The sequence below is a fragment of the Apodemus sylvaticus genome, chromosome 7 (assembly GCF_947179515.1).
Source record: "Apodemus sylvaticus chromosome 7, mApoSyl1.1, whole genome shotgun sequence".
Lineage (NCBI taxonomy): Eukaryota > Metazoa > Chordata > Mammalia > Rodentia > Muridae > Apodemus > Apodemus sylvaticus.
Window position 1 is genome coordinate 80,268,586 of NC_067478.1, and position 64,033 is coordinate 80,332,618.

General features: G+C 47.2%; 1 protein-coding gene across 2 annotated transcripts; it reads left to right on the plus strand.

Annotated features, from left to right (window-relative positions):
• Nucleotides 1–25,624: 25,624 nt before the first annotated feature.
• Nucleotides 25,625–35,730, plus strand: Htr3a (5-hydroxytryptamine receptor 3A). 2 transcript variants are annotated; one of them, XM_052189490.1, is made up of 9 exons: nt 25,625–25,691; nt 27,813–27,979; nt 29,158–29,202; nt 30,171–30,280; nt 31,864–32,033; nt 33,838–33,998; nt 34,331–34,541; nt 34,628–34,849; nt 35,414–35,730. In XM_052189490.1, the coding sequence occupies exons 1-9, from the start codon at nt 25,625–25,627 to the stop codon at nt 35,728–35,730; spliced, it is 1,470 nt and encodes a 489-aa protein (XP_052045450.1). The 2 variants fall into 2 exon arrangements, with proteins under 2 accessions (XP_052045450.1, XP_052045452.1); XM_052189492.1 differs by having other exon boundaries at nt 35,432–35,730.
• The last annotated feature ends 28,303 nt before the right edge of the window (nt 35,731–64,033 follow it).

Below are 64,033 nucleotides of genomic sequence, written 5' to 3' on the forward strand. Positions count from 1 at the left end.
TCCCATTTCCTGGGCATCCACATCTCTACCCATCACTGAGGGTGGTCCTCAGGAGGCCGGTGAGCAGAACGACACAGCAAGGCTTAGAGACATTACACATCCTGGTGCTTCCAGCACAGGCCATGAAAGTCCAAAGCTGTTTTCTAGAAACCTATTCCAGGACTAAAATTGCCTTTAAAAAAAAAATCTGCCCTCCCATCCCCACCCTGAAGAAAAAGAATTTAAATTCCAACAGTCTTTACCTGCACCCCCCCTCTTTCATTACCTCCCAGTTAGTGCTCAACGCCAATTGTCCATGAAATTCCACTGCCGCCGTTAATGAAATGGGGAATGCAAAAAAGTTTGTGAATAAGAAGTGTCCATGAAAACTCCACCTGTTTCCTTCTTCACTTCCTACTTTGTTACCATGGGCCTCCTCTGCTCTGTGGTGTTGCTAGCCTCTGTGTTGATGCCGGCCTTCTCCACTTCCTCCCCCTGATATCAGAGGGGAGGTCAGGAAGGCATGGCTGTGGCATTTCCTCCTTCCTAAATGTCTGCTGGAGGAGTCAGAGTCAGGAGGTCTGGTCCATCATTGCTTACCCTGGGGAACTTGAACTTCATTTCTCAGACCACAATTTGACTTACTTGAAATTGATGCTATAAATATTTACTATCTCCATGTCACAGACTTCTGAGAGCAAAACGAAACAACTTAATGACATTTCAAAAAGTCAATAACAGATGACAATATAAACAGGGGAACTGCCTGCCTGCCTGCTATCAATAGAGAGAGAGGTTCTGGCCTAGAGCTTGTGGCGTGGGGCTGATTTCCAGCATCTCTCTCAGCATTCAAGGATGGACTCAGCTTCTCCCAAGGAGTGAGTGGCCTTATCATAGAATCTAAGGTTCAAGGGCTGATGCCATCAACTGCCCCTTTGTAGTGGAGGGACCTGAAAGAGACTTCCGTTCCTCATCCTGCTTAGCTCACTTTTACTGCACTCAACTGTCATCTAGGCACTTTACAGCAACCTTTAAGAAGCAGTCCTTCCCCGGTGGAAGGGGAGCTCTAAGTATACTCCATCTGTCTAGAGTCCCACAGCCCTGATATCAGCTGGCAGCCCAGGGCCAGATCTGCAGCCCCAAGTAGTAGGCTCTACAATGTTCCTGAGAGAGTGTGCTCTGCCCTGGAAGAAACATGGTTGCCTGCAGCCTGGTTTACAGAACAGCTTTAGCTCAACCCTTCCACACTCTCATCCTTCTCATGAGTTTTGTTTCAGAGAGGAAGGAAAGCGAGGAACAGAACAAAAATGGGATTCTCCCAGCTGCTGCCATCTGCTCTGCCCCGTAATCAAAGAAATCGCAGCTCTGGGGTGATGTCTTGAATCCAGAGAAAAGCACAGGTCCTGGGCTAGCCAAGCAGCCTCTGCTTCATCTTGCTCTGTCTGCTGTGGTGACCTCCCTGAGCATGGTAGTATTTTTGTTCATTTTGCTGTCTTGATTATCTTAAAGATGGGGGTCTCATGCAGTCAGCTCACCTCAAACTTTCTATGTATTTGAGAACGACCTTGGTCTTCTGATCCTTCTGCCTCTACCTTTGAAACAACGGGGTTACAAGCATGTTCCACCACACCTGGTTTTACAGGATATATAGACTAAACAGAGGGCCTGTGCATTTTAGGGGAGCACCTTACCAACCAAGCTACATCCCCAGCCTTTTTGGTGTTGTGAATAGCGAATAACTGAGGTGACAGAGGCCGTCCCTTGTCTCCAAGGATACCTTTTACAGACATTCTAGAGCAGGCGCAGAAAAAGAAGCTGAGCTTTTTAGCATTTAAATCTCCCTCCACCAACAAGTCTCCTGTGGCCTCACTGCCTGGGTTAGAGAGGGTGAGATTCAGGAAACACACAGTAGCCATGAAGGGAAGCATGACTCCAATACAGTCTTTGCATGGTGGGCAGTCACCCAGAACACACTCCAGGCCTTGGTATGTTTGCTCTGGGAAGGACTGGTCTCCTTCAATCCCTTGCAGTCCCACTCTGTGTCCAGGGACCCCCACCCCATTCTCCTTGTCAGCTTGCCCAAACCCTAGTCTTATGTCTTCTCTATGTCCCATTCGGTTCCCTGGCTCTGGTCCTTGGATGCTGCCAGTGCTCAGCTCTGAGTTATTTACCTGCAGAGACAGTGGAAACTTCATAATTAACTGAGCCCCAGCATGGAGGCTTTTATGAGCAGCTATGTCCCCCACTGCTCTCTGCTGTCCGTAATTGAAATGACCCACACCAGTGATTAGATTAGGGGGCTGAAGGAGCCCAGCAGGGCATCCTCATCCTCTCCCCTGTCCTGTTGGGGAAGTGATGTAGTTAAATTTGTGCTTCATTTGGCAGAGGCCATAAAGTGGGGATCACAGCTCTGCTTTCTGCAGGGGCTGGAAGGCACTGCTGGGCTGTAGGTAGTCAGCTCCAGTGCAGGCTCAGGTGGAGGGAGCCAACTTCTCACCTTTACTTTGGTTTCTTACCTTTCCTGTCTTAGCATTCAGCTCCAAAGACCTAGGACCCACCTGAGCCATGTGGGGTTACTGGCGTCCCCAGTATCACCGGGGGCTAGGCTATGTGTGAACAGCTAGCCTTTGGTTCACTCTATTCCTGGTCACCCACTCATCTTCTTTGCAGAATTCCAGACTGAGAGCCAGGAAAAGCAGCTGCTGTGGGCAGGTTTTCTTTCCCTGTTTCCTTGGGCAGTCTTGGCTTCTCAGCTCCAGGTCCAGTAGAAGCTGCCTTCTCCTCCTCCTCCTCTTCATCCTCGTCCTCCTTCTTCTTCTCCTTCCTCTTCCTCTGCCTTCTCCTCCTCCTCCTCTTCATCCTTGTCCTCCTTCTTCTTCTCCTTCCTCCTCTTCCTCCTCTTTCTTCCTTTTTGTTATTGCCGGTGTTGTCATCCTTCCCCTCTCTTCCTCCTCCTCTTCCTCTTCCTCCTCCTCTTCCTCTTCCTCCTCCTCTTCCTCCTCCTCTTCCTCTTCGCAGGTGTGTCTTATGGCATCTCTATCCCCTCACTTTTTGAGCCTTTTGAGAAGCAAGATGGACTCTGGTAGATGGTACACTAGCACAAGTTCCCTCTTGTTCCATCCTCCTCATGTCATCCAAATTCCCCACTGAATTCTTCCTTCCCAAAGCTATCTTCCTGCATGTTGCACGCCCAAATACATGAGGTTCTCTCCATCTGGATCAATTCCTTCATGCTCTTTTAAAGTTAAACTCTCATGGTGCACAAAAGCAGCAGAACAAGTTCATACCAAACGTTCAGTCTGGGGAGGTTACATCCCTGGAGGGGCTGAGCAGTATGCCAGGTATGTTCAAAGCCAGAGCCAGTGCCAACATGGTTCCTTTCTAGAACATTCATTTTACTCAATGGTGTATTTTTTTAAAGTAGAGTCTATGAACTAAGAGGGGACATCTTGTGTTCTAGGCTTGTTTGGTTTTGTGTGTGTGTGTGTGTGTGTGTGTGTGTGAGAGAGAGAGAGAGAGAGAGAGAGAGAGAGAGAGAGAGAGAGAGGGAGAGAGAGAGAGAGGTGGGGGAGGGAGAGAGGGAGAGAGAGAGGGAGAGAGAGAGAGAGAGAGAGAGAGAGAGAGATTAAACTCTAGTTGTCAGACCTCACAACAGGCTCCATTAGCCACTGTGCTACCTAGTCAGCCCCTTACCTCTTCTTTAAAAATTTAGCATATTACGTTGTACATGGTAATGTACATGTGTAACCCCAGCACTCAGGAGGCAGAGGCAGAGGCAGAGGCAGAGGCAGAGGCAGAGGCAGAGGCAGAGGCAGAGGCAGAGGCAGAGGCAGAGGCAGAGGCAGAGGCAGAGACAGAGACAGAGGCAGAGGCAGAGGCAGGTTTGTTAGGTCCACCTTGGCTGCATGGTGATGTCTTGTCTTAAAATAAGTGTTACCTGGGTTAGAGAGACAGTTCAAAGGTTAAGAGGATTTAGTGCTCTTGCAGAGGACAACCATGCAAATAAACATGGTACTCATAACCACTCATAACTCCGGTGCCAGGGCATATGACTCCCTCTTCTGACCTCTGCTGCTTTCTATATATGTGCCATGTACATGCATCTACCCAGAGCACACACATACATATAAGGTAGATAAACAAATATTTGTTAAATAAATGCTACAGTAGATTAGTAAAAAAAAAAAATCCGAGCTATAGTGTAATTAGCAGATCAAGAACTTACTGTCAGGAAAGACCTTTAATTGTGCACCGTTCTCATGAGTGGTAGCTACACGTTGTCATTGTAGAGAGTGGGTAGTGTGTATCCTAGAAAATGCTCAGTTTCATCACAGGTACTGAAGACAAAGAGCCTTAAGGTACAAGAGCCTTAAATGTGATTACTGTAAGAAGAAATAGAGGAGTCAAGGGACAGATCTAGCATTGGCTTTGAATGATGTTCATGGTTATGTCAAGAAGGCTATCCCTAGTGGTCAGACACTAGACTTTACTGGGGTAGAGCAGGTGTCCACCATCTGGAGCATAGCAACTCATAAGAATGTTGCAGAGACAGGTTGTGGGACTTGGATCAGTTGGCTCCTATTTGGACAATATGTTTGCAGGCTAGCCATTTACCATATCTAGGGAGTGGCTCATTCTTGGCCAATAGTCTTCCCAGCACCAGAAGAACCCTAGATGCCAAAGCACCAGCATGCATAATGTAAAAGTGATGGTGCTTCAGCCTGCTCTGAAGGTTCTAGAAGTACAAAATCTCTTTCCTTGGCTTTTCTGGGCACTTCAGTGTAGCATGCTACAAAACTTAGTGGTTGGCTTCAACAGAGGAGACAGTTGTACACTGAGCCAAGCATGAGATGAAGGGTTGTTTGAGGGGGGTAGTACCCCACAAATCGAACTCATTCACACACCAATTCACCCTTTGGCTCAGTAGTGACCTGAGCATCTCCTCTGTGTGTTAGGGACCTGTCTCCGTGCCAGCAGAGCTGCCCAGTAAGATGCTCACAGAGCAGAGGCACTTCTAGGAGCTCTCCATCTGACAGGAGTGGTGGTGTAGAAGGGCGCAGGTTTGGGAGCTCAGACTCACATTTGGGCTTCAAGGCAGTGTACTTCTTAAAGCTGTCAGACTTCATCTGATGAAAACCTGCTGGTTTGGCACAGGTTGCCTGGATATATAAATAAATATATCCAGGTGCCCATAGAGGCTATCAAGGATGTCAGGTCCCCTGGAACTGGGATTACTGACAGTTGTAAGTGCTAGGAATTGAACCCCAGTCTTCTGAAAGGGCAACCTGAAGACATCCCAGTAACCTCTGCCTTTTCAAGGTTCCACCAAGTTCCAGTAGCACAATGCTAGGGCCCAAGTCATGAACACATGAAGCCATAGGGAATACTCCAGATTCAGGCTACCACAATTCAGACTCCAATCTGAGCACTGGATCCAGAATCCATACCCTCGGGATGGCTCACTACACGAGTTATTCCATGGCTCTGGCACTTGTACCCTTGACCTTTATTTCTTTTTAAGTGTGTGTGGGTATGTGTGTATATGTCTGTGTGTGAGTGCATGTACACTTGTGTGTGCATGTGTGTATGCATGCACATGTGTGTGTGTATGTGTGTGTACTTATATGTAGAGGTCAGCAGACAACATCATGCATTTCCTTCACTAGTCACCTATTTGTTTTGTTTTGTTTGTTTGTTTTCTTCACCTAGTTTTAGGTGGTAAAATCTCTCATGGAACCTGGAATTTGTAATTCTCCTGGCCAGCAGCAAGTGCCAGGAATCTTCAAGCTTCTACCTGTACAGAAGCCTGCCCAGGGCTGGAGATACACCTGTGTACCACCATTTCCAGTGTTTTACATGGATAGTGTGTGTGTGTGTGTGTGTCTGTGCATAATTCAAACTCAGGTCCTCATGCTTGCACACACTCTTTTAATTTACCAAGGTATCTCTTAAGTGACATCTCATAAAGTAAGACTTTACCTGTAACTGGAGGGAGAGATTAGTGTTACAGTATGTGTTTTGATTTCCAACCAGACACTCAGGATTCCAGGCAAGCTAATGAAATCATTTAGGAACCTCAGGTTTCTGGTCGTTTGTTTCCTGCATCATTTGTTAATTTAGAAAGTGCTTTGCTGAGGTGTTGAGACTTACTGAATGTCTAACCTGTGCCTTGAACTCTTGAGACTCTTCCTCAGCACCACAGCATCAGCTATTTTTGAGAGCTCAGAGAGGGGGGTAGGAGAGAGAGAGAGAGAGAGAGAGAGAGAGAGACAGAAAAAGACAGAGACAGACAGACAGACAGACCTACTGACTGACAGACAGAGACCCTGACTAGATTCAGCATTTCTTGGGAACCTGTTAGAAGTGCAGATGTACCATTTGCATTCAAGCAGATCCCCATGGGATGTGTTTGCACACTCATCCACGTGCTACTCTCAGGGAAGCAGGGGTTCTAAGGAACAACAGGGCTGCAGGTGACTGTGGGGTTCTGGGAGGCCTGAATAATTGGGAGGTAGGCATCCAGAGATAGAACAGCATCACTTGGAGTCCACTATGCCACCATGGCAGCTGGGGCCGGGGGCACCTGCCAATCACTGCACTGCACTTGGTAATCTCCCCTCTTCACAATCAGATCGGTCAAGCACCCAGTGCAGCTGGGCCTCTGAATTATAGGCTGTGGGCAGATGGCTGTCCAAGGAAAGAGCCAACGAGTGTGCATCAGGCCTCTTCCCCTGGCTCCGGCTCCTGACAGCAAACACCCACTTTCCCCAAGGAATAAGGCTGTGGCACACCACATCAAATGCTTCAGACCCAAACGCTTCAAACTGCATCAGAGCCCATTCCCTGCCTTGCTCAGGGACAAACCCTGCACCTCCCTGTCCTCCAATGTGTGATTCTCGCCTCTGACAGACATAATCCTCTTGTTCACCACACCCCTCCCATCTCAGAGCAAGGAGCAACAGACTGTTGCATGGTGGTAAAGTCTGCGACTGCAGGGACATAGGGAGCCATCCACCCTCACCTCTGGCACCCTATACAGTGTCGGCTCAGTAAAGGTCATTCTGGGAGTGGGAAGGGCCGGGGAATCCCAAATGTCATCCAGGCCACATTGCTGCCACCACTCCTGTCCCTTGCCAGGGAAAATACCAGGAAGAGGCATCATAATTTTGAATGGCTGCTTGGTCTTCCTTACCAGGTCCCTGATGCCAAGTAGCCCATTCTCCCTGTTACTGCTTTTTCCGCTCTGGTCCCTGAGAGAATGAATGCTCTCTCCATTTCCCATCCTCCCCTGCAGGCAATACTTCAAATACCCATTAGGTTTTATGTGGGCATCTCTTCCAGGGCTCCAGGAGATGGCTTCACTCTAGGTCCTAGGCCTCTCTGCAGCCTGCCAATCTTTCTGGATACTCCCCCGCTCTCTGGCTTCTCTGCTACCCTGAATTAATTCTCCTTGCCATCCTGGGTTTCTCCAGGGCACTGGGCAGAGATAAGGCTGACCATGGTGGGCTTCAGGTTTGGGAGTCTCTTGATATTTTGGATAGTAGTGGGCATTCATGTATGCTTGTGTGTGCATCCAGTGTGTGTGTGTGTGTGTGTGTGTGTGTGTTGCAGCAACATGAAATTGAAGGGTCATCAGAGCTCTCATTCTGGAGATGCGGCTGGGAGAAGATACTATCCAAGATTATGGTAAAGATGACAGCCATGATGTTAGATACAGGCACTGGCTATACACAGTCCATTTGGGACAGAACAAGGCTATGAAGACGAGCAGTCACAGGGTCTTTGTGCTGTAGTCAGGTCCTTATCTTAGTTCCTGAGGATGTAAGGCCTGTTGATGTATAAAAACATGATTGAGGCTGTGGTAGGGTACATGCCTAGTATCTACAGAGCCCTGGGTTTAATACCCAGAACCCTACAAATTGAGTGTGTATTATTTAGGAAGTAAAGGCAGGAGTATTTGAAGTTTGGAATCATCCTTGGCAGACATAGCAAGTTTAGACCAGCTTAGGCTGCAGGAGACTCTGTCTTTAGAAAACAGAGAGGATTAAGGAAAAAGGGGAATTGGGAGTTGCATACAGAGGCACATGCCTGCAGTCTCAAATTTTGGGGAGGCTACAGAAGGAAGATTGCAAGTTCAAAGCCAGTCTGGGATCCATGGTAAGACCCTGTCTCAATAAAGCCAGTCTGGGATCCATAGTGAGACCCTGTCTCAATAAATAAAAACAAACACAAGCAAACTGCCATCACAATGAAAACAAGTCAGAGAAACTCAAAACAAGCAAACAACAAAAGTCACACAACTTAAGCACGCACGCGCACACACACACACACACACACACACACACACACACACACACGATCAGCATTTGTACTGGTGGTTGTATAACAGGGCTGTCTGTGGAATGGAATGTATTAGTTCCCTCTTGCTACTTCAATAAATTGTGACAGACCTGGTGACTTAAAGCAGCACACCTTCATTATCTTATACTCTGGGCGGGGGGTGTGGGGTAGGGATCATCCTTCAAAGCTAAGGTGTTGGCAGAATGGGTTCTTTCTGGTTTCCAGCTTCTAGAGGCCACCTGTCTTTTTTTTTTTTTTTTTATCCTGGTGGTTCCTTCATGCCTCATCATCTGCTTCCGTCTTCTCCTTCCTTGTCCTCAAATCTCCTTCATATGAAGAGACTTGTGGTTACATTTAGGGTTGACCCAGTGTATTAGCTACCTTCTTGTCACCGTAATCAAATACCTGACAGGAAACAATTTAACCCGTAAACCGGACATCTATGTCACTCTCTCCCAAGGTTCGTGGGACATCCTGGAAAGAAGACAGTGTAGAACGAATGTCATGGCACCTGGAGTTATTTGCATAAGACAGACCTATACAAGATGAGGCCTGCCAACACTCCATCTCATGGTGGGGGATGGAGGCAGGATTACTGAGGTTCAACTTCTAATCGAGGGCCTAATGACAGTTAATGGTAACTAGGGGAAGAGGAGCCACTTTATTCAGTGGTGTGGCCATTGATAAATTGTCCATGCTCCTAGTGACTTGGTGTCTAGTGACATAGTGACTAGTGACATAGTGGCTCCTAGTGACATAGAAGAGCTATGCTCTGGTTAATACGCCCCCCTCCCAACCATACTCATGAAGCAACCCTAAAAACAACAGCTACAACAGAGACAGGAGAGTGGAAGGTGACTCTTTGGGAAGAAGAGACTCAACAGTTAGGGGGAGGAAAGGGTAATGTGTGTGTGAAGATGTTTGAAATATACTTTACACATCCATTAACCTGTAGGATAAAGAAAATAAATACAAGAAGCAACTTAAGTAAGGAGAGGTTTATTTTGGCTAATACCTTGAGATGAACAGTCCATTAGTATGCAGGAAAGATGGCTGAGTGAGAGCGGCTTGAAGCTCTGTTTCCAGCAGTGTGAGACTGTGAAGCTCACAGTGTGAATCTTCATGGACCAGGTAGGAGAGAGGGAGCAGGAAAAAGAGCTCATCTCTAAGCTTCTAGCTTTCTCCCATCCCCAGGATCCTACTCTTCCAGCTAGGTCTTCCAGGCCATCTCCAAAGAGCGCCACCACCTGGTGTGTATACACTTGTGCTTGTGTGGACATTTTATATCCATGCTAGGATGCCCTGATAATCCAGAATAAAATCTCATCTCAAAACCTTTCACTTAATCACAACTACAAACCCTGTTGACCACCAAACAGTCACGGGTTCCAGAGATTCGGCCCTAGGAATCATTATCCATGATACCACATGGAACCTATGAGATGAAGTGGTTAGCAAAGGACCCAGTCACAGAGCCAATCACAATCTAGCGCTCCCACTGGGGCCTCCAGAATAGGGCTTCTTCACATCCATATCCAGAGTTTGGACTTGTGGAGGCTTTAGGAGACCCTGTGTACCTAGTACCTAGTAATCAGTACTACAAAGCAGTAAACATGTTGTAGAATCAACCAATGAACTGACAGGTCACCAACAGCTACAGGGTCCTGCAAGTGGTCCTTTAGCCCTGTACCATGCAATATTCATTAATTGTTGTAGAAAATTTTAATCCCTATCCATGGTTTCTATTCTGCCTTGATTATTGAGTTCCTGGATAAGGACAAAAGACACATAACTTTTATTGTTTACAATAAATCTTAAACAGCACAAGATTTAGGCAGATATCTACCCTCTATGCTATTAGAATCTACTTTCCTATTGATAACCCCAAGCTATTACTTAACTATGTTTCATCTGGGCTACTCTTAACTCCAACTGGCCAACCCTCAGGGCCACATTATCATGACTCACCTAACCCATGGTGGCTTTTCCTCCTTTTTTCTTCCCCCTCCCCCCCTTGGTTCTCTTCTGACCTCCAGCTGGGGAATGCTAAACCCTACCTATGTTTCTTCTCCCCAGCTACTGGCTGTCAGCATCTTTATTTACCAAACAGAAATAACTTGGGAACAAGGTCACATGTAGTCACTTGGGTCTCTGTGTGGACTCTCATCTGTGGGGCAACCAGGTCTTGAGGAACCAGTGTTAGCATTAAAATACAAGCAGCCATCAGGCCAACTCACTACAATTAATCATCTGCTGTATGCTAGTCTCTGTTCTAAACAGTGTGGGTACATCAGTGGATAAAGCAAAAGGGAGATTGTCATACTTAAGGAACTAATATTTCATTGATGTCAAGAGACAATAAATAGTCAAACGAGATCAGTCTTGTGCTATACTGTGAAGTAATGAGGCATGGGCAAAAGCGAAGGTAGATAGGAGAAAGAGACCAAATGTGCTTATTATGGGATAGGATAGGTGAGGGTATTAAAAGGACTATCCACAGAAGCTGGGCATGGTGGCAAATGCCTTCAATTCCAGCAGTCAGGAAGAGGCAGTAGATCTGTGAGTTCAAGGCCAATCTAGTCTGCATAGTCAGTTCTAGGCTAGTCAGCTACATAGTGAGTCAGGAAAAGAGAGAGAAGACAGAGACAAACAGAGACACACACAGAGAGACAAAAACAGAGATAGAGACAGAGAGATGAGAGTGAGCTCTGAAGAAACAAAAGAGGCTGTCATGAGAGGACTAACTTGTCTTGAAGATGAAGTCTGAACCATCTTTTGCTGGGACATCATATTGCTTGAATACTGAGATGGGTGGAGTCTGGATTAGACATTCGTCTAAAGAAACATAGTGTGTCTGTCCAGTTGCCTTCTAAATATTTGGGTTTACAACAATGGGTTATTGGTGTCATCTTTATCTTGGAGAAAAAAAAAATTTCCGAGCTGCTAGTTTTGGTGTAGACCCATAACCAGTCAAGGTGCTAAGAAATAAATGACTCTTATTCTGACACAGGGCTATAAATGAAAGAAAATAATCAACATCTGTACACCTTCTCCAAAACTCAGGGAACATCAAGAAAGAAGCAGGAAGAATATGAAAGACAGATGAGTAGGGTATTGTGTAGTTTTTTTCTTCAAATTGAAACTTTTTCTTCTGGAAGTGGGAGGAAGGTTAATCTTCGATGTGGGCTTTTTGGTAATGTAGCTGCCTGAGAGCTGCCCATGTGCTCGGAAACAACCCCAATAAACTCATTGGTTCACCAAGTTAGACTTGGGTGAAATTATTTGTTTGGTCTGTTGGTGGTGGGTAAACAGACATTTGTTTTCATCTCTCCTAGAAAAGCCATCCAACAGAGTTGTCTTCTCAGTTCCTTCTCCAGCCCAGAGGAGGCAGTCAACAATCCCAGCTTCAACACGGTCAGCATCCTTCCTGCCTCAGCTGTCTGGCCACCCTAAGAGGGTAGGCAGAAAGAGCCCCAGAACACAGACAGATTTGCATGGATCTCCCACTTTTCCTTCTTTCTGATGTCATTGACTCACCTATTCCCTTCTGAAGCCCCTCAAAGCATGTGGATAGCCAGGTTCTGCCCCCAGACTACTCTATTTTTTTTTTTTTGATTTGGTTTTTTAGAGACAGGGTTTCTCTGTATAGCACTGGCTGTCCTGGAACTCACTCTGTAGACCAGGCTGGCCTCGAACTCAGAAATCCGCCTGCCTCTGTCTCCCAGAGTGCTGGGATTACAGGCGTGCGCCACCATCACCCAGCTCCCAGACTACTCTAAACCCTGTGTCTCCAGGGGTTTCCCTCTCCTCAAGATGCAGGTGGCCAAGCTCTGCCCTACAGAGGGGGAAAAATAGCCCCAAGTCAGACCTCAGAATCCCACCAATCTCTGATCTTGCCCCAAGATCAGGCCACAGAATCCCACCAATCTCTGAGCTTATCCCCAGATCAGGCCACAGAATCCTACCAATCAGAGCTTGCTCCAAGATCAGGCCACAGAATCCCACCAATCCCTGAGCTTGCCCCAAGATCAGGCCACAGATTCCCACTAATCCCAAGCCACCCTGAAAAGCTCTCCCTTCCTCCATTAAGACCTATATAAAGCCTACTTCCTGCTCAGTTCTCTGTTGTTTCTCCTTTGGGCAGAGGCAGCCACCCTCTTGTTTTTTCCAATAAATTTCTAGTGTGAAATTTGTTGTGTGGTGTGACTTTGTGGTATTTCTCTGCTTCTGGCTGCCAGGATACCTTTCCCTTCAGAACTGCAACACTTCCGTAGGGGAAATCTTTCCCCACTTACAATTCCAGCCAATGAATATTGCTGGAACAGCTTCTGTGTGGCAAGTCTTCTAGATTCTGAGAATCCAACAGACTTGCAGGGCTTGCATTCCAGAGATGAGAGACAAGTAAACAAGATGAAAGAGTAAACTGCATATTATCCTACACAGAAGGAATTTAGAGAGATTAGGGGCATACTCTAGGTAAGATGGTCCAAGAAGGTGACCTTTGAGGAGAATCATGGTCACTCAAGACATGAGCAAGCTGTCACTTCCAGTTCTCTCATTTTTATTCCCAGAATTCACCTTGGGCCACTATGTGGGCTACATAGCTGCTTGGTGTTATGAAATATAATGTGGCATGGGGGAATCTTTGGCAGTGAAGTCAGGTATACTCCTGAGAAATTAAGCCATGCAATAGGTATGGTGCAAAAGGGAGCTGAAGAAGGGATAGAAGCAGACAGGTGGACATGCAGACAGGCAGACAGATGGGGAGCAAAGCCCTGAGGGTGGAGAACAGGGCCAGAGAGGGAGGTAGTCGGGGCACAGGAAGAGAACAGAGAGAGGACATACAGAGACTAGAGAGAGAGCTGGGGTAGTGGGTGGGGCCTTTTAGTTGCACTGCACATCTGGCAGCAGTGGGTCAGGCTATAAGCAGATGCTAGGTCCCCGAGAGCAGGCCAGTAGAGCTGCCTGTACGCTAACACTTGGTCCAATCCCTTCGGCTGTTTCTAATTCTGCTAAAGTGTTCCTTTCCTTTCACTTCCTTGAAAGGAGTTGGTTTCCGTTTTCTACCATGTGGGTCCCTGGGATTTATCTTATGTCATCAGCTTTGGCAGCAAGCACCTTTATCCACTGAGGCATCTGATTAGCCCCTATGCATATCATATAATCCTAACAACCACCTATAAGTGTATATGCATGGCTACATCCAACTCAGGCATGAAAACATCCAGGTTAGATGCTTCAGTATTACTAGAGATTGGATGCCTGTGCCCCTCAAGCATCCATATTGATGGAACTTAACCACGGTGTGACAGCTGTAAGGGGTGATACTTTTTAGAGGTGACAAGAGCACGAGGCAGAGCCCTCTCAAATGGGAGCAGTGTCCTTAAGCAAAGGGTCCCAGAGAGCAGTTAACATGAATTGTGGTTTTTATCATTTCCCTGAAGTAGAGAAAGAGGATGGAGAGGTGGCGTACATCATTTGAGTCCAGTCACACTGTGTCACCTTACAGTACCAGACTAATAAGTGCGAAGAATATTGCTGCCACAGACCTGGGGGAATTTGATTGACAAGCAAATTTAGCAGACAAGGCAGTTATCACATTATTCAATATGACAGGTATGCCACAGAGACCTAGATAGTTTAGCTGGTTTGTCCAAGGTCGCACTGGCATCTGGGATGGAATAAGACTGGGCTGGATCCCACCTCTGCCAATGCTTACCATCTCATTTAAGTTTTTGTTTGCTTGCTTAATTTTTTGCATATAACATATATTTACAATTTAGTAGCATAACAAGGTAGAGAGTGGGAATAAATCTTCCTTCTACCCCACCTCCTAACACCACCCGTCCCCAGTTGTGGTTTTCCTTCTCTGTGTCTTATTTGAGTGAGAATGGCGGAAGACAGAATCAGATCTTCAGGAGTGTTGCCCTGGCCTGACTTAGGGTTATGAACCAAGCATAGACACCTTGAGCAAGCTCCTTGGTATCTTGGAATTGTAGTTCTTCACCTATAACAGGAGACTCGTGTCACTAGCCCAGAGAGTCAGGAGTTCAGGCAGAATATTGAGGCAAGTGTGTTGTAAGTCTCTTAGTTATATATCAATGTTGGTAGTATCACTCTCTGCCTGGTTTCTCCTCTCTGGAACAGCTCAGGACCATCTATGGTGACCATGCAAGAGAGTATGCAAACCATGGGTTGGACTTGGGACTTATATCTACAGGAAAAAGGAAATAATCCAAATTGTACCCAGTGCAATTAAAGTCAGAGACTGGAAAATACCATGTTTTGGAATCCCCAAGAGGGTCTTCAAGACTCTGTCTTTGAAATTTCCTCAGATAAAATACTAATTATGACACATTAAAGCTCTGTTTTTCCCAGAAGCAAAGAGATGGATAAGATAGCTCACCAGGAATTAGAATCCAAGTAAGAGAACAATTCGAGGCAAGCCAGTATCTGTTCAGTTCTAGGGCTGTCAGATGGATGAATGATGACCCCCTGCCCTCCCCCAAACAAGTAAGAAAGCCTGCATGGATCCTTCCTCCCTTGGGTCTCATCAGTTCTCTTGAGAGAAACTTAAGCCAAATGACCTTCTGCCCCGAGCCTGAGCTCTGGGGTCTTGTGGGCTAGCGGCCTGCTGAAGCCTGCCCTTCTAGGAGCTTGCTCACTTAGGTATGTATTCAGACTGACCCTCTGCTCCAGAGAGCACTCTACCGTAAGTGTAAGTGATGCTGTGTGGGTCATGGGAGAGAGCTGCTACCTTCAAGATGATGAAATGGATCAAAAAGGCTGGAATTCAATGGGAATCTGGCGAGTGGATGGGAGAAGTTTTTTCTTCCAAAAAGAAGGCACACCTGAGAGGCCAACTCAGCCTCTTCTTTGATATGAGAATTGGAACAAGACAGAAAAAACTGACAAAATGAAATATGCATGGAAACATATTATTTCTAATTTTGAAACTTAGATTTAAAATAAAAAGAGAAAATAGAGGAAGACCATTTTCTAACCCATCCTACGAGGCCAGTACTACCCTAATTGCAAAATCTGAAATGAGACCTCCATCTTTCCACGCTGAGGCAGAAAAGAAAGGCATGAAGGCTAGACCTGGTCTGCTCTTCAGTGTCAGCCAGTCAGTGAGTCCTCAAGTCCTCTGTGGCTTGTTGAGGTCTTATCAAAGAAAGTCCGCAAGTTTAATGCCATGAAGCTCTCCATCTGGGTCACAGCTGCCCTGTCTTCAGCTTCTCTCAGGCCATTGCTGCCACCACCACCCTGTCCTAATCCAGGACAAAGTCCCCTCTCATCTCTTCTACTCTGTGTAGATGGTGAAGGTTGGCCACACACTCACACATGGGACAGGGAGAATGTGAGTTTCACTCTGTAGCCCAAACTGACCTTAAACTCACTCCAAAGCCTAGACTGACCTCAAACCTACGGCAATCCTCCTGCCTCAGTTCTCCAAGTTCTGGGATTGGAGATAGGAGACACCCTTCGCAACTCACTTTGAGTATGGGCCAAGGAAATGTGCTCGTACAAGGTAGAGACAGGGGAGCAAGCAGACAGATACATAATGGCTGAAGTCTAAACTCGTGGGGCCTAGAGTCTCGGGTTCTTTAGCGCTATCCAGTTCTTCTCAAGGCTCTGAAATAGCTCAGAGTCACACAAGTGCTGCGTCACTCCACAGGCTCCTTGTTGGCTCTCTTTTCTGTCTTGCCTGTGAAACGTGGCACCGTCAACACCTCATCCATCACTTAGGGACAGCCTCAAAGCCTTCATGACCTCCTCAGGTTGCTATGGCATCCAGGGTGGAGGGAGTTAGAAAAGACTTCTTCATCTAGTGACAGGCGAGAATAAGTGTTCCTGTCCCTCAGAGCAGTCCCACCCCATCACACCCAACTGCATCATAAATAGAAGACCTAAGCTCCAGCATCACAGCTCCATGGGCCAGATGTTCCATGAGGCCTTATGCCTGACCCGCGCTGAGCAGGCTTTGCCAGCAGCAGAATAGCAGAATATTTTTGAGCTCACTTTGTGCTAGGGAGAAAAAAAAGCCTAAGCTTTGTGCCCAGTCATTTATTTTCTATCCTTGTTATCTTTGCTTATGGTTTAGTTGGGTTTTATTTTATTTTGTTTTGTTTCGAGACGGGGTCTCACACAGCCCTGGCTTGCTCAGAACTCAATGTAGAGCCAAGGATGACCATGAACTTCTGAGCCTCCTACTCTGCCTCTCAAGTTGCTGACACCATACCCAGTTTGCATGGTACTGGGGACAGAACCCAGGGTTTCGTGCATGCAAGGGGAACAGTCTACCAACTGAGCTACGACCACCCCCATCTCTCATTACATACTTTATTCTAGTCTTCAATGAATATATCTTTAAAACCAAGCATGATGGGACACATTTGCAATCCTACAATTTGGGAAGATGGTAGGGAGATCAGGAAGAATTCAAGGTCAAACCCAGGTGTGTAGTGGCCCATGTGTTCAAGGCCAATCTGGACTACATGAGTGAGACCCTGTCTTAAACCTCCCCCAAACAGAAATATATTTGGTAGTTCATTAGCGCCAACCCAACGACCCCGACTTCCAACTAGCACAATAAAGGCAGGACCCCACCCCTATTTCCAAGACAAGGAAAAGACTAGTATAGAGACCAAAGTCCAGTCAGCCTGGGTATGTGTCTTAGTTTGGGTTTGCATTGCTGTGAAGAGACATCATGACCAATCATCTCTTATAAGGACAATATTTAATTGGGCCTGGTTTACAGGTTCAGGGGTTCAGATCATTATCATCAAGGCAGAAAGAAGCATGGCAGCATCCAGGCAGGCATGGTACAGGAGGAGCTGAGAGTTCTCCATCTTCTTCTGAAGGCTGCTAGGAAAAGTCTGGTTTCACATGGTTAGGAGGAGGGTCTTGTTCTCATCCCTACAGTGACACACTTCCTCCAACAAGGTCACACCAACTCCAACCAGGCCACACCTCTTATAGTGTCATTCATTCCCTGTGTCGAGCATATTCAAACCACCACAATATAAATCAGGAAAAAAAAAAGCACTCAGATTATCCTTAGATTATAATCGGGCTATTGAAGTCACATGTTTGGGTCGATGTCCATGCCCTCTGCCGTACCCTCCTCTCCCCAGACATTTAACTCTGGACATTTTGCCTTGCCGTTCTCATTTGTGCCTTGGGAATAACTATTAACATCTTCTTCCTAGAAAGCAATGAGGAGCTAAGACCAAGGGTCTGGCACATCGTAGCTGCTAAACAAATGGTCCTGACTTATTTGGGGTTTCTACTGCTGAAATGGCATCCCCATGACCAGAAAATAAGTTGTGGAGGAAAGGGTTTGTTTGTCTTACACTTCCACGTCACTGTTCATCCCTGGAGGAAGTGAGGACAGGAATTCAAGCAGGGCAGGAAACTGGAAGCAGAAACTAATGCCCAGGCCATGGAGGGTGCTGCTTATTGGCTTGTTTCACATGGATTTCTTGGCCTGCTTTCTTATTTTTATTATTTTTTATTTTTTATTTGGTTTTTTGAGACAGGGTTTCTCTGTGTAACCCTGGCTGTCCTCGAACTCACTCTGTAGACCAGGCTAGTCTTGAACTCAGAAATCTGCCTGCCTCTCCCAAGTGCTAGGCAGATTAAAGGCATGCACCACCATTGCCTAGCTTTTAGCCTGCTTTCTTATAGAACTCAGAACCACCAGCCCTTACAGCTGGATCTCAGAGCAGCATTTCCTCAACTGAGGCTCCTTTCTCTCAAGTTGACACACAAAAATAGGTACAGTGTGGGCTCGTGAAGACATTTCAAGGATCAAAAGCCTTGTTGGTAAAAGCGAGAGTCACCCATAATGCAACAGGGGGGAAATAACCAGGAAAGGAGACTATCTCTTCCTGTTGAGAGTGCATTCCTCTCACTTTCCTATGTCAGCTGCTGTTGTCTCTTTGAGTAGAGCCATAGGACATTGCCAGACGTTCCCCGTCCTTCTGTGTCTGGTCTCTCCACGAATAAACAATCCTAGATTTTTTCAGCCTTTATACTCAATATGCTCAGTCTATGGAGGTGGGAGCACCGTCTGTTCTCCTGGCCTGGCGCTCAGTGGGATGAAGGTGGGTCCTATGAGACTCATTATTAGCAAACACCAAGCCTGGAATCCTGCTCACAAGGTGGTGGAGAAAGATGTACATCTTCTATTCTGCACCACAAGGACAAGCCAGACAGACACCTCTCCTAGCCTGCCTTTCCCTGGCAGGCAGGCCCGTGGTGGGACCAGATGTTGCCGCTGGTCACAGGTCTTTTTTCTTTTTTTCTTTTTTTTAAATAAGTTTATAGGTTTTAAAAGGTCAGGATCTTTGGTGGTAAAAAGTTTTACAGACCAGTAAAAATTTACTGTGGAAGATGGAAAATGCCGGAGCCAGGAGCCTGGTGGATCTCAGCTCCATCCCAAACCAGCTGTGGGGATTAAGACACGTGCAGGTGCCTCACCTACGTTCTGTTGAACCGGGGAAATGGGTATAAGAACAGAGGGTGCCCGATGGCATCTCTGAATGGGTGACAACACTCTCTGGGCATTTACATCTGTGAGTCCGGCCCTTCTCCTCCAGTGCCGGGAATATTGGACACAAGGAGCCAGCCCAGGCCTGTGGGTCCTGCACTCTTAGAGCTTTTCATTAGGCAGACTGGCTCTCTGCCATATGCCATCTGAGTGTCTGCTTCCATTCCCTGGGAGGAGCCCGGTGGTCTGAAGCAAAGTTCAGGAATCAAATTAGCCAGGCCTCTGCCAGTCCCCGGTCCCCACCGGCCAAGGCGAGTTCATCAAGGCCTCACACTAATTCTTATCTTGTTTAAAAGGGGCAAAAGTGACTCCGCAGTTTCATCTGAGGCAATTTACACCCCGCCACTGGCCGCAGTTCCAAGTTCCCTCTGTCTGTTGTGCCATCAAATCCATTATTAGGACATTTCTTCGGGGGAAACTTGATTGCTGTTCTATCAGAGAGGCTCTCGGGCAATCTATCTCCATCTGAGGCCACGGCCTGCTCTGGCTCCCTTTAATCCTATTATCTGAGGGACTAATTCTCTAATGCACACGCTGCATACAATGTATCCGCTTTCCTCCTAACCCAATTGGAAGCCCCAAAGGATTCCAGTACTGAACACAGAAATGCAGGCTTAGGGCCCGTGGGACGGGGTCTCCAGGCTTTCTCATGGTTTCTTTTATCCTCAGTGTTAAAGATTGATTCCAGAGCAGCTGTTCTCAACCTGTGGGTCGTGACCAGCTGGGAGGGTCACATAGCAGATATCCCACATATCAGATATTTACATTACGAGTCATAATTGTAGCAAAATTACAGTTACGAAGTAGCAAAGAAATAATTTGATGGTGGGGGAGGTGTCACCACTACATGAGGAACTGTATTAAAGGGTCACAGTGTTAGGAAGGTTGGGGACCACTGACCTAGAGCTTCATCTGTGCTTCCTATACCCTTATCTTAGCCTTCCGAATGCTCTAAATATTTTTAACTTAATTTATATTTTGGAAGGGTTTTCTTTGGAACATGATCTCATGGACCTCCGTCTGGTCTTGAACTCTTTTTTTTTTTTCCTGGTGTTTTTCGAGACAGGGTTTCTCAGTGTAGCCCTAGCTGTCCTAGAACTCACTCTGTAGACCAGGCTGGCCTTGAACTCAGAAATCCGCCTGCCTCTGCCTCCCAAGTGCTGGGATTACAAGTGTGTGCCACCACTGCCCGGCTGGTCTTGAATTCTTGCTTCTGCCTTTCCCTTCCTCATGCTGGGATTGCAGGCATATACTACTGTATCTGTAGGCTTTTCTTATTGCTATTGTTGTGGTTTTAATATTTTTAAATTTTGAGTTAGGGTCTCACTATGTCACCCAGGCTAATCTTATACTTTTTGCTTGCTTTCATGTTTGTTTGTTTAGAGAGGGTTGTGTGTTTCTCAGGTTGGTCTTGAACTCACCATGTAACTGATGGTGACCTTAAACCTCTGATTTTCTTGCTCCTAGTACTGCGATTACAAAACCCAGTGTGTTTTTGGTTGTGCCAGAGAGTGAATCCAGGGCTTCTTGCGTGCTAGGCAAGCTAGCTATGGACTGAATATGCATCTCTAGCCTTGCTTGAATTTTGGTCCCCTTACTTCAGCCTCACAAGCCGCTGGGATTACAGGTGTGTACTAACCATGGCCTCTGCCCTACCTCTTAATGGGTTCTGATGTCTGATGCGCATACATGGTGGGTACCCCAATATACAGCGTGGAAGAGTTATGGGAAGGGGCAGTCCACACTCCTCCTCCAGATGCCTCATATGCCTCCTCTTCCTTACCTCCTCCCATCTCTTTCTCTCCTCTTCCTCTTTGTCCTGCCTCAATCTCTGTCCTATTTTCCAGCCTTTTCTTGTTTCCCTTTCTTTCTTTCTTTCTTTCTTTCTTTCTTTCTTTCTTTCTTTCTTTCTTTCTTTCTTTCTTTCTTTCTTTCTTTCTTTCTTTCTTCTTCCTTCCTTCCTTCCTTCCTTCCTTCCTTTCCTTCCTTCCTTCCTTTCTTCCTTCCTTTCTTCCTTTCTTTCTTTCACTCTTTATTTTTAAATCCTCCTCTTCTTCTCTAGACCCCTCTCCACACCTCCCTACCAATATCTTCTGTTTCTTCTTTCCCTTTTTTCTCCCACTGTAGTGCGTGCCCTCTTGGGACAAGGTGTCTCTTGACGTTTCCTTATGATTTTCTGTCTTCAAATGAATGGCGTGGCTTCGATATGCACCAGATCCCAGCGTGGAGAATCTAAGCACAGTGATGAGGCTGTGGGAAAGCAGTCAGCTCCTTAATGATGAAATAGCCACAGCAGTGACCCAAGTGCATATGTCTTCTGAAGGCTCAACCCTGGCTTATTGCCATGTGATGGGATCCCAGTACTTAGAAGGTGGAGTCAGCCAGGTCAGAAATTCAAGGTCAGCCTCAGCTACACAAGATCTTCTGCAAAAAACAAAACAAAGCAAAACAAAACAAAACAAAACAAAACAAAAAACTATATTATTCTTAGTGCTAGGAATGAGGCTTTGTTGACGGAATGCTTGCCTGGTGTGAATGGAGCTCCATCCTGGGCTCCATCCTGGGCACTGTATGTAATAGGTATGGGGATGCACACCTGTAATCTGAGAAGTATTGGATGTTTGTCATTCTTAGCTATAGAGAGAGTTCCAGGCAAGCCTGGGCCAGATGAGACCCAATCTAAAATCTGAACTAAAAAGAAAAAACAAACTACAATTCAGAATATGTTTCCTCTTGCAACCCCTTCCATGCATGTAGTTTACTAAAAACGGAATTAAAAACAACACAAGTGTTTGATTGTTAAAGTTTACTGTTATAGATACAGGAGAATGTTGCCTTTAATATAAAAGAGACAGAAGAGTCCACTTAATGATAGATTGGAGCGGGGCTCTGCCAAGCTGAAATTTATATAGACTTTTACGCAGACAACTTTTGAGGCATGACGGCTGTATCTCCAAGTAGTAGATGCTTACCCATTTAACTTACAAAGGGAAAAGGAACCTCTCTTTCAAGAGAGCCAAATTTAGACAGAAAGTATTAAAAAATGTTTACAAAAGGGGGAAAGAGGGTTAAAAGGATGGTTCATTAGTCAAGAGCATGTATGGCTGCTGCAAAGGACCTGAGTTCAGTTCCCAGCATCCATTGTTGGGCAGTTCACAATCACCTGTAACTCCAGCTCCAGTGGATCCAGAGACCTCTGGCCTCTATGGGTACCTGCACTCACTGGTACATATCCCCACACAGACACAGACACAGACACAGACAGACACAGACAGACACAGACAGACATAGACACAAACGCACATACAGACACAGACAGACACAGACATAGACATAGACACAGGCAGACACAGACACATATAGACACAGACACAGACACATATAGACACAGACACAGACAGACAGACAGACACACAGACAGACACAGACAGACACAGACACAGACAGACACAGACAGACACAGACATAGACATAGACATAGACATAGACACAGACACAGACACATATAGACACAGATACAGACAGACACAGGCACAGACAGACACAGACACAGACAGACACAGACACAGACACAGACAGACACAGACAGACACAGACACAGAGATAGACACAGACACAGACACACACACAGACACAGACATAGACACAGACAGACACAGACACAAACACACATATAGACACAGACACAGACAGACACAGACACAAACAGACACAGACAGACACAGACACAGATACAGACACAGACAGACACAGACACAGACAGACACAGAGAGACACAGACAGACAGACAGACAGACACACACACAGACACAGACACAAATACACATACAGACACATACAGACACAGACACAGATACAGACACAGACAGACACAGACACACACACAGACACAGACATAGACACAGATATAGACACAAACACACAGACACATACAGACACAGACACAGATACAGATAGACACAGATACAGACATAGACACAGACAGACACAGACACAGACAGAGACACACATTTTAAAAGAAACAGAGAAACTAAAAACACATTTTAAAAGAAACAGAGAAAGCTATGAAATTATATATAAAGTATATTTCATTTACTATTTGTTTCTGCATGTATTCGGGAACCTAAGGAGGTCAGAAAGTTGTGAGCTGCTGTGTTGGTGCTAGGAATTGAATCCAGGTCATCTGGAAGAGCACTCAGTGCCCTCAACCACCAAGCTGTCCTTTTAACCTCCTATTTTTTTTTAACTATACACTTTATGGAAGGAACTCACAGAAGAACCTACTCCCTCTGGGACAGTAAGCCTGTGGAGGCTGGTAATTATGCTTTATAACTTTCTAAAATGGAATACTACATGTGCTTATTATGTCTAACAAAATTTATAAAAATGAATACACATGACCTGCAAAATATTTTTTTACAAGGTTGGAGAAATAGCTCAGAGGTCAAAAGCCTATATTGCTCTTGCAGAGGACCCATGTTCAGTTCCTAGCACCCATGACAGGCAGCCCACAATTGCCTGTATCTCTATCTCTAGGGGATTCAGAGTCCTTTTGTACACTCCAAGGGTGCCAGCACCCACACATGTGCATGCCCACTCACCTCTCCATGCTCACATATATATTAGTTTGTTTAAAATTATCTTTAATCTTTTTTTTTTACAGTCCAGTCATTATCTCCCTCCAGGTCTGCCCTCCCACAGTACCTCATCCTACTTTCCACCCCTCACCCCACCCCTCATCCCCCCACCCCACCCCCACCCTGTCCCCCTGTCTCCAAGAGGCTGTCTCCACCCCAACCCCGACCACACCATGCCTCCCCACTCCTTGGGGCTTCAAGTTTCTGGCCGGTTGGGTGCATCTTCTCCCACTGAGGCCAGACCAGGCAGTTCTCTGCTGCATATGTGTTGGGGGCCTTGTATCAGCCGGTGTATGCTGCCTGGTTGATGGCTCAGTGTCTGAGAGATCTCAAGGGTCCAGGTTAGTTGATATTGCTGGTCTTCCTATGGGGTCGCCTCTCCTCCTCAACTTCTTCCAGCCTTTCCCTAATTCAGCCACAGGGGTCCCTGTCTTCTGTCCATTGCTTGGATGCTGGTATCTGTCTCTGATTCTTTCAGCCGCCTGTTGGGCCTCTCTGAGGGCAGTCATACTAGGCTCCTCCTGTCTGTTGCCCTGAGTGCAGCAAAACTCCTGGGAGGCCTTCAGACTGTTGGGTCTTCCATACATTAATATTTTAACTCCATGTGTTAAAGGGGAGGAAGGGAGGGAGGGAAGAGGAAAGGAGAGAGAGAGAGAGAGAGAGAGAGAGAGAGAGAGATTCTATGTGCAGCCTGGGCTGGCCTCTGGCCTATCTCTCTCTCACCTCAACCTCCCAGGTGCTGAGGTTACAGGTGTAACCTCACACCACCTGCCTGCTTGCTTACTGAACATTTATTTATTTATTTATTTACTTACTTACTTACTCACTGTTTGTTTCCTGAGACAGAGTTCTCATAGAGCCCATAGTGCCTTGGAACCAGATGTGGAGTTCGGAGAGGCCTGAAACTTCTGGCCTTCCTGCCTCTTCCTCCCTGGAGTTACAGGTGAACATCACCATACCTGGTCTAAAGCACCTTTCCCCCCTGTGCTGCTAGAGCTCGAACTCAGGGCTTGGGGTACACTAGGCAAGCACCATACCACTCAACCATGCTCCCAGACTTACAATAAGAATGTGATCACAAAAGGCTGCATGTTTAATGATGTTTGTTAAAGCTCAGAAAATCAGGAAGAGATATGTAAAATGTATTTCTTTGTTTTTTTAATTTTATTTTATTATTTTCTGTGTATGAGTGTTTCACCTGCATGTATGTCTGCATACTACATGCATGGGGAGTTGGAGAGCCTCTGTGTGGGTGCTAGGAATCGAACTCGAGTCCTTTGCAAGAACAACACATGCTTTTAACCACTGGGCTAACTCTCCAGTGAGTTCTTGGTGGCACCAGCCTTAAGTCGATCTAGTACTTGAGCGGTGGAGTCAGGAGGAGCAGAAGTTCAAAGCTGTTCTCAGTTTCTTAGTGGGTTCAAGCACAGCTTGGGCTGCATGAGACCCTGGCTGAAAGAACAAAGCAAAACAAATCAAATCAAAACAAACAAAAAAGGAACTTTAATCGAACGAGGATGAAGAAGCAGAGCTTTAGTGTGACCCCTGCTCTCCTCTCTCTGCAGAAAATGTCCAGTCACCTGCTTCATTAGGGACATTACATCACCTTGGGAAGCCAAAGTATGCTTCTTTTTATCCCTGTTTAAGCCACCCCTGGCCCTCCCCGTACTATACCTGTGAAGGGACAGTACTGACAGTGACAGCCCAGTGTACAGCCCCATAGCTGTCAGGCTGCATCTTTGCTTCACAGATCCTGTAGGCTCTTCCCTTTCCTCAAAACATTTTTTTTGGGGGGGGGGCAAGATGTGGCCAAGCCACCTACTTGGCTGGGTGGGCTGGACTCCCTCTCCTGACATCTGCCAGGCAACTCCCCTCCCTGTCCTCCCTCCCTGAAACCTGATCCAGCTGAAAAGCGGCTTGCTGGAAAACTTGGCTGCTCCCCAACTCTGGTGGCCGGGAGTGCCAGGCTGCAGCCTCACAAGGTGCAGGCGGCAGCAGTTGGGAGAGCAGGCTGCCTGGGACATGAGGTTGGCAGCGGATGGGCAGGCTGGCAGTCTGGGGGACTCATCCTGAGTGGCTGCCCCGAGGCCCTCCCACATCTGGGAAGCCTGCCATGCTGCCCTGCATCCAGCAGGTGCTGTTGGCCTTGTTCCTTTCCCTGCCGACAGCCCAGGGAGAAGGTAAGGAGTTTGGTGGGGAGGGGAATAGCAAGCTGGGATGTGGGGGAAGGCCTCAAGTCTCAAAGGGCTGAAGGCAGGAGAGGCCGGAGCCACAGGAAGGCCATAGGAAGGTGAGCTACCTCACTGCTGATGAGTAAGAAAGGATTCTAAGGTGTGGGGTCAAATCAGGTGTTTTGAGGAGTTGAGCCCAAGTTGAGCCTGCTCCTGAGGAGGGAGTCCAGCCTATGAGAAATACACAGCTAGGTGCCGGGAGACGGTTCCCTTTCTCTTCACCTGGCCTTTCTTTCAGTTTATCAGATGGGAGCAGCTATGGACCTGTGAGCTCATTCAGTCCACTTTTTCTTCTTATAACCATGGTCCAGAGACGGAGAGTAATTCCCTCAGGGTCACACAGCTTGTCAGCAGCAGAGTGGGGACCAGGATCACTTTAGTAATTTCTTACTTTTTCTGGTTTTGTTGCCTGGGTTCTGTGGACTTTCTCCTCCCCCAGGTTCCTCCCTAAGGCTCACCTCCAGTTGTGTCAAACTTCCCTACCCTTCTACTCAATCTTCTTCTCATGCCTCACAAGCAGGGTGTTCGGTCACACAGGATCTGGTTCGTTCTATCGCAGACTACATTCAGCCCCACAGGAAGGTTCCTTCTACACAGCCGGGTTGCAGCATCATGCGGGATGATGAGAGGGGTGCCACCAAGGGGAGCGACTGATGGGAAGGCTAGGACTAGGATGTTCTTTTTGTGCAAGCTGTTGTTGGGAGAAGCAGGGTAGATAGGCGAGGGGCAAGATGCATGTGGTAAGTGCTTTGGGCTTTCTTGCCTGGTTTGCTCTGTCCTCCTAGACATCACCTTGTTCTGGCTGCATTTAGCCAGGCACTCCCCAAACCTCCAAGCCCATCAGACTCCCCCTACAAGCCTCTCAGTTAGTAGTGAGGAATCTGGTTTGAGTCTCAGGCTCTTGGCTAGTGGTGCATGCTATTTACCCTCCTGAGCCTTGGGGATTCTTGTCTGTATAATAGTCTGTCTTGCTAGCTACTCGGGCAGGCTACTCTGAGATTGAAGCAGAAGACTTGTGCAGATATTATTCCATTATTCTAAAGAAGACTCTCAAGAAAGTCTCTCAAGGATGGGGATATAGCTCTGTTGGTCGAGGCCTGACTAGTATGCATGCACAAAAGCCCTGACCCCCAATCTCCAGCACCGCATAGACCAGGAGTGGAGGTGTAATATGAACCTGTAATGCCAGCATTTGGAAGGTGGAGGTAGGAGGATCAGAAGTTCAAGGTCTCCCTTGGTTGCGTGGCAAGTTTTAGGCTGTGTGAGATTGATCCTATCTGAAGAGCAAAACAAAATACAACAAACTGAAAGACAGCCTCTTGTTTCCCATTTCTGTTTGCTCCCCTCTGTCCTTCCAGGCAGAAGAGAAGGTTGTGGGGCAGGTAGATGACACACCAGAGAGGAGCCTGCAAGGATGCCTTGGCATCTGGTGACATACATGAGGGCAGATTAGGAGGACCCGGTATTATTTAACAGTAACCAGCCTTCTTGGCTCCCAGTTTGCAAAGGACCAGTCTGTTCTGCCCCCTCACCTTCTTGCCCTCTGGGCTGTGCCCTCCCCACCTGCTGTATGATGATTTTTATTTTATTTAATGAAGTATGGACTGCTTCATGAGTTTTCATGTCATCCTTGTGCAGGGGCTGCCCTAACCTCTATATCATCTTGGTTTTAGTTTGTGTGGTACCCATGTGAGTTAGAGCCACTGTTTCCCAAAGGGAAACTAAGAAATACTTAAAATCTCCAGAAATGCACCAGGACCTGGAGCTGGGGTCTTTTTTTCTTTTTAAAATTACATTTTGTTTTGAATTATTGTTGTCGTTGTTGTTGTGTGTCTGTGGTCACACATGTGCTTTGGCTTATACGTAGAGGTCAGAGGACAAATTGCAGAAGTCTTCTTCTTCCACCGTGTAGCTCCCAGAGACTGAACTTAGACAATGAGGCTTGGTGGTAGTGGCCTTCGCTCCCTGAGCCACTTCTCCTGCCCAGAGGATGAAGTTCTTGAACAGATTCTAAACTGGAACAAGAGAAGCAAGGCTCTGGCATCTGTGTTAAACTGCTCTCCTTCCCAGGCAGTCAGAGGAGGGCCACCCAGGCCCGCGGCACCACCCAGCCTGCTCTGCTAAGGCTGTCAGATCACCTCCTGGCTAACTACAAGAAGGGGGTGCGGCCTGTGTGGGACTGGAGGAAGCCTACTACTGTCTCCATTGATGTCATCATGTATGCCATACTCAACGTGGTGAGTTGCCCTCCATCTGTGTGGGGGAATCAGAGGAGCTATGTAAAGACAAATTGCCTACTGGGCAGTACAATGGGCACCAAGAACCCTAGTACCTATGGTCTGGCACCACGGCTGGGGACAGACAGACGCTGTATCTGCACAGCTGCCCAAACCACAACCCGAGGTCACCCGTGTGCACCCCCTCCTAGACTCGGTCACCTCCTGTATGTGGCTATCCATGTAGTACATGATGGGAACTGTCTCCACCATATCATCTCTAGACCCCTAGGGCCTCACACAGGTCCCTGAGTGGCAGGTGTCACTAAATGGCAACAGTAGATAAAATGCCAACTAATAGATCAATTAACTAATCGATAACTAGAGTAGGATGGGGTGCACTGTTCAGCAGATGATGTGAAGCACAGTATGGTGATGGACAAAAGGCAACTGCAGAGATGTTGGCTCTCTCCCTTGCCATGGGGAAGTGGGACCTGGCTTTCCAGGCTGCTGGGTCCTATGCTCCCCGCCCCCCCCCCACACACACACAGGAGGGAATCACAGTGCATAGGACATCTCTGCAGCAAATAGCTAAGGGCAGGTGGCTGTGCTGCTGCAGAAAGGCAGACTTGGAATCAGACGGAGAAAAGAGAATCATCACTTTTTCTGTTCTGCAGTTTTGAGTCTCTTAATTTTGTAGCATGGCAGTCCATATATGCATTGTATATGTATGTGCGTATATGTGTGTGTAGGTGTATTATATATAGATAATAGAAGGTAAGGTATCTATATTCATACTACTAAATATAAATGAGCATGATAAACTATAACAACAGGAAATATACACAATTTGCACATGTCTAGGGGTTTGCTTTGTTGTGTTTTCTTGAGACAGTTTTACCATATTCCCAGGCTGGCGTGAAGCTCACACAATCTGGCTTAGCCCCACTGAGCACTGGATTATAGGCTGGTACCACTTCCACCTCACCATGTATCTTGAAAGCTGAAAAGAAATGATTGCATTTCTTTCTAGTTGTATCCATTTAACAGACCAGCTTCTCCCGGCTGGCTAACAGCTTGAGTTCATCTCCTTCCTGGGTCCTGCCTTTCCAGCAGTATTTATGAGATGCTCAGTATTAGCTTCTGTTTGGGCATTATGTGTGTGTGGGACCACATGTCAGCCCCTTTTACTTTCACAGGATGAGAAGAACCAGGTTCTGACCACCTACATATGGTACCGGCAGGTGAGCAGACCAGCCCCCTACTTCCTGGGACACCCCCTCTCAGGGAGTCAGGAATCTCAATGGCCACGGTGAAGGAAGGTAGCGAGCAGTTTCAGAGGCACAGCAGACAGATACAAGATCTAGGAGTCTGAAATGTCCTATCTCAGGGCCAGGGGAGGATGGGTGGGGGACATCCTCCCAGCCCCATACCTGGTTTATCAAACGGTTTAGAGCATCTCAGACAAGTGCTGACTGGCTAACCCTGGAGGAAGGACAGTTCCTGGCCTATGAACTCACCCCATAGTGACTTCACTTTCATGTGAACAGTTCCAACATCTAGAATGTCCTTTGTTCTATGTGAAGTTGGATAACAACCAAACTGAGTGACCAAAACAGGAAAAAACTATCCACTTAACCCTCAGGACTCTTCCCTGATACCACTTGTCTAGTTAAGACGGGTGTAGGTCACACTAATATGCAGATGTTTCAGGACTTGGCTAAGCTCTGGGAAGGGAAGTAAACCAGAAAGGCCTCACCCCAGAGGCTGTGTAGACACATCAGGCATACACAGGTCTCAAACCCCTTCCTACGGCTACTGTAGTGTTCTATCGCCACCATACACTTATGGGACAGAGAGTGTAGGATAGGAACACTGGTCCCCATCAGACAGCTCCATCTCCGTCTCACTGAAGGACCCCTTAATTCAGAACACATCCTGTCTCATGGGTAATGAGCCAAATGAACAGGCAGTGTGCTTCCCTAGAAGAGGCTACAGCAGCCTGTGTTTTATAGCTGCAGATGATTGAGAGCTGTAGAGATAGAGTCTCGTATTGACCAGGAAGAGGTATGTTCCAGCACCCAGATTTCCCCCTAGAAGATGCCCACCTGCTGCCTGAGCAGAAAGGATAGAGACCTGTCTCATTTGCAGGTGACCCTCACCAAAGATGGAGGGGGGGGGCTGCCTTTGATGGGTTCTGCTTCTCCCACAGTTCTGGATTGATGAGTTTCTGCAGTGGACTCCTGAGGACTTCGACAATGTCACCAAATTGTCCGTCCCCACAGACAGCATCTGGGTCCCTGACATCCTCATCAATGAGTTGTGAGTCCTTCCATCCGATCATAGAGGGCTGGGAGGCTATGGCTAGAGAAGCCAGGAGCAGTGACAATTTCCTCTCTTGATCAAGTTAGCATTTGTTCAAGCTCTCCTTTACACAGTTTTTCTTTTTCTTGATTACCCCCTCCCTTTCTTTCTGTACTAGATGCTACAACCTTACGCTTCTTCGTCTCAGGGTCTCTATCATAGGAACAGAAGCCAGAGAGTGATATCACATTGAGTTCTAATAACTTAATGGAGACAGCTGCATTCGTGAGAGGGGATGGTTATTTATTTTTTTTTTTAAAGAGCAAAACTCTGATGATAGCCAATGCTTCTGGTCACGGAAGAGATCGGAGCCAAGGAACATGTTCAAACCTCCCAAGCCACACGTGTGCCTAACAGGCCACAGTTGGCACCTCTAGGATGAAGTGGGTCCCATTAGCTTTTGTTCTCAGCAGTTCAACATGCTCCCATTGCCTTCAGCCAGCTGACTTTCTCTCCATTCTGCAAGTTCATCCAGGGTCCACCAACTGGACATCTGAGTTCAAAGGCAAAGAAAATACATGGTGGAAATACAGATAGGATGGGGAAAGTAGGAGGGGGCTGTGATTCAGTTGGGAGAGTATTTGCTTAGCACGCTCAATGTCTGGGTTCCATGTCTAAACCCAATGTGGTGGCGCACGCTCATCATCTTAGCACTTGGGACATGGAGGCAAGATTGTTAGAAGTTCAAGGCCATTCTTGACTATATACAAAGTTCAAGACCAGCCTGGACTACATGAAACCCTTTCTCAAAATACTATTACTACTACTACTGCTAATGATGATGATGATGATGATGATGATGATGATGATGATAGAGGTACCAACTGCACCATCCAACTCCATGACATTTCCCTAAAGAAGGCCATTGAATTTGACCCGCCCTTGAATGCCCCACATAGCACAGGTGGCAAAAGTTCTAGAAATTTCTTTCTACCCTTTTCTTAGCTTCTTATCTTTCAATCTACCCCAAGCCTACCTCATGACTTAGGGTCAGGCTCAGTAAAGACAATGGGCTGAATTCTTGTGGGATTTGCCTAGGCTGCTCTACTCCTTAGGAACTCTATGCTCTTCCCTCCAGAGATGACTGCTCGTATTTTGGGGGCTTCTAGAAATGGGAAGCAAAGCAAAAATCACAGTCAGAATGGAACATATGATTCTTCTCTCCTATCAAAGCACTGGTTAATCTGGGAACCAGCTCGCCTCTGGTGTGGGGCTAGTGTGTCAGCCTGGAGACAGGCGGGCCAGCACCCTTCAGACAGTGGCTGTATAATCCGTGGAGTCCTTCTCTGCCTTTGAGAGCTAGGTTGCTAAGGGAGTTGAAAAAAGAAACATCCTTCATTGTTTAGAGCACAGCCTCGATAAAAGTGGGTCAGAAAGGCTAAGACTGATGATACTGGAAAATTAAGACCAGACAAAATGTCTGGATTATCATGTTCTCCAGATCCTCCCTGAGTTTCTTTCCTTATCGGGCTACTCAAAAGATCTTCCATGGTGAGGGTCTGCCTCTTCAGCCCACAAATTGTTCCCTCTTCCCTGACCAGTGTGGACGTGGGGAAGTCTCCGAGCATTCCGTATGTGTATGTGCACCATCAAGGTGAAGTCCAGAACTACAAGCCCCTACAGGTGGTGACCTCCTGTAGCCTGGACATCTATAACTTCCCCTTTGATGTGCAGAACTGCTCTCTGACCTTCACCAGCTGGCTGCATACCAGTGAGTATGTGGGCTTGTGGGTGGGGCAGAGGTTGGGGCCAGGATGCATCCTCTTTTAATCAAGGCACCACAATTTCCCCCCTTATTCCCCCCTGCCCCCTAACCCATCTCTTTCATTTGTCTGGTTCCTTTGTGGATCTAACCTAAGACCTTGCACATTCTAGGCAAACACTCCATCACTGAGCAATCTATCCTGCCACTTCTCTATTTAATGTCAATGAGCCTCTGTTTCCTCTTCCTCCAGATGGACAGCATATTGCTGTTCTCACTGCTTCTTGTTTCAAGGATTACTGAGGCGGTGTGAATCAGCTCTAAGGCACTCAGCAAGGGACACTTCTTACCTATTATCTCAAAGATCTGACAGGAAGAGTGTCCCGGACCCACCCACTCCTCTTCAGCCCGGGGTCAAGCCATGCCCCCTGCCCAGGTGTCCTCATTCCCTTCCTACCCCTCCCCATGCGCCACCCCCACTGTGGTTTCGAGCTCCCCCACAGCAGCCTGTGAGCTCTTATTAAAATGCAAATCTGATCATGTCATTTAAAGCCCTCAGTGGCTTTCCCAGCAGTCCTGGGACCCAATCCAAATCCCTGACCTGGTCCTGCCCACAGTGTTCCACAGCAGCTACATCTGGTGTGTGCCAGCCCAGCTGCCTTCCCCTGGACGCCTAGAGGTCCGGCCTGTTCTTTTTCTCACAGGCTGTTCCCTCTCCTAGGCTGCCCACTTCTCCTCCTTCTCCTGCTCCCAGCACCCCAGCCACAGCCTGGTTAACTCCTCCAGTCACCTAATTATGCTGCAGGGCTCATCAGCTCCTGGAAGGACTTTCCATGGCTCCCTAGACTAGCTCTAGGTCTCTCATGCACCCTGTGTGTTCCTGATTTCCATGGAAATTGGAAAAAGACATTGGATCCTCCGGAACTGGAGTTGCACGTAGTTGTGAGCTTGTATGTAGGTGTGTAGAACCAAACCCAGGTCCTCTGGAAGAGCAACAAGTGCTCTTAACTGTTGAACTATTTCTCTACTGGACACCCCAACACTTTACTTTTTGACTTTGAACTCAGTATATGAGTTCAGACTCTCCTCTTAGACTGTCCTCCTGGAAATCCTCCTGGCTCTGTCTTCCACATACTGAGATTATAGGCATATGCCAATAAAGCCTGGCAGGATATTTAGATCTTTTCCAGTATTTTGGTTCTGTGAACATTGTTGTGTTTCCTGGTAGATAGATAGATAGATAGATAGATAGATAGATAGATAGATGATAGATAGATAGATAATAGAAAGAAAGAAAGGAAAGGAAAGGAAAAAGAGAAAAAGAAAGGAAGGAAGGAAAGACAGAAAGAGAATGAGAGGGAGAGAGAGAGAAAGGAAGAAAGAAAGAAAGAGAGAAAGAAAAAGGATTTCTTTTATTTTCTTAATTCAAAGATAGGCCATTAATTCTATGAAGGCAGAGGTAAAAATCATTGTGTTTTATTCATTTTCTAGATGCAAAACTCTAACAAAGAAACATAGAAGACTGTTTGGAAGGTATGGGTAAGCAAGTGAGAGAGAGACAGAGAGACAGCTTTCTAATGGTGCTTCCTTGGCTCTTTGCACTGTGTTCTCACTATATAGGCTTGCAAGATAGACAAAATGTGTTCTGTGAGGCCGAGGAAACTGGGCTGAGAGTTAAGTGCAGAGGTCTGCGGTCTGGAGATCTGCAGACAGGGCTTCTTGGGTATTGCCCAGCCTATACCCCACCTTCTATAAACGAAACTTCTATAATTGAGATTCCAAAGCTTTTTTGGTCTTTTGTCTTCTTGCTCAGTCCAGGACATCAACATTTCCCTGTGGCGATCACCAGAAGAAGTGAGGTCGGACAAGAGCATCTTCATGAATCAGGGCGAGTGGGAGCTGCTGGGGGTGTTCACCCAGTTCCAGGAGTTCAGTATAGAAACCAGCAACAGCTATGCAGAAATGAAGTTCTACGTGAGTGGGCGTGGCTGCGGAGGGGGCGGGGACAAGAACGCTTGGGGTAGCAGGACGAAGCAATCTGGGAAGGACATGGCAGCCCCTTTGCCAACTCCAGGACCATACACATTCCATACAACTTCAGCAAGGGAGATGGGAACTCAACTGAAGCGTCCCCTGTTTACCCTAACTGCCACGATCCTGGTGCCAGAGGCAGAATATAGGTCTGTCACTCTCCTCCCCCAAGCAATACAGGCTGGAAGTTCTACAAAAGAAGGGGCTGGGTATGGGGCGGTGGTCCCTGTGTTCCTGTCTGCCCAATATCCCCCAAGCTTCTATCCTGGTTCCAGGTGGTCATCCGCCGGCGGCCATTATTCTACGCAGTCAGCCTCTTGCTGCCCAGTATCTTCCTCATGGTCGTGGACATTGTGGGCTTTTGTCTGCCCCCGGACAGCGGTGAGAGAGTCTCTTTCAAGATCACGCTCCTTCTGGGATACTCAGTCTTTCTCATCATCGTGTCAGACACGCTGCCGGCAACAGCCATCGGCACCCCCCTCATTGGTAAGGCCTCCCTGAAGGAAGAGTTCACTGTGGCAGGGACCTAGCTGCTCTCTCCCATGCTTCCTATGTCTCTTTCTCCGGCTCAGGTGTCTACTTTGTAGTGTGCATGGCTCTGCTGGTGATAAGCCTCGCCGAGACCATCTTCATCGTGCGGCTGGTGCACAAGCAGGACCTACAGCGGCCAGTACCTGACTGGTTGAGGCATCTGGTCCTAGACAGACTAGGCCAGCTGCTCTGCCTAGGGGAGCAGCCCGTGGCCCACAGGGCCCCAGCCACCTTCCAAGCCAACAAGACTGATGACTGTTCAGGTGAGAGAGGATATGGGACAGAGCCACACATAGAGTCTGGAGTGGGGATACTGGATAGGATGTGGGAACTGGGTACAAGGTGGAAACAGGAGGATGCTTCAGCCAGAGATGTCAGTCAGACTGGAACCTTGCCCCCTTTCTACTTTCTTTTTTTTTTTAAGACAGAGTCTTATTATGTAACCCTGGAACTGACCTGGAACTCAATTTGTAGCCCAGGCTGGCTTTTACAGATATGGGTCTAGCCAGGCTCTTTTTTTTTTTTCCAAACCCCTCATCAGCTTAAGGGTGGGATATGGGTGGAGAAGGGCTCAGAGGAGCCAGATGTAGTGACAGATACCTTTGATTTGGAAGGCACAGGCAGGTATGTCTCCATGAATTCATTGCCATCCTGGTCTACAGAGTAAGTTTCAGACCAGCCAGCAGTACGTAGTAAGATCCTATATCAAAAGAGAACGAAAGGAAGGTAGCGCGCACTGAGGCAGACACCAAAGTCAACTTCTGATCTCTATAACACCCCCACCTCCACAGCGCCAGGGCACCCCAGCACTCTCCCTTCATACCCAGGCTCTGCTCTTCTTCTAGCCATGGGAAACCACTGCAGCCATGTTGGAGGACCTCAGGACTTAGAGAAGACTCCAAGGGGCAGAAGTAGCCCTCTTCCACCACCAAGGGAGGCCTCTCTAGCTGTGCGTGGTCTCTTGCAAGAGCTGTCCTCCATCCGCCACTTCCTGGAGAAGCGGGACGAGATGAGGGAGGTGGCGAAGGACTGGCTGCGAGTGGGGTATGTGCTGGACAGGCTGCTGTTCCGCATCTACCTGCTGGCTGTGCTGGCCTATAGCATCACCCTGATCTCGCTCTGGTCCATTTGGCATTACTCTTGAGTGGGCACAGCCTGGCAGGAAGGGGCTATGGGACTGGTTAGGATAAGGAGTTCCCCCTTAGGTCCTGCATCCTGCTTCCAACACCAATTCATCTGAGCAACTGCAGTCCTTGTGTCCCCTAAACTTAGTGCTGAAGACCCAGTCTGCCTCCCCGACTTCCCTATCATGGCTTTAAAGCATGATACCCTAGATGAAGAGAAGCCAAGTACAGTACCTTCTAACTTTACTTATCAGGGTCTCAAGCCCTGGTTTCCTTTCCAGTACTTCTGTGATTACGGCCTCTGGAACTGCTCATTTCCACAATTTTTTTTTAATCAAAGAGAAACAAATCCTCTTGCATAGGTGCCTGAGACTTCTGCATTTATTTTATCCAGCTCCAAATGGCTCCTTCTTCTGCTCACTGTGGGTACTTCCCTCGTACTCAGCTCCATCAGCCAATAGAGGGCAGGCGATAATAAAGTGCTATATCTTATTCTCTGTCTGTGACCATTTGTATTCAATTTTGGGAAAAGGCTGGAGGATGGGGTTACCTGTAGTTTCTGTTAACCGATGCTTCCTGGACCAGGGAACTAGAAGACGGCATGATCTCCATCATGACAAAAGAGGAGGTGGATTGCAGTTTGAAGGTCAAGACTGTGTATGTATCAGATGAGAGGAGAGAGGAAGGCTTTCTGGGACCCACTGGGTAAATGCTGAAAGGATCCATGTGGGCTAACTACTCTGGACTTTCGGTCTGTAGAGGAAGCAGGGAGCAAGCTTTCCTCGAAAGGGAGGCACACTTCAGCACCATGGCCAGCACCCACGTTTAGGAGACACTGAGAATGCAAGGCTTTGATTGACTTCTTTGGGAATATTTACTAACCAGCGCTCCTGACCAAAACGTAGGACTTGGAAGAAGGCAGAGCTGCGTTAATGCCCTTGCATATAACCTATCCTGACCACAGGTCCTAGATGTCAGGCCTTAAGACATGCTAAGGAAGGCCCCTAACTCTACTCCACCTACCTAACAGGCATCCAGGGAAAGGAATAATCCCTCTTAGTCTCAAGCGTGTATAGAGGAGGTTTCCTCTGACACTTTATCTTGTTCATATCTTATTCCTCTCCCTCTCACTCAAAGTAAAACATGTCTTCATAGGGGAGGACTAGACAACAAACCAGGCTAAAGGGACAGGACACAACAGAAACGTCTCAGAAGAGACCAAACAATTCCATTACCTCCTAAACTATTGCAGGGCAGCCAACAACAGGACAGTCAATTCAAACTCTCGGAATGATACATTCTCACTCCCTCAAACTTTGCAGTTTCAGTTCATCAAACCATACAGGAGGCTGGGCAGAGGGCGGAGCCCTGGAGCCTTGGGTTTGTCATATTTGAAAGACTCTAGGGCTAAAGAAAGGGTTCCCCTGGTTTATCTTTTCTTAGTTGTCTCTTGTCCCAGGACCCCCACTGTACAGGAAGAGTTTCTAGAGTCTAACTAGCTGCTACCTCCTCAAGTGAACTGAGATTGAAATCTCATGGCTACTCTACTCCAAACACATGAACTTTTGAGATGACTTCAGAATTTTGTGTGTGTGTGTGTGTGTGTGTGTGTGTGTGTGTGAAGATCAGAGTCTTTTAGCAAACCCGAGAGTGCAGGACACGGAGTTGCCTTTGGCTGAGCAAGATTGGGCAAAAGGTGGGGACAGTTCCCCTTGTTCAGAATAGGCCTTGCAGTTCCTCACTTGGAGCCTAGTTTTAGAGCCAAAAGCTGTCCCACCTACTAGGATTGCCAGGCATAGGCACACACTATCAGAAGGGTCTCATGTCCCAGGCCAACAAGGATAGAAAGATGGACAGTCAATGCACCACTGGCCATTAAGTGGGTGGCTATTGACAAAGTGTTCAAACAGAAAGCTAGTAAGACACTCATCAGCCTATCGATTCCCCATCTCCCCCTTCTCACCCTTCATTCGCAATCAATGGGGCGACAGAGCCCAGCATTGAGGCGGCCAATTAACCACCTCAGGAATGAGCTACCGCATGTAACATCTTCTGGTCCAGCGGCCACATCCGATAGGAGCATTGATCTGCCATATGGGCTGTGCTTCCCAGGGATGGGAAACTGAGGCCCAGTACTGGAGTGCAGCATCTTCTACTTATGAATGCTACCCTCGAACTAGAAGTGCCTCTGTCTGGGGATACTGCCAGGCACTTGCTTCCTCCCTCCCTTTCATAACCACAGCTTAGGCTGAGGCAGTCCAAACAGGCGAGGCTGGGCCTCCAGGCCCCAGAATGCCAATTAGAGAGACAAGTAAAGTAATGGTGGTTTATACCTTTACTCCCAGCACCTGTGAGACTGAGGCATGAGGATTACTGTTAGTTGAAGGTCACCCTGGCATACAAAATGAGATCCAGGTCAACCTGCGCTACAGTGAGATCCTATTGCCAGAGGGTGGTAAAGTTGAATGGTGCAGAGGGAGTTATCCAGTGTAGCCATATTGGGATAAATCTGATAAAAGGGTTCAATGATCCGAAATTCATGTTTGGGGTACCCACATGAGCTTTCGGATTAAGTCAGGGAAGATTGTGGCAAGTGATTCATACCTCTTGGTGTGAAGAATTAATCACTCTTGGTCTAGATAAGGAGCTGCCTACTCCCACCCATCACCATCTCATTTACCCCCAAGTTGTCCTCATCTGCGGAGAGGACAGCCTGAAGTAGGAACAAGACAAATTAGTCAGACACTCCTTCAGTGTTGATCATTCAGACACACAAGAGAGTGCCAGGTTCTAGGTAAAGAAAACTGAAGAAGGAAGACAGAGGACCAGCCTTTCCTTCTGCTTCCGGTTAGCTGTGAGGAATCGAGGCCTTTGTAGCGCACTCCAGCTCCTACGGGCCTGCTTTAGTCTACGTGGCCCCACTGCATCTGATTCTGTCCCATGCAAAGAGATAGACTGTGGGTCTCCATGTCCCCCACCCGTCTTAACTCCCATGTGTTCCTCGCAGCCTATCCCCACCCACCCATCAGTCTCCCCAAACCTCCATCAGGGACAAGTGAGCATGCGCTGCAGCCGCGTGAGCCTCGGTGCAGTGCTTGGTGCTCCGCGCAAGTCTGCAGCTGATGCTGTTAAGAGATTGCTCCTGGTTGCCAGGAGGGAAGCTGCTTTTGCTCCCCATGTTGGCCACCTGCGCTCGCCGGCCTCAAAGGCATGCCCTAGAGTGGACACCTGGCGGCTTTCGGGAGAGCTGGCACAGGGAAACTGAGCTTAGCAGCCAGTGCTGGAGACAGCGAGTTCCCCCAGCCTAGCTCTGAGGAAAAACTTTCCTGGTTGATAGAGGGGGGAAAGTACAGCCCAGTGTTCGCCAGCCAGATTCTCCTCCCTCCCCCCTCCTCCCCCAGCCTCCGAATCAATACATTCTGAATCTAATCTAATAACAGAGATTTAACGAGGGGATAATGCGCGTGGAGCCGCCAGGCGCTTTGTCTCTTCTTTCAGGAGGCAGCTGGGGCCCATTATCTGGGGACAATGCCCCATGCTAATCACTCCCTCTGCCTCCCTCTGCATGTTTGGGGGAGGGGCGATGCCGGGCAAGAAGGGGCAGCTCCTATGACTGCACTGGAGGCAGGGAGGATAAAGTCAGACTGGTCCAACCCACCCTGCACAATTGCCTTGGCCTGACACCAACTCCTGGGCTCTTTTCTCTAGCCACATGGGGTGCCCTGACCTTTGAGGGGTCGAGGGTGCCTCACCAAGGCATGCACCCCGCTACCACTAGGTATGAGCTGGGAGTTGGATGCTTTTTGTCTTTTCATTTTTCTAACGTAGTCCTCTATATTTTAAGCGATTCCACCGAGGCCTGTGATGGCTAGCTCTGAGTGGCATGCTTAGAGAATGAGAATACCCCACCTTAAAATAGAAGCCTGGCTCTTCAGTCTCCTCTCTGGCTCTTTCTCTGTCTCCCCCCCCCCCCCCCCACCAACCACCCCGCCTCCCCGGAGTCCAGAGCTATACTTGAACATCCCACTGCTTTCTGAAACGTGTTTACTGTTGTGGAGTCTCAGACCCCAAGTATAAAATCTGTCCCTACCCTGGGTCTCCTTGTGTGTCCACCTACTCATCTGTAAAGTGGGACCCACATGGTTCCCACATCTTAGGTATTAGGGTCTCAATATCCCAGTGAAGAATAGGCAGGGCTGTTACAAGGCTCTAGTAGAGACATCTAGCATCGTGCTGGCCCTTCGTGATCAGCTCAGGGAACCATTCACAATTGATCCTAGTAAATGGTGGGTGGTCCTTTGTTCTTCTTACCCCTATTAAAAGGCAAGCTGAACCAAAAAGCTAGACCACGGGCTAAAAGAGCCTGCCTGTGCCATGCTGTATCCAGATACTGGTATCCTTTCTGTCCCTCCGATATCTCTCACATTCACTCCCATCCTTCCATCTTCTTAATAAAATTCCTCTGTAAAACTTCAGCCATTATGAGAGCCGTGAGCATTCTCGGATCACATTCTGAGCCTGGCCAGGTCTCCCATGTTGCCCTGTGTCCCTTTGTATGAGCACCAAACCCACAGAAGAAAGAGCTCTGTGAGTGTGACACTTGGGACTACAGGAACTCTGGAACTCGCTTCCCCCAGCTAGAAAAACTTGCCCCCCTAAAGGTTCAGAAAAATATTCAGCAAGACGCCAATAAGTGGCCAAGACAACCACAACGTGACTTCTAGATTCTGTCCACCAGGTGGCAGCAAAGCCCAGAAGTTCTATGGCAAGTTAGGCACAAAGCCTCTTGTTGCCCCTTCCCTGCTGTGCCTTCCAAATAAGCATCCCTATCACCAGTGGTGTCTGCAGCCCCATGTCTTCAAGGACTGCCCTGCCTTTGGGCCAGCAATAAGGCCAGCCTTCCTGAGCTCTAAGTAGGAAGGCAGATGCAGCTCCACCACACACAGCTGTGCCCACACCGAGCCCTGTGCTCTGAGGATTCTGCTTTTGCTCTAGCAGGGTCACATACTCATCTTCTCATGCACAAAGTTGTCTCTAGCTCTCCCCCTTTCTGCACACGTGATGAAGATGTGGTGCTGTGGAACACTCTCACCCAAAGCTCTCTCAACACAAGTCCTCAGAGGACTTTGCTTCTCTCTTCTGCCCAACTCCAACCCATGCTATACAAACTTGGAATCACTCTTCACCATCCTGGGGAAAGAAGAGCCAGAGGGGAATGCTGGGCGTAAGTGCTAGGAACAGATCAGTGGGTGGACAGGCAGGGCAAGTGCCTGGGGGGGGGGACACTCGCTTACCCCAGGCATCACTCAGGAAGGACAGAGACACATGACCTTCCTGAGCCGGGCTTTTGAGGACCTACTTTAGGTATCAGGACAACATATGCAATGTCCACACCATGGCTACAATCCTGCCCCCTCTCCCCAGGCTCACTAATCCTGCATCCCCCTCTCCTCCGTTCCCACCCCACCTTGGCCTAATGCACTTGTCCTGTGGTCAGTCCTTGTGAACTGAAGTTCCCCCCACCCAGAAGCCACATCTGTGGTGACAGTTTTGAATATTAATTGACTGATTAAAACATCCATGACTGTGGAGATTTGGCATGTTGCAGATCCGGAGCTAAAATTACCATAGCTATCTTTAGTGCCCATTAACAGCCATTGCTCACCCATGTCTGTATCTAGCCTGACATCCTTTTGATTATCAGGCAAAATGTTTGGAGGAGAACCTTAACATACCCTGAGTGAGCTTCTATTAACACTAAGCATGCCTTCAGATCACACAGTACCTTAGCTCTGTAGCAGGGACTTCCCTACTTTACTGTGTAGTGTGTAGTTTTTGCTATCTCACTTTAAGCTTTGTGCAGACTGTGCTTGCTACTAGACCCCACCCAGATTCCCTTGGATCCACAGATAAAATAAAACACACACACACACACACACACACACACACACACACACACACACACACCAGTTAATCTTAAAATACCTTTGCTAACTCAATACTGGGCACTCCTAAACTTCCCCTGCTTCCCTAGGCATGGTTGGATAGAGTGGCCATTGGTCACTCCAACCAAAAACTCACACGGCTGGTTGGCTTTATCTCCTGCTGATACCCCCTCCTTCTCTCCCCAGTTCTCCCGATTCTCCTTGTGTTCTCCTGCACAACTCTAAATGTCCTCAGTCATTAGTCACTGGTATCTTTATTTATTGATCAAGAACCAATGGGGAACAGGACTGTAGCATCAGAACCACCCTCTATGCACTGTAACCCATCTACCTGCTGCTCCTGTAGTACAGTTGGTAAATGTACTAACTGGCATTTGTTCTATGATGTAACTATTCCCACAGTGGAGCATGGCATTCAGGACAACTGGAATCCATATTGCCGGCCATGGTCTCTAATATTTGGCTCAGAATAAGCCATTTGTTTCCCCTGGAATGAGAACTGTGTGGGGTTTTTTTGGGGGGGGGGGGAGGGACATTTGTTTGTTGTCAACATCCTGGAGGACAGAAGTTCAAGCAGAGCTGAGTGCCTTCTAAAAGATCTAGGAAAGAATCTGCCTCCATGCCTTTGACTTGGGCCACCTGTACTGACTGTGGGGAGTTCTTTCCCACCTTCAAAGCCAAGCTCAAAGAGTCTTAGCTCAGCTTGATATTGATATTCACCTTTCCCCAACACCCTCTCCCTCAGTCCTTCCCTTCCTGAGTTTCATCTTTCTGCAAAAGATTGGGTTTTCATTATGTGCATGCATATGTTTCAGCAGGGGAGCATGTACTTGTGTAGGCAGGTGCCCAAAGAGCTCAAGAGTTGTCAGATGCCTCTAGTGAGGTTACAAGCTATTGAGAGCTGCCAGATGCGTCCTGGTGTAAGACCCAGACCTTCCATCAGTGGTACTTACTTTGAGATGCCCCTGAGTAAGACACCGAGATGCAAAAGCAAGAGGTTTATTTTCTGGTGCATTTGGGTCAACCTTCAATTAGTCCCTCAAGGTGAGTGACTAGAAGGCCACCCCCCACCCCCACCCCCACCCCCACCAAATGACCATTACAAGCAGTTTTTATACTTATTGATTAAGCATATTGACCTTTAAATCTATTGGCTAGCAAGCATGACATGCATTTGAACTCTACCTGGGACTTTCCAGAGGGTCAGGTGACTATCAGTCAGTACATTCTGAACATTTTTTACTCAAGAATGTTCCTGTGGGTGGAAAATGGAACTTTGCCTAGCCTTGATCCCAGGTGGGAAGGGGAAGCTATAAGGAGGGTGTGGGACTGGAAAAGGACCTTAGGGTCCCTCAATGGAAACATGAAAGGGGGCAGTCCATGGTTTTAAGGCATTTATAGTCATAGAAGAAAGTGGGTGAGTAAAACTGTATCCCACTTCTCAGAGCAGGCCTGAGGTTAAATACATTTTGCAGGGAGGAGTGTCTGGGAAGGAAAGTTTATTGGCTAAGCCTCTAGGCCTTTAGGTTCCTCATCAAAATGGAGATCTTTCTTGAAGCTACATGACCACAGGTCACAGCCTCTATCTGTGGATGGGTTTGGGGCATTGCCTTTATGCTATTGAAGGCTACAAATCTATGGAGAGCTGCGGCCAGTAACAGGAGCCTGGTGGCTGGGAATCAGGTGAAAGGCCTACCAACACTTTAGGGTCACTGGGGTTTCTAGCCTTAGCTCAACCAGGAACCAGGCTGCCTACGGTTCTACACTTGGGTATAGATAAACGTGCTTTTAACTACTGAGCTCTCTCTCTAGCCCTACCACACTGTCTAGGTTTTCTGTGTGTGTGTGTGTGTGTGTGTGTGTGTGTGTGTCTATAAATGTATGTGCAAATGTGCATGCAGAGTCCAAGGACCAACAGTGAGTATCTTCCTAAACCTCTTCCTGCACCCGGATTTCAGTGATTTGGCTAGGCTACTGGCCAGCAGGGCCCAAGGAATCCCCCCAGCACCCTCTGTTTTCCTCCAACATTAGGATTACAGGTACATCCCCCCATCCCCACCCTGCCTCTGCCCCTTCCAGCGGTTTTTGTGAGTTCCAGGATCTGAACTCAGGTCCTTATGCTCACACATCAAACACTTTACAGACTGTGCTGTCTTCTTGGCCCCTTGGCTATTGACTGCCCACACTGATGGCCTAGAACCTGCTTATCTTGAGAAATCAACTCAGGAATGTACTTCTGTCTCATAGTGCATGTCACACTCACAGACCTTAGAGGTCACATCTGAACCAGGGACATAATTCCTACTCTGAGATCTTGGGCACTCTTCCCTGTGCCTCTATCTTCCAGTCTGTAAAATCAGCATAACAAAGCACCCACATTACTGGACTGCTGTGAGGACTTAGCAGATGATGGTTAAATTTTATTCATTGGCTATTCTTGCTTTTTGGTAAATATAGGTGCCTCTAACACAAGAGAGTTGTGAAGTGGGGCATCCTAGACACACTGAATTAATACCGAAAGAGAAATCATGCTTTGTTTTAGGCAACATGTGCAATATGTTCATGTTATAAATATTGCTCAGCTCTATAACCTCAGGAGAAGGGGCCAAGAAAGCAGACAGGAGGCCAGGATACAACCATCACAATCAACAGGCCCAGGCCCATTTTTTCCCATCTCCTCCCAGCCCCAGGACAGTCCATCTTCCTGAGTGGAGATTTAAGATGGTGCCAGGGCTTCCAGAGCTAGATATCCCACCCTGGAATGGGGCATTTGACTGAGGACCCTGCAGGCCTTCTGAGATACCAGGAACCACCTAGTCCAGCTTCTCTATCCAGAAGAGTGGGTGCAAGAAATGTTATGGTGGCTTCAACAGGATCGTCCCGCCTGTTCCAGGGAATGGTACCTTTACCTCCTGATATTTCAATAGGGGTTCAGGCTCCATGTGTCCCACCCTTTCCTCTTGATTGATAAGTTCATGCTCCTTCCTTTGCTCCTAAGACTTATTATTAGTGATGAAATTCAAACCCACCGACCACCAGGCTTACAATTCTCGCAGGAGTCACTGCATTGTGCTATTGCTGGGGCTGTGTCTGCCCAAATGTGAGTTCACACTTCGTGGGTGACACTGTTTGCCCAGAGAGGTATGCAGAGATGAGCACTCTGCTTAGCACAGGATGGCGGCTCAATAATTGTCCAGCTAACAAAGGAAGTGGTAGTGGGGTTCCTACTGGAGCTCTTTTCTGTTACGATGACCGTAAAACCAGGGCCTTCCTGTCCTGGAAAAGAATCACTGCCATTAAGTAGGGTCATCTGGGGCAAGTAAAGTGTACCTGCTGCCTTGGGCTATCTCCAGCCCTTTCAGCAGCTATAGCCCCAGAGCCAAGAGAGTCTCCAGATTCTTCCATCTGTCTTTCCTCCCCTAGTCAAAAGAAGTCAGGTTGGTGGCTGGGGAAGGGAATTGCCCAATGTATGGTCATGGTTTTCCTCTTGACATAGCCTGAGGAGTTAGAAGGGTTTGGGGGTTGGGGGGGGAGGTCACAGGTCAAATGGCTCAGTAGAACTCATAGGAGACTGGTGACCCCCAGACCCTAGAAAGGAGGGACTGACTCTAGAGCAGGAAGTAGTCCTGTTGAGCTGCGTGGGGGCTACCATTCACAGGAAGGGAAAGCCTCCTTTATCTTTTCTGAGAGATGATCTCCAAGGTGGGACAGGGTAATGATAGGTGGTTTGAAAGTTGAAAGGTGGGCCTGAAAGTTGGCTTAGCTGGGCTAGAATGACAAGAGAACCTTCAACACACTGTTGACTTACTATGTGCGGCATGATGTCACATACCTTTAACTCTAGCACTTGGTGGGCAGAGGCAGGCAGATTCCTATGGATTAAGGCCAATCTGTCTATATAATGGGTCCTAGGCCAACCAGAGCTACATAGTGAGACCATGTTTCAAAAAAATCAATTCTTACAACAATATTCATACTACCTTTGAACACAAGGAATCTGTAAGCTCCCCAACAACTGGATTTTTTTCAGAGTCTCCTAACAGATCCTTGGGGCTCCCCAGATTGGAAGTGGAACAGAAATCATGCTGTATCCAGGAAGAGTCAAGTAGCTTCCTCCCACTGGACCTCTGATCCTGGATGTCAGAAATGGTAAGACATGAAGATCTGCTGTGGTGCATGCTGGGACTTGACCTCTGCCTCACCCTCTTGGTATGCCTCTAATGCCCTAGCCTTATAGATGGTTGTTCTGGCTCAGACAGGTTGTACACCGTAGGGCAGAAGGTATGCTTCTCTAGAATTCCTGACACAAAGCCTTACAAAATCTGCATATTGAAAAAAGCCCATCAGATGGCTTAGCAGGTACCTTGCTCTACAAGGCTGAGAAGCTGAGTTCAATGCCCTCACATGTGTGTGTCTGTACATGTGCACATCCCAAGTGGTCAAGGCAAATCCGATGACCACAGGCACGGAGGTACTCTATAGTGTGTGAATGTCACCTCAGCTCCTTATCATACGTAAACACATCCCTGTGTGGCACTGAATATACTAATGAGGTGTGTGATATGTGACGTTGTATGTAGCACTACATGTAATGGATAGAACATGGCAGAAAATCCTGCACTGTGCAAATGAATACCAAACCCGTCACTAAGTTCAGTTACTGAACTCGCTGCTCTAACCAACTTCCTCCTTTGGAAGTTGTGGTGGTTTGAATGGGAATGTCCCTCATAGACTTGGGTTTCCAGTTGGAGGCACTGTTTAGGGAGGTTATGGTGAGGCGCATCCATGCTAAAGGAAGTAGGTCACTGGGGATACAGTCTGCTCCCAAATCCAATTCTCTGTCTCTGCTCCATGTTTGCTGCTGCTGATGCAATTTATCCCCTTCCTGTTCTTGTCACCCGTTAGCATGCTGTTCTCACCATTATGCACTCTCCCTCTGAATCTGGAAGCCCAAGTCAGCTTTTTCTTCCATATGCTGCCCTTGCTCATTGTGTTTTAGCACAGGAACAGGAAAGTAGCTCACACAGAAGTGTATCTTTTCTTTGTGTGTGTGTTCATGTGTACCTGGCTATGTGTGAACTTCAGTGTTCAGCATACAGTGAAGAAGGCCAGCACTTAACCATGAGTTATCCATCTTGTTTTTTTAAGATATGATCAGTCCTTGGTCTGAAGCTCCTTGATTGGTCTGCCAGCCCTATGGTTCTGCCAATCTGTTGTTTCCCCAGCATCAAGATTACAAAGGTATACAACCACATCTGGCTCGTTCCTTCCATTATCTATCTATCTATCTATCTATCTATCTATCTATCTATCTATCTATCTATCTTATTGTGTTCCATAGTACATTTGTAGTGGTCAAAGAACCTCTAGGAGCCAGTTCTTCCTCTATCATGCGAGACCCAAAGACTGAGCTCAGGTTATCAGAGTCAAAGGCAAGTCCACCTGTCCATTGGGCCATCATGGTGTCTCCACCATCCTGGCCCTTGAAGTATATCTTTTCCTAATAAACTGTTTCTGCTTCTGCCACAACTGTGTGCCTCTGCTCAATTCCTCTTTCAGGAACACAGAATCCTGGAACCCCTGTGGAGGTGCCTTCTGAACCCTGCCATTAGCTGCTACAGCATATCTACAAGGATGTAATATAAACCTACCCTTGGAAGTTTCCTCACTCAGGAGTACTCACACTAGCACACAAGATCATTCTGGAAGGTTCCTGCCCTGCCGCCAACACCCAACTCAGGTCAGCTCCCCTCTGTGGTACCTTGAGTTCTCTCTGGCACCTATTCTATCTTCTATCTTCTCTCCGATAACCTAAAGATTCCTCTGACATGCTTGGCTATTCAGTACCTACGGATTCTCTCCCACCTTAGCTGCTAGCCCAGTGCCAGGCCTGTGGAGGCACTGGGATTGAATGGGAGCTGAGTATTGGGGTGGAAGGGTTAAAGATGCTCTTGTGCCCTGTCACTGGGCATAAAACACTACACAGTCTAGGACAGGTGTCTTCTCCACTCCTCTGGTGGTGGTAGACTGAGGATGGGAAAGGCAATCCAGACGTGGGTAGTGACTGGTCATCACTACCAGACGTGGCTAGCACTTTCGAACAGCAGTGTTCTCTCTTCTAGAAGAGTCAGAACTTGACTCCAATCTTTCTAGCAGGTCACCCCTTCCCATCTCTTTTCCTACCTCCTTTTCACTTTGCAGTGTGGTTTTTAAAACCTATTTTGATTCTCCCTGTTGTAATAAGAAACTAGCAATTAACTATTATAAGGCTGTTTTACAATCGCGTGGAAACCCCTTTTATCCACTTTGTCTTAAATGGTTATATCTTTTATCCCTAGTTTTCAGGAATATAAAACTTTACAGCGCTCGCTGCAAACCTTCATACTTTGCTTTACAGTTTATTGTTCCCTCTGCAGATATAGCTCTCACATAAATAGTCCTTTCATTGGTACAGTATTGGGTGGAGGCTTCTGGGGCTGGTTTCCTCTGTGGACTTGGCAGTGGAACATAAGGTGATTCTCACATAGCCAATGTCCTGGTTGGCCACCGTCAATCCCTTTGTCTCCAATCAGGGTTGGCCCAACAGATCTTGAAGGAAGTTGCGGTTCCCTGGGAAGAAAGACTTAAGGGGCTGGTACCTTCCCTCCCCTGATTAGGTCAGTTTTCTACCTAGAGATTTCAAATTGGGTGAAAGACTGGGATTCAGGAGACCTATCTTAAAGAAGAAGTTGGGCATGGGCGTGGGGAGGATGGCCACATTGTGCTGGAAGGCAGGGACTCCTCTAGCACCTCACCTGCTGGTGGACTCTCCAGTGTCCTTGTCAGATCTCCATTGCAACGCACAGCAGCATAGAGGGACACCTCCCAGACTTTTTTGCCTCCTTCCATGACTCAGGTCAGCCTTGCTACGTAGCACCACAGCCTAGTCTTCGTTTGTCTTTTATTAGACATCCCCCTAATAAAACCCTTGCATGTTTAATCCCCTCTTGACCTCTGAACTCTCGAGACCTAGGAGGATGCACATCCCATTTACATAAGGAGAAGAAAGTATACACAACTGTCAGAGTATCACTCAGATCTTGCTCCTGTAGATAGCTTCTAGAAAGATCCTCAGCCAAGAAGACAGGTATGCAGATGTTGGTATGAAGTGCTGGAAGCCAAGCTATCCCTAGGTATAGATTTATGTAGGCAAGGAGACATCAATACCTATAAATACAGTTTTAAAATGATAATCATCCGACACCTGGGAATCAATCCGTAATTAGTGGTGATGTTATGCGTGGGGAGAGTGTGGATGTGTAGCCACAACAGCAATTATCTTAATACACATCTTTATTTACACATGTGGTTTTACTTAATCCTCACAGCTATTCCACGAGGGGTACAATTACTATCTCTGCAGCGCAGATGCAGAAAGGAAGGCCAGGAAAAGCATTCCAGAGTGCAGCAGAAGCTAGGCTCGGCTTGTAGATAATTTCATAGAGGTGTAAAGTTAGATAAGGAGTAAGTAAGGAGGAGAGAAGATCAGAGGGCCTGGCATGCAGGAATGTGTGCGGAAATGGATGTAGGGACCTTAAACAGGTGAACAAACCTCCCCTGACAACCATGACTTTTCATTTATAACTAAAGACCCAGAAGGGAGCTGTGCTAGCTGCTGATTTCAGAACACATTACTATCTAATCAAATTCATCTCTTTGTTTAGCAATAATATAAGCCCTATTTTTGGGGGGGCATGTCTTACTATGTGACCGAGGCTGGTCTAGAACTCGTAGAGTTCTGCCTCTCTCTCCCCCAATTGTTGGGAAGGAAAGCATGGGCCAGCAGGCCTAGCACAAGGCAGGCAGCCTTCTTACAGGTGTATCCAATATAGTTTACAGGACAAAGAATTGTACCAGGACATGTGATAAGGTAACAGAAACAGAGAGGAGACACTCCCAAGAATGGGAGCATGTATGAGGCGGGAAAGCCTACATTCAAAGGCGCTGGGCTGTAGTGAAAACTTTGGTTTCTCTAAAAACACAGAAATATAAGGATAGTTTTGTTTGAATCCCAGGTATGGGATATGGAGCTGCTTCAAACTGCCCAGAGCAGTTGACTATGATTTGCCTTGTGCTCTAGCAGGGTGTGGTTTTGACAGCTACACATACTTTCTGCAAGTGTGTGACATTTGGACTTTTCAGAGGATATATAAATGCTAGAGCCCTGATGGAAGTTGGCCAGTTGATGGTTGGGTACTGTAGGTGTGGTTTGTCAAGTTGCCATGTGCAAAGAGAAGGAGGAGGAGGAGGAGAAGAGGAAGAGGAAGAAAAAGAAGAAAGAGGATAATGAAGCAGCAGCAGCAGCAGTAAAAGAAGAAGAAGAGGAGGAGGAGGAGGAGGAGGAGGAGGAGGAGGAGGAGGAGGAGGAGGAGGAGGAGGAGGAGGAAATTACATATCGCACTACAAAGATCAAACTTGCCCCAAGGAACTCGACTTGCCTAATCAGCAGGAAGAAGTCTAATGATATTGTTGCCCCATTACCTACCCCTGACTTTATTTAGGGGTTTCTTTCTCTCTCTTCCCTCTGTCCTTCCTTCTCTCTTACCTAGTGTTAGGTTGGAAGAGAAGAAGAGGAGGGGTGGAAAAGAACCCATGAAGTAGCCAACGGTCAGGCCAACTGGGCTTCATGTCTCATAGCCCTCATTGGTCATGCACATAGCACCTTCCCAGGTCATTTATATCATGGTCACCTTTCCCACGCTTTTAAGTGGCTGTCTTTTCTCACACATGCTGTTGCTTGCACAGAACCCAGATAGGAAAGGTTCCAGTCCTTGGCCAACTGGCTCCTTTTAGACGTTAACCTTGCCACTTCTATCTCCAGTCCCTACTTTCCTGACACAATCTGACTCTAAGAACACTAATAAATAACTCTGTACTTTACTTTTATTGTTTTTGTTGTTATAGTTATTGTTATTATTTACTGGCTTTTCAAAAAAGAGAGAGTCTTGCATTGTTTCCAAGACTGATCTGGAGTTCACTAGGTAGCCTAGGCTAACCTTGAACTCATGGAAATCCTTCTGCTTCAGCCTCCAGAGTGCTGGGATTACATTTGTAAACTATAAATCAGCGCACCTGTTTTGTAGCTTTGCACCTCATCTAACTTGCCTTCTGTTTTGTTTTCAGAATGGGAAGCAAGGTCAAGGAAGCCTTCCCAGTTGTCCAGCCCAAAGACGGCATTATCCAGTTCATCCTCTCAGTTCTCTATGACAACTAACCGTGTGGCCCACATTCGCCATTCTGAACCTCTTCTTCACTGGCTTCAATGGGTCAGGCATCCTCCTGAGAGTGGTAATGTACATCGTAAGAGCTGAGCTCTGTCTTTGGAAATGAAACCCGATTGATCTAAATCACTGGGTCTCAAAGAATGCTCCAAGTCAGAGGCCTCAAACTCTGGACTGGCATGGTGGCTCAGTGGGTAATGCCCACAAACTGAACCATCTGAGTTGAGTCCTGGAATCTAGCTTGGTTTCTGAAAGCTGTCCTTGGTTTTCTATAGAAACACTGCGGTTTTCATAAACTCACCCCCAATCTGTGCACCTAGTAAATCAAATTTAAAATAGTAAAACAAATTTTAAAAACTCACATTCAGAAGCTAAGGATAATAGAATGTTTATCTTGAATACTTGAAGCTCTGGGTTCAATTCCTAGCACATGCCAGGTACGACAGCACATGCCTGTAATCCCAGTACTTTGTAGGGATCAAGAGGATCAGGAGTTCACAGTCATTCTTGACCACATAGTGAGCTTGAATTCAGCCAGAAATACCTTTAACCCTGTCTCAAAACAACACCACAAACAAACAAACAAACAACAGTGAAACATTCTAAATTCTGGAAGAGCCTGAGGGTGTGGCAGTACAGGAAACAAACCTGTTTTAGAAAGGCAGGCATTGCAAAAGCTCATTTACATGTGAAAGAGGAAGCTGTTGATACAACAGAGATAGATAGGGCAGTGGTTATGGGGGGACTGAGAAGAGGGAGGATAGGGAGAGGCTGGACAACAGGTTCAAAGTTACAATTGGATAGAAGCAACTTCAGATGCTTTGTCAACAGTGGGGTGACTATAGCTGAAGGAACATACTGCAAATTCCAAAATAGCTTCAGGAGAAGATTTTGAATGTTCTCAGGCAAAACAATACATGTTTGAGGTAATAGATATAGCAATAACACTGATTTAATTATTTCTGCAAAACACACACACACACACACACACTTATCAAAAACCACATTGTATCCCATGAACATGCACAATTACTTTGAGTCAATTAGAATAAGATAAAGCTTAGGAGAAAGTTCAAATTCCAATTTCAAATTTCAAAATTCAAATACAAACCTCAATTCCAGTGCAGATCTGCTGAACTGGAAACTGGAGATAGATGGAGCCTTATAATCAGAGGGTTTGAGTTCTCATGCTGCTGCTGCTGCTGTTGTTGTTGTTGTTAGTGTCATTTGTTTTCCTGTCGCTAGGGATCAAACCCAGGGCCTTCCATTGAGTCACACCCCCAGCCTGTGTTATAGCAAGTCTTCTGATTGCTCTGCTGACTCAGACTCAAGCCCACTTGTCTAAGCCAATGGTTATGAGTGGCCATGCTCTCGTCCCAGTGATTGAGTTAGACATCCGTATATGATGAAATCTTGCTGATTGCCAATGAGAAATGAGAAGAAGTCTGACCATGATAGAGTTCTGGGAAGGCAGCATGGAAAGGAGATCCCTCTTTGTGTACCTGCCACTGTCAATACAGACGACTCAGGGACCATGACAGCCAGCTCTGACGCAAAAAGGCAAGTTCCATATTGACAACGGCAGAGAAGGGGGCGGGGAAGAAAAAAGAAAAGGAATAAAAGAGAAGGGGTTTTAGAGGTTGAATAGGTTGAAGTCTTCACTCCCAGGACCCTAGTACATGACCTTACTCAGAAAAAGGGCATTTGCAGGTATAATTGGTGTCTCAGTTAGGGTTTTATTGCTATGAAGAAACATCATAACCATGGCAACTCTTATAAAAGAGAACATTTAACTGAGGCTGGCTTACAGTTTCAGAGGTTTAGTCCATTACCATCATGGTAGGAATATGGCATTTGCAAGTAGACATGGTGGGGAAGGAACTAAGTTCTACATCTTGATCCACAAGCAGCAGATGGAGGCTGTGTGTCATGTTGGGTGTTGTTTGAGCATATGTGAAAGCCTGCCTCCATAGTGACACACTTCCTCCAACAAGGCCACACCTACTCCAACAAGGCCACACCTCCTAATAGTGCCACTTTCTATGATCAAGCATTTAAACACATAAGTCTATGGGAGCCATTGCTATTCAAACCAACACAATTGGTTATGAATATGTTATATTAGAATAGGATGGACCATAAGACTGATGTGACTAGTGTCCTTGTGAGGACAAGAGATAATCAAGAAAAAGACATCCACACATCTCAATGCTACATATGTGAGCCAAACCTATGGAATTACAAAGACATCCTTGTGGCCGAGGGAAGGGGCATTGTGGGCCAGTCGTCAGGGGCCTCTGTGGCATGCTTGAATAACCCACAGCTTCTGCATACCTAGGGCCAAGCCTCTCTGGCGATTGGAGTGTGTGGAAAGGCAGGCTTGGCACAGCTGTGGCTTGGCAGTCTCTTCAGAAAGGGTGGCATTGGCTGGAGCTGACTCAGATGATTCAATGTGGGTGGAGACTTTCTTAGACACCAGGAGAAGACAGCCGTGAGATCTGCAGGTGGGAGCTTTGTACAAGTAAGATCTATATTTTATGGCCACCATGATAGCCTTTTGTCCCTGTAACCTGGTAAGGCTAAAAGACAACCAGAAGACACTACTACGGAAAGAGGAGCTGTTCTAGCTCCATTTATGTGATAAAAAAGAACCTTGACCAAAAGCAACTTAGGGGAGAATGGGGTTTACTTCAGTTCCAGGTCCAGGTTACAGCCCATCTTAAAACGGAATCACAATGACAGGAGCTTGAAGTAGTTAGTCATCACATTAATAGTCAAGAGTGTGTGTGTGGGGGTGAGCTATGCTTTCATAAGACAATTCCTCCAGCTTGAATACTGTGAATTAGGACATCCATTTTCTTTTGGCATTTGGATTTAAACAGAAACATCATCTCTTTCTTGATCTAACCAGTCTTCAGACTAAACCTACACCAAGAGTGCTCCTGGGTCTCAGGCCTTCAGGATTAGATAAGAACTACATTGTAGCATCTCCTGGATCTCCAGGTCACTTGCAGATCTTGGGACCTTATTTTTCTGGGTCTTCCTATCTACCCCACCCCTATTCTGTGGGTCTTATTTCTCTGGATACTCCACTCCCCTGGACTGCTGTAGCAGCTTCCAGAGGGACCTCCCTGCTTTGCTGCAGCAGGCTTCTTTATTTTGCCTTCAGAGTGGTTCTTCCCAAAACGTGCTGGGAATGTGTCTGCACGTTGATTTCCTATTCAACTCTTCAGCATCTACGGGTCCTCGGCTTCCTGTTACTTCTCCATGCTTCTCTTCTTGCATCTTTACTCACGTGCACGAACTCCAGCCTCGTTGGAAAGCACCAAGCATTCGAAAAGTTCTGCCTCCAGGACTCTACACAGCCATTCCTCCCACTCGGGATGCCCGGGCAGCACCTCTGGCCTTGATAACCTGAATCAGAGCTTGCTGCTACTGAACCTTTGCTCCAGTTCCGTGCACCAGAATGTGTATAGCTGCATGATAATTCTATCTGACCCTACTGCATGCAAACAGTGATCAACATGCTCCAAGATGACCATGCGTTCAGTGACCTCCCCCCCCCCACCCGGGAGAGGCCTCCGGCAAGAACAACACTGCACACACAGGTCATGGGTGGGTCTGGTGTCTAGGCAAGGATGTGTGTTTACTTGTCCAAGCAGAAGCAGATTTATGCACATCTAGGTTCAATAATGCTTTATCCCAACAACCTCCTTCCAAGGACCCACAAAATAAAGGTGTGCTGGGCTTTTTGTTGTTGTTGCTGTTGTTTTTGTTGTCACTGTTGTTGGCTTTAATGCCTTAAAAATATGTCATTTGCTATAATGTTTTCTCTGTGTCTCTGTCTGTCCGTCTCTATCTCTTCTGTCTCTGTCTCTCTGTCTCTATCTCTGTCTCTCTGTCTCTCTCTCTCTGTCTCTCTCTCTCTGTCTCTCTCTCTCTCTCTCTCTCTCTCTCTCTCTCTCTCTCTCTCTCTCTGTGTGTGTGTGTGTGTGTGTGTGTTTGAACTTTTGGTTCTCTTGCCTCAAATCCCAAGTGTGGGATTACAGATTTGTGGTGCTTTATGCCGTACTGGGAATCAATCCTAGGACTTCATGTATACTAGGCAAGCATTCTACAGACTAGGCTAGATATCTCTACTTCTTTGCTTTATTTTTGTTTCTTTGCTTGGGACTCATTTTGTAGCCCAGGCTGGCCTCAAGTTTGTAGCAGTCTCCTGCCTCAACTTTCTAAGTGCTGGGATCACAGGAATTGAGACACCCACACTTAGTACATCTTCGTTTTCTACATGAGAAAATGGTCCGTACAGAGTTAAGTAGCTTTCTCATGCTCACCCAGGTAGGAGGCTGAGGGACCAGGTCATCTGATCCTAAGTCCCCAGTGCTCCCACCTCAGCCTCCAGGGCCCCTTGCCCCTGCCACCATCTTTTACACCATGTTCTCTTTGCTACATGAACACAGGTGACCGTGGCTATGTGATTGGTGAGTAGGGGATTGGGAGTGGCAGCTGCAGGATGGGGCAGCGGTGGGGATGGAGTGGGAAGGTCAAGGGTTGAATCACATAGACTCAAATCCTGCCTCAATCTCTATGTGATCCTGCCCAAGTTACTCAAGCTTTAAGTGCCTCAGTTTCCATCTATAAAACAGAGCTAAGGGCATACCCAGATCCTTGGGAACAATAAAGGCTATGACTAGCACTCTCTCTGCTAGTGTCCCATTTCCACCTGGAGTCAGGGACAGAGTTACTCAGAGCACTGTCTTACTGAGTAGGGCTAGCCTTGGATTCTTAGAGGAGCCACAGCAAGGAAAGGACAAATGTCTGAACTGGGCCCAGATGTGGGCTGCTGTATCTGCCTTCACTTCTCAGCACTGAGACTTCAGAAGATGCGGTTGTTTAAGGTCTGAGTCTCGTAAGGCTTCTGTGGTCATTCCCCTGCCTCTGTCTAGGCAGCCTTGGTAATATGGGACTCTGAAGAACAGTGACAGCATGTGGCTTCACAGTGCTTTATGATGCTGAAAGCTAGCTCTGGCTTCTATTTTGGGACCTAGAAAGGTCACAGTCAGTCCCTGCCTATGGGAATGGCAGGGGAGACTCATGGCAGCAGTTGGGGTTCCCAGCCTCCTGGGTCCCACTAACCAAGAGATGGGAACCTCAGACCCATCAAATGCAGGGCTGACACATTCTTCCTGCCGAACCCCATGGGGCTGCTATGTACAGAATCCCCGGTGAGCTAAACACAAGGAGAAATATAGAGTCTCTCAGATCAATCCTGGCATTTTCTGTCTCACCCTTTGCTTATTGCCAAACCAATAGCCCAGCTAACTACTAAATACAGTAACAATTAAAAGCCACCCTGCAGTGGGGTGTCTCCGAGGGCTAGGCAGGGTAATGTTGACTCCAGAGGGCTAAACCTTCACTCTACCTCAACGCCAGTGTCAGGAATGCCCCTGTGAAGCAGCCCATGAAAGCTGCAGACACGAGGGTGCAACTCAGATGCTGCAATCAATGCTTGCCTAGCTTGCACGGAACCCCTGGGCTTGATCTCCGGTGTTGCATAAACTAGGTATGGCAGTGGGTGCCTGTAATCCCAGCACACAGGAGATGAAGGCGAGAAAACCAGGAAATCTAGGTCACCCTAGGCTGTATAGGAAGTTCAAATTCAAGGACAGTCTAGGACACAGGAGACCCTGTCTCATAAAGGAGGAGGCACAGGATGAGGCACAGTAGCGGCAGCTAGAGTGGCCAGGGAGCCATGCCTGTGGTCCAAGTCTCCATCCTCAGATGTTAGTGCTTACAGCAGACTTTGCCCCACCCAGGCTATTGCCAGATCAACCAGTTTGAGGGCATCAACAGTGATCCTATGTAGGCACTCTGCAGAAGGAAGTCAGCTGTGGGGAGGGACCAAGTTTGGGATCAGAAGTGTCCATTTAAATTCTCCCACTCTCTTTGCATCTCTGACCTTGGCTAGTAGTCCTCAAAGCAGCATCCTCCACACTTCCAAATTTGTTGACCACAAGTTCTCAGGCTCTACCTCAGGCCTACAGACTCCAGAGCAGAAACGGGGCCCTGCGTTCTGTTGTATTGGATCAGCCTCCAGCTGTGTCTGATACAAACTCAATGCCAGACTGACACTGTTGGCTGTATCTCTGGACAGAGATTCTCTTTCTTCCAGAAAAGAAGGGAAAGCATGCTTTGCTCAAGAAGAGACTGTGGTATATGACAGTGCCTGGCTCCTCAACTCATCCAGTTAGTGCTCTTTGCTGTGCTTGCAGACAGACCCGGCACCTTATACCCTACTCCCACTCCATGGAAGACCAACTTTTGTCATGCAGAACCACACAGCCTGAAACACCTCAGATTCCATACTACTGTACACTGTTAACCACAATGTGTTCACTATGTATACCACATTTTCTATCATTTTCCTTTGAAAAGATTTTATTTGTTTTTATATGATGAGTATTGATGGTTTGTATAGGTATGTATAGGAACCACATGCATGCAGTGCCTGTGGAGGCCAGAAGAGGGCACTAGACTGGAGTTACAGCCAATCATGAGCACAGGCCCTCTGCAAGAGCAACAAATGATTTTAAGTGCTGAGCCATGGCTCCAGTCCCTGTTTTATGATTGTTTAAAACAATCATAAAACAGCTACATTTATTATCTACCTCATTTGGGCATTGTGTTCTGCAATTGTTCAGAAGATTGATTGTTTATTTAATTCTCACCTAACACTGAAGAAGGGAGTTATTCACTTCTGTTGTTTCAGAGACAAAGTCTCATGTATACCAGGCTGGCCTCAAACTTGCTATATAGATAAAGATGACCCTAAACTTCTGATCTTCCACAACCAATAGACTGAGCATAGGGTCCCTAATGGAGGAGCTAGAGAAAGGACCTAAGGAGCTGACGGGGTTTGCAGCCCCATACGAGGAACAATAATATGTACCCCCAGAGTTTCCAGGGACTAAACCACCAACCAAAGAGTACACATGGAGGGACCCATGGCTCCAGCTACATATGTAGCAGAGGATGGCCTTTTCAGACATCAATGAGAGGAGAGGCCATTGGTTCTGTGAAGGCTTGATGCTCCAGTATAGGGAAATGCCAGTCAGAAAAGTGGGGGGAGGGAGTTGCTAAGCAGGGAGAGGGGGAATGGGATAGGAGTTTTTGGAGGATTAACAAGGAAAGGGGATACCATTTGAAATTCGAATAAAGCAAATATCTAATAAAATAAAAACCAAACAAACAAACAAAAACCCCTTCTGATCGTCCTACCTCTGCTGCTTGAGTGCTGATCACACGTATATACCACCATGCCTGGTTTAAGAGTATACTGGGGATTGAACCCAGGGCCTCTGGTATGCTAGGCAAGCACTGTGGCTCACTATCTGAGCCACATCCCCAGTCCCTTATCTCTGATTTTATTAATGAAACAAATGGAGGCTGAGTGAGGTCATGGAACATGTTTAAGACACGGGAAAGAGTAGGTCTAGAATATTCTGCTCGGTTCTCTCTAATAGTCCTACCCAGCTACCACAGCTCCTCCTATATCTGTACTTGCTTATTGATACAGTTGACATATGATTCTGAACACCTACTATTTACCTGAGCTAGCAGCTAAAGCTAAATTGTTCTTTTTACTTTAATATAAGCCATCATTTTGTTCTTTGTGGGGGCTGGGAATTGATTCTGGGGCCTTGTATATGCTGGGTAAGTCTACCTCTGTGGAGCTGTACCCCAGCCCTAAGAACTTTTCCTTTCTTGTTTGTTTACATTTATTTATTCTATCTCTCTGTTTGTCTCCTGTGTGTGTGTGTGTGTGTGTGTGTGTGTGAGAGAGAGAGAGAGAGAGAGAGAGAGAGACAGACAGAGACAGAGAGAGACACAGACAGACAGATAGACACAGGGAGGGGGAGGGAGAGGGAGGGAGAGAGACAGAGACAGTGTCAGAGACACAGAGACACAGACAGACAGACAGACACAGGGAGGGGAGGGGGAGGGAGAGGGAGAGCATGAAAGCAACTTTCAGGAGTCTATTCTCTCTTTTCACCATGTCGTTCCAGGATGGAACTTAATTTGTCAGCTTGGCCACACAAGCCTTCACCAGCTGAGGCGTCTTGTCAGTCCCAGCTATTTCCTATCCTTTTTACAAAAAGAAAAGATGAAATTGTCCAATTCGCTCCATTACTTGAGAAATTGAACCTAATAAGGAACCATGACAAACCCGAGCCAGGCTGTGTGAAGTCCACCATTCTCTTTTGTCTGTCACCCCCTCATATCTCTCTCCACCAGTTATGGAAAAACCAACTAGTTTTGAATAGCCTTGGGGGCCATAGGAAGGGCTTGAAGAGACATTCCTTGGTATTAGAAGATAATGGCTGTTCCCTGTCTGTTCCCTTTCCTTTTCTCCATCCACACACGTATCCCACGCATCCCCACCCCACCCCGATGCACACACACCTTATTCTGAGATTACCAGGGAGGTCCAACCAGGGCTGTCTGTTTTGAGCCCTTCCCTCATCAGCGCTCACCGGTTCTTTCAGCAGCAGCCTTGGGATGCAGGGCTGAGACACAGACCAACGTGGCCATCTATAGAAACCCGAAGAGTTCTCCGAAACCTCTACTGAGGTGAAGATGGGATTCTTGGCTGCACCATAGAAAAGAATTTCAGGACCCATCAGTATAAAATAGAGTCTCCGTTTATTTGTGAGAAAATGTAACATGGATTCAAGCACAGGGCGGGGGCAGATTTAACGGCGTGAAAACCTGACTCAGGAAAAGATGGGATGTAACCAAGCATGGGCGTGGGAGACTCAGAAGAGTGTCTGTTGTTTTTATGGCGACCCCTGGATACACCCAAAGAGCTGCCACAGAACCAGACTGAAGTCACAGGCCGTCCTGTGTGCACCGGGTGAGGTTACAGCCGATAGTGTTAAACCGAGCTCTTGAGATGTTTTTACTATCAAGTTTATTCTTATTTGTGAGACTTCCAGGAAATATCTGGAAGGGAGTAGGCATGCTTGAAGTAAACACGAATCATTGCTATTTTAATATTCTTTGCTGAAAGTATCTCTGAGTAATAGAAATGCTGTCTCTATTTCCGCAGCCTTCACAGCAGATGTGGTGAATCGCACTGCTTTTCTGATCCTCTGACAGTGGTCCATCTCAACCACACCCTCTCCCTCTTTCTGTGTCTCCACAATGGCCCCTGTCTTTCTAGCCCGCCTCAGTTTGGTGATGGGGACATGCGGCTGCTTTGCTTCTTTGCCCTGCCGTCTGATTCAGATCTTGGTTTCAGAGTCCTTCCCTCTGGCATGGCCCAGCTAAGGGTCGAGACTAGACTTCGATAAACTCCAGTCTTCTTAGTCACTGTGACGACCATTCCACCTCAAAAGGTGACAATGTGGTGGAGGGGACAACGTGGCCAACTTGGTTCCCTTCTCAAACAAGGAGCAGCAGAGAGGAGCTGTGTTGGAGACTTTTCTCATGGCTGGAAAACAAATGGCAGATGGGCAACTTGAGGGAAGAAGGGCTTGTTCTGGCTAAGAGTGTGAAGAGAAGAAATTCCTCACGTCAGGGAAGGCGTGATGGAGGGAAGAGCTAACAGCTCTGGTTCTGGTTGTGGCTTCTTGCTCACACACAGGAGGCACAAGGAGGCCAGGAAGCCAGGCTATAGCATGAAGGTGTGTTTTACAAAAACCCAATACCTCCATCAAGATCCTATCTCTAAAAAGCCCACAACTTTTCAAAATAGGCCACAGTTGGGGTCAGGTGTTCAAACCCATGAGGGGAGAAAAATTAAGAGCTGTGGCGCATGACTTTAGTCCCAGCATTCAAGAGGCAAGGGCTGGCGTAGCTCTGAGTTCTGGGCCGGTGAGAGCTGATTAGGGAGACCTTGCCTCAAAAACTGAATTAAATAAATAAACAAATAAATTTAGCCTGTGGGAGGCCTTTTACCTTCAGACCATAACAGAATCTTTCTACATGTCTCCATTATGAAGGAAGCAGGCTGGCCCAATCATGCTGTGATTTCGTAGGCTTCAGAATTAGTCTCAGAAGGGAAACTGTCTGGACCACTATTTCCACACCTGCCTCACTGGGATGGTACGCTTCATGCCAGATGGCCTCAGGAGTGGAGAAGCTAATGGACCTTCTAATGGTTGATAGCTTATTCTTTTGAGATTGGCTAGCACACACACACACACACACACACACACACACACACACACACACACACGCAGGAGGGAGGGGTCTGAGCACAGCAGCTAAGTACTAGACTGGATACAAAGCCATAGTTTAGGAGGTTAATCCCATTGTCTCATCCTTCCTTGGGTCTGCACATGCTGGGGGCTTAGCTGTTTAGAGCATCGTAGGTCTAAGAGGAGCCCCTCTACAGGGGCAGCTTCTGTGGACATGACCATGTGGTATATTAATCTTAAGGAAAGCTGGGTGAGTGGTACGTGGGAATTCTCTGTCCTACTTAACACTCCCGTAAGTCTAAAATTAGTTCCAAACAGGTCAAAAAGCTGGACTTCTTTCTCAGTGTCTTGTGTTTTTTGTCATTCATTTAGCGCCCCTCCTTTCTCTTCCCTTCCCCTTCTTACTCTACCTCTGTCCCTTGTTTCTCCTTCTATACCCCTCTGAACAAACATCCACTCTGTCAGCATGCTCTGTTGACTAACCTTTCCAAAGAACCCCTAGCCCTGACCTCCGTTCAGTGCCACTTTCCCAGTCCTGAATCACATGACTGGGGTCACATGACCTCCTACCATGCCTTACCATCAGGGTTCTGTGGAACTCACTCTGTAGACCAGGCTGGCTTCAAACTCAGAAATCCACCTGCCTCTGCCTCCCAAGTGCTGGGATATCACCTGGATTCTTTTTGGTGAACTCTTCACCTCAGGTTCAGATATAGTTAGTTCATTCTAGAGCTACCTGCAGCTTTGACTAGGCATCTCCCTCAGGAATACCATCAGTCACCTATTGAGAACAGCTACCCCAAGGTTCATTGCAACCTGGCTCCTATACCCCATCAGGGGCATAAGGATTTCAATCAGACCCCTAAGCAAACTCTAACAGATGCTCCTGCACATATCATAAAGAATAGTGGTTTTGGCTGTTTGCTGGTTAGTCTTAACTGTCAACTTGACAGCCTAGAATCACCTGGGAGGAGAGTCTTAAAGAGTAGTTATCTAGATCAGGTTGGCTTTGGGACATTTCTATGGGTGTTTTCTTAACTGTTAATTTATGCAGGGAGACAGTCCACGGTAAGTAGCTCCATTCCCTAGCCATGGGGTTCCGAGCAGCGTAAGAGAAAGAGACAAGCAATATGGATGTGTTTATTTCTCTCTGCTCTTGATGATGCACAAATTCCTGCCTCCAGAATGAGGGGTTGTATCATAAAATTGTGAGCTAAAAGAAACCCTTTCTCCCTCAAGGAGCTTCTCAGGATATTTTAACCATAGCAACAGAAGTGAACGCAGAACAAGCCATATTCGCAACATACCTATAATCCCAGAACTTGGTAGGTAGAGACAGAAAGATCAGAAGCTTAAAGTCATCCTTGGCTATATGGAGAATTTGAAGATAGCCTGGGCTAAGTGAGATTGCCAAAACAACCCCAAAATTTGCTGAGACGGGTTTTTCTTCTTGGTCTGGATATGAAGATAAGGCAGGGAAGAGGGGGTAGGTAGCTTTTCAAGTCAGCATCTGATTTCCAAGGAAGAGAAGGGAGGGGCTTTAAGCTACCCCAGGGGCCTTCATGGTTCTGGTCACCGCCGAACAGGGACTCCAAGTGATATCAAAGCCACTTGCACCACATGTCAACATGTCAACTGGAAAAGAGGCTGAGGTTGGAGCAGGGCCATAACCTTTTTCTGTCACCCCGGCACCATGCCCACACCATTGTGAGCCAGGTCCCTGAGATGAGTTCAGTGCACGCCCCTACAAGTCCACATACCCTCCCAAGTCATGCACTTTTAGTTTGATAACTACCTATTCCAGCCTCGATAGTTTAAGTTGCAAAAGCAGCAAGCACATCGCAATATTGTAGCCATCGGGAGCCCATGCACTGGGGTGGTGACAGATTTGTAAGAATCACTCATTGGCTAATGGCTATGCCCAGAGGGTAGGAGCTAAGATATGTATTGATGGGCACTTCTAGCAATGGAAGGCTGTGGCCTCGAAGAGACCTGGGTACTGGTGTTGGTAATAAACCCAGATGGGATTCTCTGAATAACAATAAAAAGTGGAAAACACTGGTGAGGACACAGGCAGGGCAGGACGGCTCATTACAAAATTCAGCCGTTGTGATATCAGACAAGGAGGCCAGGGAAAGCTTTCTTGAGAAGCATTTGAAGAAGACCCTGCAGAAAATACAGCAAGTGTGAGAGCACTTGGGAAGTTAGTCTCCATTTCCACCAGTGGGGCACAGGTAGCTAAGGCTCAGGACTGTTGTTAATGAGCAGAATGAATGGGTGATCCGTGATGGTGTTCTCTCTCTCTCTCTCTCTCTCTCTCTCTCTCTCTCTCTCTCTCTCTGTGTGTGTGTGTGTGTATGTGTGTGTGTGTGTGCATGCATGTGTGTGCATGCAGATACACCTGAGAATATGCATGCAATGCATGCAGAGGCCAGAGGCCAACTTCAGGTCTCATTCCCCTGGTACCATCTACCTTGGGAGTAGGGTAACAATCCCCAGGGACCCTTCTGTCTCCATCCACCCCCCCCCCCCTTAGAACTGGGATTACAAGCACACGATGTCTCCAGACTTGGCTTTTAAAACTCAGGTACTGGAGACCACTCCCCTGTCTTCATGCTTGTGGCAAGCACTTTCCAGGCTGAGCAATTTCCCCATCTCTCTCCACGCCCTTCCACCTACCGAGGAAGGAACCCCAGGGTCCAGTTCCTAACCCCAAGTCAAGATGGAATGTTGTGCTCTGTGACACATGCCAACCAGGAGTTCCAATCTCAGGCCTCACTGAGCTTGACCGTTGGGGAGCCAGAAGAGAAACTACATCCTAAGTCCTATAGCATCCTAGCAGGGCGGGGTGGGGGTGGGGGGAACCACTCCCAAGTGTCAGAGACTTGCAAACTTGCTGGGTGCGTGTGGGCTGCC

Excerpts from the sequence above, each read along its gene's own strand:
- Htr3a (XM_052189490.1), top strand. The coding sequence starts at position 25,625 with ATGCTGCCCTGCATCCAGCAGGTGCTGTTGGCCTTGTTCCTTTCCCTG. Across the intron at positions 27,980-29,157 it reads TGTATGCCATACTCAACGTG|GATGAGAAGAACCAGGTTCT; the intron begins GTGAGTTGCCCT and ends TTACTTTCACAG. Across the intron at positions 34,542-34,627 it reads CATCGGCACCCCCCTCATTG|GTGTCTACTTTGTAGTGTGC; the intron begins GTAAGGCCTCCC and ends TCTCCGGCTCAG.